The following is a 72089-nucleotide window of genomic DNA, read 5'->3' on the forward strand; positions in this document are numbered from 1 at the left end:
AGAAACAATATCTCCACAGATGATTTATCTGTGCTGGCTGCTAGCTGACTTTGGGTACTACTCAGTTCTTCCCTTTACCTTCCTAGTCAATATGAAAAGGGAAAGCAAGAAGGTCTCCTGTTTAGAGACTGTAAAGATGGGTCTTGGTGATAAAGTCTTGGTGGTAAAGGCTAAAAGTATTAACCCAGAACAAATGTTTTTCCAGCTGTAACTGTGTGTGATTCCCTTGGCTTGATTCCATAGAGGATGTAAGACAAGACTGTAGAATCTGCCCTCAAAGTGCTTCCAGTAGGATGAGCTAAGTCAAGTATGGTGGCATATCCAATTCAAGACAAAATATCACGTCTCCTTTTCTCTCCTGGCAAAACTTGGTGGAGTGAATGTAGAAGTCACTGTATGCTTTAAATTAAAGCAACACAATAAATCTTGTATTGGAAGGTGATTATTCTGGTCTGTTTGTGGAGATGAATTGGAAATTGTCTAGAAGAAGGAAAATTAGGTTAACCAAAGTTAAACTCATAAAAAATTGAGCATTAATTAAATATCTGTGGTCTATGTTTCTCTTTGATCATAATTTCTCCCAATTTATAGACCTCTTTGATACCTGATTAATCCTTGTCAAAGATGCAGTTAACAATGATTATTACTGTGTATTAGGTTTTGCCTGGGCCCTGAAGAAACTATCCTAAATCACCAGCTATGATTGTCACTTGATTTCCTCACAGAGAACAATCAGAACTCCTTGTCTTAAGTGGCTTGGGATGTGAAACTAGTTAGTCTCTTAGATACTGTTAGAGGACCCTACAGAGCCCATTGGTGAAAGTTTGGAAAACACTGGGCTTCTTAAAATTGATTCTTGTAGTGCTTCAGGAAAGATCACTGAACCAAAAGGATAATGGTGTTTCTGGTTCTGTTGTTAGTGTTCTCCATGGAAACATTGCTGAAGCTTCTGCGCTCAATTTCCTTCCCCATGTGTGAATGTCACTGAAAATATCCAACTCCACTCTATCCCCATGTAACTTCAGAAACTAAGCAAAATGAAGACTCAAAATTCATTTCAAATAATGAAAGGAATATATAACGTAGAATGGAAGTGGGAAAATACTTGGTTTAAATTCTGGAAAGTACCAACTATACAATTCTGGATAAGTTGCTTCATCTTGCTTAGTCTAATTTAATGCCCATCTCACAGGATGTTATGATGATTAATTTAATATCTTTGTATAACGTACAGTGTTATGTAATTTCTTCTTGTTTTTCTTGAGTAAATTCATATCCTTAAGCAACTCACTGTAAACAATAGTTAGTTACTTGCTTAAATTACTCTTATCTTCTATTATCAGCTGAATTGTGTCCTGCTCTAGTTGATATGTGGAAGTCTTAACCCCCAATACCTCGTAATATGACTGTATTTGGAGATAAGGCCCGTAAATAGGTAACTGAGGTCAAATGTGTGGGCTCTAATCCAATGACTGGTGTCCTTATAAAAAGAAAATATTAGGACACAGACATGCACAGAGAGAAGACCATGTGAAGACAAAAGGAAAACATGGCATCTACAAACCAAGAAGAGATACTTGAGAAGAAATCAATCCTGCTGACATCTTATGTCAGATTTCTAGCCTCTAGACCTGTGAGTGAGTAAATTTCTGTTGTTTAACCTCCTCAGTCTCTGGTACTTTGTCATGGCAGCTCTAGGAAACTAATACAACTTTTTATGGCCTCCTTGTCTCAAGTTGAAAGTTCAATATTTGGCATCATAGCTAGGAAACAAAAATATCATCTACATTCCTTGTTGTAGTCTTTCTTCCCCATTCTCATTGCTAGTAATTTCCATATTTGGGTCTGTTTTCTGTGCCTTGTAAACAGAGCGTTACGCTCATTTCTGGTCTTACTGCTAATATACAGTAAATGTGCAGATACTGAATAGATTTTGGAGAAGTGCAGCATATAGTTGGCACATGTGTGTATGTGTGTGTATTCATATAATTTATACTTTTTCTCTATTTTCTTCCTTTGGTGAGCTAAGATTCTCTGCTTTTGTGACTAGTACTCCTGAATACTAATCCCTGAATTTAATTCACCAAAAATTGCCAAAAATAATAATAATATGGGGAAAGAGAGAGTGATAGAGGGAGAAGAACAAACAATCAGGCAAGGGCAGTACTGTGAATTATTAGGGTCTTATTAATAAGATTATATTAGTCTAGAGGAAATGACCGTAAATATCATCAGTGAGCCCAGTTGGTCTTTACTGACTGCTAGACACATCCCTGAGTTCTGTTCTTAGTCTCCAACTGTGTGATTACTACTGTCTGGAAGTATTATTTGAACAACTAAAGTCACTTAATGGAAAACGAATATGTCTTTAGAGAATCAACAGTAATTTTTCTATCTGATTACAAAGGAATGTTGACTGTCTGGAAACCTCAGTCATATTTGTAAGCAGGAAAGCATTGGCTATTAAAAGTGGATGATGTAAAGAGATGAGCAGAAACTTTGGCGATAGGTATACCTGGATTTAATTCTCACTCCTACCGCTTGGCAGCTGGATAACATTAGGCAAGTTTCATACCTCCCTGAAATTCACTTAATTCAGTCTGTAAAATGGCATAATAACTTATTATAGCATCCTTTTAGGAATTTTAAATCAGTTATTGAAATAAAAGTACACAATATATAGACAAGTATGGATTCCTCAATAGGTGTTTGACCTTTCATTTCTCCAGTATCCCACCCGCATCAAATAAAGAAAAATACTTTTTAAACTTTACGAATATTTCATTGTTCTAAAGTTAAAGCCATTAAAAATAGAAATAATCAAATGGCCTACTATCATACCATTAGAAGAAAAAAAAGTGTTCATGAGAGTTCCAGATTAGAATACAAATTTTCCTTAGGCACCTGTTGATGTATGCTATTCTGCTCTTTACAATAAATAATTAAATTTAAAACACTTAATTCCTCACTTTTAAGACCTTATTAGTTTACAAATTACATATTGACCTATGCTAAATTTTATACCGACCCATGCTAATGAATTCAATACAGAAAACAAAAAACACTGCACTCAAGCAAACTACATATATATATAGATATAGATATAGATATATATATAGATATATATATATATTACCTAAATGCATTTATATCCTACCATATCTCATAAAGCATTGTGGTAACTCACCGGAATACAGACAATCAAATATAATGGCAAAAGCACTTAATATAAACAGGGCCAAGGAAACATAGAAGATGAAGAAAAGATGAGGGAAATGTGAACAGGAGGAAGTGTAGTTAATCGAGTTGTATGTTTTGACCTTAAGATTCTCTGTGTGGGGACTTCCCTGGTGGCACAGTGGTTGGGAATCCTCCTGCCAGTGCAGGGGACATGGGTTCGGGCCCTGGTCTGGGAAGATCCCACATGCCGCGGAGCAACTAAGCCCGTGCGCCACAACTTCTGAGCCTGTGCTCTAGGGCCACTGAGCCACAACTACTGAAGCCCACGTGCCACAACTACTGAAACCCTAGCGCCTAGAGCCCGTGCTCCGCAACGAGAGAAGCCACAGCAATGAGGAGCCTGCACACCACAATGTAGAGTAGCCCCCACTTGCCCCAACTAGAGAAAGCCCATGTGCAGCAACAAAGACCCAACACAGCCAAAAATAAATAAATTTATTAAAAAAAAGATTCTCTGTGGATAAAACAACATGTAAATAATTGGTTACAAAGCCATGTTATTTGAAGGTGCCAGACTGCACATTAACAGTCTGACACAAAGGGACAGCACAGGAAAACTATTCAAAGATAAAGATTTTTAAATCTTTGCAGTTTGAAACCTTTTAGAGCAAGTATAATGAGCTCGACACACATTTCAACACTCCACGTGTTAATCACATTTTCAAAGCATGTCTCAAAGTCATTGGAAATAGTTGCTGTCTCTGTCTCTGATATGTAAAACAGACCTGTGATGTGTAAAACTCAGGAGGTATTGATATCCACTTTTTGGCATCTGAACAGGAAACAAAGTTGTTTCGCAGTGATAATAAAGAATGAAGTAAATGCACCAGTCAAATAAAAGACAAAGTACTGAGGGAATGTATTAACAAAACGAATCCAACTAAATTCTGGTTACCTGGGGCCTACGATTGTACACACTGCATGGAAATACCCCAGCCTAAATACTGGCATAGGAGGAAGGGTACTGCTAAGCCCATCACAGTATAATCCTTTTAAATGTCCCTTTCAAGGTTGTCTCCACTCAACACTGAGTATAGGAAAACTTCCCATCAGGCAGAAACACTGGCTGTGCAATGATTGACCAAGAAATTAACACACTAATGAATAAATGATGCTAATTTATTTCTATCCCTGACAACGGGAAACAGCACACACTCTGTGTCAATGGTATGTCCTCTTTCCCACTTTTCTAAATGGTCAAGTATGTTTTTCCCTTCATTGCTTTATATCATGTGTGGCAGGCATGATGGGAAATGGCTACCAATGGTTCTGTTATTGATTTCTACCTTCATTTCACTGTGGCTAAAGAAGATACTTTGTATGATTTCAGTTTCTTAACAATGTATTGGTACTTGTATTGTGGCGTAACATATGGTCTTTCCTGGAGAATGTTCCATGTGTACTTGAGAAAAATGTGTATTCTGCTGTTGTTGAGTGGAGTGATCTATATATGGCTGTTAGGTTTAGTTGGTTAAATGTGTTATTCAGTCCCCCTACCTCTCTACTGATCTACTGTCTAGATGTGTTATCCATTATTGAAAGCAAGGTATTGATCTCGAACTATTATTTTAGAAGTATCTATTTCTTCCTTCAATTCTGTCAATGTCTGCTTCACATATTTGGGGGATGTTTGGTACATATATGTTTATAGTTGTTATATCTTCTTGATAGATTGAACTTGTTATCAACATATAGTGGCCTCCTTTTCCTCTTGTGATAGTTTTTGATTTAAAGTTTATTTTGTGTGATATTAACATAGCCATCCCAGATCTATCTACCTTCCTTCCTTCCTTCCTTCCTTTCTTCCTTCCTTCCTTCCTTCTTCTTTCTCTCTCTTTATTTCTTTTTGTTACTATTTGCATGGGATATTTTATTCTGTGCTTTAACTTTCAACCAACTTGTGTCTCTTGAAATCAAGTGAGTTTTTTGCGGACAGCATATACTTGGATTATGGATGTTTTTAAGGTCCATTCTGCCAATATTTATCTTTTTATTGGAGAGCTTAATCCACTTTTTCAAAAATTACTGATGAGGAAGAACTTAATTCTCTCTGTTTCCTGGCTGTTTTCTGTATGTCTTATGCATTTTTTGCCCCTCATTTACTCCATTACTGACTTCTTCTGTGCTTAGCCGATTTTGTTGTAGTGAACTCTTGATTCCTTTTTCATTTCTTTTTGCATATAGTCTATTGATATTTTCTTTGTGGTTATCAAGAAGATTACATTTACCCTTCTAAAGTTCAACCAATATCCTTTGAATTGGAACCAACTTCAATAGCACACAGAAACTCTGTTCCTCTACAGTTCCATTCCTCCTCCTTACATTATTGTTGTCACAAATTACACCTTTATACTTTGTGAGCCCAATAACATGGATTTATGATTATTTTATGCATTTGTTTTTTCAATCATGTAAGAAATGAAAACTAGCGTTACAAGCCAGTAGCACAATACTGGCTTTAGTATCTGCCCATGGAGATTTCTATTTCTTTATACACCTTCGAGTTGCTGTCTAGTGTCCTCTCATTTCAAGCTGAAGGTTCAATTTAGCATTTTTCATAGGGCAGTGTTAGGAAGTTGTAAAACAAACGCCCTCAGCCTTTGTTCATCTGGGAATGTGTTAACTTCTCCCTAAGTTTTGAAACCATTTTGGGCAAATATAGAATTCTTGGTGGACAATTTTTTTCCTTCAGCACTTTAAATATATATGTCTGGCCTCTTGCTTCCGTGGTTTCAGATAGGAAATTAGCTATGAATCTTTTTGAGGATCCCTGCTTTGTAACAAATTTGTTTTTTCTTTCTCCTTTGGGAGTAGAGATTCTTTCTCTGTCTTTTGGCATCTGAGAGTTTGATTATATTGTTTCTTGTTGTGGCGTTCCTTGAGTTTCTCTTAGTCCTGAAATCAGGCAAAGATTTACAGCAACCAAACACATACTGAACCAGGGAAGAGGCAATTTGAAAATGGCAGGAAAGCTTTGTGGCATTTTTACTTGCCCTTGCCCCATCTACTGTTAGTGTAGTGGTGGTCTTAAAGTGGTGGGGTCTTAATGCAGTGATAGTCTTAAAGTAGCAGCAGACCATTCCTAGTATGGGACCCTCAATCCTGCTTCAGGAGGGAGCAGAAGAGACCATACTCTCGGATTATTATGTGTATCTGTTCTAACCTGTCTTGGAGTTACCTGAAGGACTGACACAAGATGCTTATCTCTGTCTTAGCTAACCTGGAACACAGTCTGGAAAAGCAGCGGTCATTGCTCAAAAAAAGTGCAAGGTGAACTGACAAAGCACAGATGGCTGGGGCAGAAGACTGTGCATTGAAATACAATAGACCACATAAGATGCAGGAGCAAAAGTTGGGGGAGATTCTTTGGGAACTTAGAACATACAAAAAGTACACATGTGTCCAGAGAAATTAAGAAAGCCACATGCATACTCAAGATCAGATGCATGTTCTGAAAACACCAGAGGAGTCTCTAAGCTTTTACCATGGGCTGAGCCCTGAACTCAGTGCAGGTCAGCTAAATGTTGAAGGAGTGATCCAGCAATCTGCACAATGGGGAGAGGTGTGTGGTTTTGAGTGTGCGTGTGGATGTGCTTGTGTATATTTGTTTTTGTTTGTCTTAGGTGCAGGGATTCAAGGACATCTCTGTCAAAACATTAGGTAAACATGAACTAAAGGAACAGAGACTTCAGTGCCTACATACGATAAGGAGTACACTCATTGCAAAACTAGTTTGGAAAGGTCCCCAAACAAACAGACTACTACAGCCTTCAACAATCCAAAGCCAAGAAAACCCTGGGAAAGTGGGAGAATCTGATTTCCATAGACACCACATTATAATATTTGAAAGCCAAATGTTCAACCAAAAAACTCACAAGGTATACAAAGACATGGAAAAGTATGGTCCATTTAAGAAAACAAATTAATTGATGAAACCATCCCTAAGGAAGCCCAGAATTTTCTCCATTGCATATTCTTGCCTCCTTTGTCATAGATTCATTGACATAAGTGCATGGGTTTCTTTCTGGGCTCTCTATTCTGTTCCAGTGATGGATGTTTTTGTGCCGGTACCATACTGTTTTGATTACTGTAGGTTTGCAGCACAGTCTGAAGCCAGGGAGCATGATTCCTCCAGTTGTGTTCTTCTTTCTCAAGACTGTTTTAGCTATTCAGGATCTTTTGCGTTTCCATACAAACTTTAAAATTATTTGTTCTAGGTCTGTGGAAAATGCCCTTAATATGTTGATACAGACTGCATTGAATCCGTAGATGTCCTTGGGTATGATGGTCATTTTAACAATATTAATTCTTCCAATCCGTGACCATGGTATATCTTTCCAGCTGTTTGTGTCATCTTTCATTTCTTTTACGCGTGTCATATAGTTTCCTGGGTACAGGTCTTTTACCTCCTTAGGCAGGTTTATTCTTATGTATTTTATTCTTTTTTATGCGATTGTAAATGGGATTGTTTCCTTAATTTCTCTTTCTGATAGTTCACTGTGAGTGTATAGAAATACAAAATTTATATATAGAAATCTAGTGTATCCTGAAAATTTACCAAGTTCATGTTTGAGCTCGAATAGTTTTTTGATGGTGTCTTTCAGATTTTCTATGTATCATGCCATCTGCCAACAGTGACAGTTTTACTTTTTCCTTTCCATTTTGGAGTCCTTTTATTTATTTATTTTTTCTTGTCTGATTGCTGTGGCTAGGATTTCCAAAACTCTGTTCAATAAAAGTGGTGAGAGTGGGCATCCTTGTCTTGTTCCTGATCTTACAGGAAATGCTTTCAGCTTTTCACCATTGAGTATGTTAGCTATGGGCTTGTCATATATGGCCTTTATTATGTTGAGGTATGTTCCCTGTATGCCCACTTTCTGGAGAGTTTTTACCATGAATGGATATTGAATTTTTTCAGAAGCTTTTTCTGCACCTATTGAGATGATTGTATGGTTTTTAGTCTTCAATTTGTTACTGTGATGATAAGAGACCTAAGATAGCTACAGAGGCTAAGTGACCTTTCCTTCCCTGAATGGGTAGGTATCCTTGTTCTGCCTTCTAACTGAGTTAGTATCTGAGTAAACAACTGCCAGGTGTCATTTAGTTCACAATACACTGCTGTGGCAATATAGAAATGAATTTGCCTAAGTCATTTGGCTTTTCTCAATTATAGTAAATGAATATACTGAATGAATACTTCAACGTAAGGAAATGTTCTTAAAAATATATTAATGTAGGCAACTTCAGTGGAGAACTGAAAACAAAACATTCAGGTAAAGGGCTGAAATAAAAGTACACTCAGTTGTATCCAGTTTCCTCTTGTAAATCTCTCTTTTTAATTTGAGTGGACAGTCACTTGAGAATATCTGACTTGGGGCTAAGGAAATCTAAGCCTTCTTGGCCACACTGTATTCTCTTATGTCATTTACTAAAGACACCAGGTGGGCTGCTGAAAAAAGAGTGGGAAAAATCAATCCCTCACATCCAAAGGGCGGCTCTTGAAAATATGTGTGTTGTTGTAGTTATTTTGCTCTTCTGGCCTCAGAAGTTCTAATCTTAACCTTAGCCCCTCATGGAGAGAGACTTTGTAAACGAATTCCCACATTACTCATTATGTGACCGTTGAAAAAGAGAAACCCAGCTCTTTCCCTGTGCTTTCAACCAGTTATCTTCTTCAAAAATCTGTTTGGATTGTTATACCTTAATCTTGCCTGGCAAGGGACTTATGGGAAGGTTCTTATTGTTTGAAAGTTTGGTGCCAGTATCTGCAAAGAAAGAAGAAAGATGTGTTTATGAAACATCCCAATAGTGAAGGTGTGTGAAAGCAACTTTTGAAAAAGTTAATTTGTCAGAGTTTAGCCGTATTATTACATTTTATTTTATTCATTGAAAATAAATAATTATCAATGAATCCTTTCTACATTTTCTAGTTTCCCAAAGTTCCCTGTATTCACATTCTAAGAGGAAAAATGGTATTTTAAGTCACTGCTCTCCACCTTATATTATTTATAATCACTCCTCGTGACCTCTTCCTTCCAAGAAATGTGATCCTGAGAAGTGTCCTTTGTTTGTCTTTGTGGAATAAGTGATGAGGATGCATCCTGGAGACCTGTGAGATGTTTAACTTGTGGCATAATGAAAGTAGGAGAGTTCTGGAAAGATCTGGAAAGGTGGCTGGTAGAGTGTGGCCAGATGTGGTGGGAGAAGAGAGACATACAGAGAGAGGGAGAGGAAATTTTCAGAAGGAGAAAATGAAACAAATAATTAAATAAGTTTTGTTGTGTGGTATGGGACGCAAGCCTTTCTCTCCCCCTTTCCTTCACAATGTCTTTGTTAAAGACTGTGTTTTTCATTAGTTTTACTAAGATAGGATTTGCCGTTTTGTTTGGATACTGAGAATGGACCCATGGAAACAGTTACATTTGGGTTATCTCTGACTGTCTTTAATGAAGAACATAAATATTGGCCACACTATCCATGCACATGCTATCACCATGTCTTTTTTGTTCTCTGTTCATATATCTAAGTCCTCTTCTTTCTTTAAGGTCAATCTCAAATCTCATCTGAAATGTACATTTATTGATAGATTCAACCCATAATGAACTGTCCCTTCTTTGTCCTCCTTAGGCTCTGATTATTTACAAAAACTCATTTTTGAACTTAGAAACTGTCCAATATGATATATTAGTTATTTCACAGCATATGTTATATCCTCAACACAATTATACGCTTTTGTGGGGCTGGGATCATACATTCTGTAATTTTTCTCAGTACTTACACTTACTTTGATAAAAAGCGCATTCATTCATCTAAACATCATTTATTGGGTGTTAATTAAATATCTCAACTCAGTAAATATTGTTTGAATGAATGCATGCATGAATGAGGGAGTATGCAATAGGTAGCCTAATGTACCGCCCAATGTGAGAAAACCAAAAACATAAACACAAAAGCAAGCCAAAAAGTGGACCAGGACTTTCTGTAAAATATCCTGCTTTTTGTTGGATGATGCCATGAAAATCAAGATGCTCCTGAAAGGTCTTAATAGCTGACCACGAATAGTAAACAATTGAAATTCTCTCAGGCTTCTTCAACCCTATCACTGGACACATTTATACCTCTCAGGAGTGGTATTAAAAGAAGAGATTAATAAAGCTTTTATAGATGAGTTGATAAATCTCTAAAGATTTAAGTCTTCATTGCCTGCTAGGTTTTCTCTATTTTGGGTTTCCAAAAGATTTCAATAAACCACAGGATAATTAAAAATTAGACATTATCTTTCTTACCTTGATGTTTTTTGATGGTAAACACCTTTTTATTGTCTCCATAGTGCTGCCTAGTTTCCACCAGTACAGTACTTAAGTGAATTTTGCTCTGGATATTGAATATTACTTAAATAACTAAAGTAACTTCCTCAGAATTATTATTCTATTCTGGTTAGGATACTATCTGCTCTGGTTTGTTAAAATTTCCCTTTAGAGTGGTTTTAATTTTGTTTCTGATAGGGTCCTAGGATTTATTGCCACACCCATCCTGCATCTGTTTTTCTTTGAATTACTCTCCTTGCAGTTTCTGATTCATACAGGGCCTTACAGGTTAGTGACAACCTGGCCATCACAACGCTGGGAAGGACAGGCCTACTTTTCAGAGGTGTTGATGTTTTCTGTACCTGAAGGTTTTCAAGAGATATCAATCTTCCTCACCACCGCCCTTGGCCCTCTTAATGGACTAAGCAGTTCCTCATGAAATTTCTGTAGGATATCTGTACCAACTTCTCAATATTGTTCCATCCTGAGTCTATAAATTCCTGGCCTCAAGGTAATGTTAGATTTCTAGCTCCAGCCCCTATTTACATAAGGCCTATACTAAGGAACGGAACCCACAGACATCAGTCCACTCTTCTTTCTCTGGATTTAATTTCTCTGTTACTTTCTGAAACATGCAGGTGTTCCTTTCTTTCTTTTAATCTCAGCTATGTGCTTTTAACCTTTTCAAAATTGACCCAGAATTTACATGTGTCTCCAGTAAGAGTACATTAAATTGAGCTTAGTCTGTTATTCTACTGGCATATTTGAGATCCAGATAATTTGCTACTTAACTGGATTCAATGACCTGTATATTTCAGGCATCTAACACTTACCATGTTCCAAATTTCCCTCCTTATACTTAGTAATTTTCTTGGGAATCTGGATGACATAAAATGGAATAAAGTTAGTGAGTGGCCCAGGAATGCCTGAAAGTTTGTTTGTCAGAGTGGCCAGGGAAAGTTAAGCAAGGAAGAAAAGCAAATGAAAAACAGAATCCCATTATTATGGCTAAGTTTACTCCCAGGATTCCATGCAGAGCTCTCTGTAGAGCTGGGTTGGGTTATAATTTATGCCAGAGCTCTACATGGGGCTGACACCATCTCATGCCAAGCTCTCAGTTCTGGGCTAACGTCATCTCTGGTCCACTCTGTGGAGTGGAAACTTTGGAGGAATGGCCAATGTGTTCCGTGGTGTAGGAAGAGGGAAATTATGAATGTGACTTTCTAAATTGTGGAGGAACTAACCACTGTAAATGTGCCTTGAACTATGTTGTTTAATTTGACCAGTCAGATCAATGACATTCCCCTTGAATGAAATGCTGCTACGTATATGAGCAGAAAAACAAAACTGGTATAAGGAATAGATAGCTAGTGGGAAGCTTCCGCATAGCACAGGGAGATCCGCTCGGTGCTTTGTGACCACCTAGAGGGGTGGGATAGGGAGGGTGGGAAGGAGGGAGATGCAAGAGGGAGGAGATATGGGGACATATGTATAACTGATTTACTTTGTTATAAAGCAGAAACTAACACACCATTGTAAAGCAATTATACTCCAATAAAGATGTTACCAAAAAAAACTGGTATAAGGAGATGGAGAGACTGGGAGTCTTATTTTCCCACCAATTAACTTTGCCTCTGACCATGACCTTCCCTTTGAGTCTCCTAGACCTTGGGGATGATCGCAGCCCCTTGGGTTGGGTGACGGCAACCCCATCTTCACTAGAACCTCTATAGTTAACTTTGATTTTTCCCACTCCGTCTATCCATCCCATGTGTGCAGTCAGACATTTGATCTTGGACTTTTCCTGACAAAATATGCTTGAATATAACCATTTCTTTTCACTCCCACTGCTACTGTTGTCACTGCCTTAACTAGGGCTTTATCTTTAAGTTCTTTATATAAATATATAAATATCTATATATAAATATACAAATAAAATATAATATTAATTCTGATGATTTTAAAGTCTTTTCTTGATAAAGACTTTTCCTGATAAAGATACACAATATCTTATATAAATATTTTTGTATTATCTGTTCTTTTCTTAGAAGTTTAGTCATATGATTCTATCTCTTGGTTTGTCTAGAACTTTTTGATTGAATGCTGGCTATTTTATTTGGCTTTTTTTGTTTTTCTCAGTGGAAACGTTGTTTTGCTTCAAAATATTTTATTCTACCTGGAAGTAGCAAATCTTCAAATTACAATTTTTTAAATGCTTTCAAATATCAATACTATAGGTGTCACAAAATCTAGAAAAATGACATTTAAAAATGAACTACTGCCAGATGTGTCTCTATAAAACTTTTCCCCCACTCTTTTAGCTATATATTCTTTAACTGCCTCCTCATACGACAGTTTATGTATTTTCGAAATCAAATTTTAAGAAATAAACTTTGTAGTTTTTAGACATAGATTTCTTGTACCATGGTTGATTAGAATTTGCTTCTAGTTATTAATAGTTTAGAAAAGTTTATTTCAGCTTCACAATTTATTATTGATAATGTCACATTAATTTTCATTGTTAACTTTGAGCAAACCTCTATGGATTACTTCCTCATAAGTATTTACTATTATAAATGCATTACTGATTTCAGTACTGCTATAGGTTTGTGCATTACAGGGATTCTGATAAAATACTCATTCATACCATTCCATTACACACATTGTTGATGGAGTATATTCATTCATTCATTCATTCATTCATTCATTCATTTATTTTTGGCTGTGTTGGGTCTTCGTTGCTGTGCGCAGGCTTTCTCTACTTGCAGGGACTGGGGGCTACTCTTCGTTGCGGTGCACAGGCTTCTCATTGCGGTGGCTTCTCTTGTTGCAGAGCACGGGCGCTAGGCACGGAGGCTTCAGTAGTTCTGGCTCGCAGGCTCAATAGTCGTGGCTCACGGGCTCTAGAGCACAGGTTCCGTAGTTGTGGCACACCGGCTTAGTTGCTCCGTGGAATGTGGGATCTTCCCGGACCAGGACTCGAACCCTTGTCCCCTGTATTGGCAGGTGACTTCTTAACCACGGCGCCATCAGGGAAGCCCCTGGAGTATATTCTTGACAGAAGAAAATTTCCGTTTTGACTAAGCATTGATGAGAACTGAATCTTTGACTTATCTTTCACATGCCTGATGATTGAAATAATTTTCCACAGATTAGCTTCTGGTTTTGTACTTTTCAGTTCTTTTTTTCTTCTTCAAACGCACATGCTTTGAGAGCTGTGAAGTGCAAGACACGGCTATATTGTAAGGTGGGTTTTGTCCTTATGCTTCTGTGTCTTGTGCTAGGTTAAGTCAGTAGAGCAGTCAGTATGAGTACTGGAAGTTATTCCTGTAATGCGATAGTATATAGTCAATTACATATGGCGGTGTCTGAAAATCACATAATAGCCTCACTTAAAACATCTCCTTAGGGCTTCCCTGGTGGCGCAGTGGTTGAGAGTCCACCTGCCGACGCAGGGGACACAGGTTCGTGTCCCAGTCCGGGAAGATCCCACATGCCGCAGAGCGGCTAGGCCCGTGAGCCATGGCCGCTGAGCCTGTGCATCCAGAGCCTGTGCTCCACAACGGGAGAGGCCACAACAATGAGAGGCCCGCGTACCACAGAAAAAAGAAAATCTCCTTAGCCAGATTTCAAAAAAGCCTGTGGCCATTCCAATATGATCCAACATAGCGGAATATGATAGAAGGAAAATTGGCAAAGAAAGAGACGCTGGTCTTACCTGATGGAAATTAAAATATCTCACTTTTGACAATTTTGCAAAAACTTATAATTCCATGAACTAATTTCTAGGGTTCTTCATAGGACCTAAAAAGGAACCCATAGAGTTGTGGAACAACAATAGAAGCTGCTGTGATGAGAAGCCCAGGCACTGCAACAAAGAGTAGCCCCCACTCGCCACAACTAGAGAAAGTCTGCACGCAGCATTGAAGACCCAACGCAGCCAAAATAAAAATAAATAAATAAAGATAAATAAATTTAATTTTAAAAAAGTAATACTCAGGTTTGAGGCATGAGAGGTATGATGAGGAGAAATTAGCTAATCCTTTCAGAACTTTTAAAATATCAAACTCAGTCTCTAAGATTTTAGCATTATATACAACATTGGTTACTTATTAGTGGTTTGGGAAGGCCAATTTAAAATTTTCTGATCTTACTGTATTGAAATTCACGGCCCTAATGTTTTCCACATTGATTATATGAATGATGAAGTAAAGTCAATCATGTATTTCCTTTCCAACTGGACAGAAAACAAAATTTTAAAAAGTGTTTGGACTACTGACTTCTGATTTCTTCTAAGGCAAGTGTATAGGTAATTTTTATTCCCTGATGAGGAGAAAAATGGTGGAAGAGGGCAGGGTTAGGAATTAAGATTTCAAGAGCGTGAGAGGTAGATGGCCAACCAGAGTTCCTAAGGTTCGGTGCCTGTAACTGTTGCCGCCGCTTAAGCCTGCCAAAGCAGTGGTACGGCTGCTGCCCTCGTATTTGCTACCTCTAGAAACATTCTTGCCAGTACTGGCGGCAGCGGGACTCAATTACCCCCTTTTATCACTCTCTGCAGACCCTCCAGATGACGTCTTCTGTGGGCAACGTGGCCGACAGCACAGAACCAACGAAACGTATGCTTTCCTTCCAAGGGTTAGCTGAGTTGGTACATCGAGAGTATCAGGCAGGAGATTTTGAGGCAGCTGAGAGACACTGCATGCAGCTGTGGAGACAAGAGCCAGACAATACTGGAGTACTTTTATTACTTTCATCTCTACACTTCCAGTGTCGAAGGCTGGACAGATCTGCCCACTTTAGTACTCTGGCAATTAAACAGAACCCTCTTCTGGCAGAAGCCTATTCGAATTTGGGGAATGTGTACAAGGAAAGAGGGCAGTTGCAGGAAGCAATTGAGCATTACCGGCATGCATTGCATCTCAAACCAGATTTCATCGATGGTTATATTAACCTGGCAGCCGCTTTGGTAGCAGCAGGCGACATGGAAGGGGCAGTACAAGCTTACGTCTCTGCTCTTCAGTGCAATCCTGATTTGTACTGTGTTCGCAGTGACCTGGGGAACCTGCTCAAAGCCCTGGGTCGCTTGGAAGGAGCCAAGGCATGTTATTTGAAAGCAATGGAGACGCAACCGAACTTTGCAGTAGCTTGGAGTAATCTTGGCTGTGTTTTCAATGCACAAGGGGAGATTTGGCTTGCAATTCATCACTTTGAAAAGGCTGTCACGCTTGACCCCAATTTTCTGGATGCTTATATCAATTTAGGAAATGTCTTGAAAGAGGCACGGATTTTTGACAGAGCTGTGGCAGCTTACCTTTGTGCCCTAAGCTTGAGCCCAAATCATGCAGTGGTACATGCCAACCTGGCTTGTGTATACTATGAGCAAGGCCTGATAGATCTGGCAATAGACACCTACAGGCGAGCTATTGAGTTGCAACCACATTTCCCTGATGCTTACTGCAACCTAGCCAACGCTCTGGAAGAGAAGGGCAGTGTTGCCGAAGCAGAAGATTGTTATAATACAGCTCTGCGGCTGTGTCCCATCCATGCAGACTCTCTGAATAACCTAGCCAATATCAAAGGAGACCAGGGAAACATTGAAGAGGCAGTTCGCTTGTATTGTAAAGCATTAGAAGTCTTCCCAGAGTTTGCTGTTGCCCATTCAAATTTAGCAAGTGTATTGCAGCAGCAGGGAAAACTGCAGGAAGCTCTGATGCATTATAAGGAGGCTGTTCGAATCAGTCCTACTTTTGCTGATGCCTACTGTAACATGGGAAACACTCTAAAGGAGATGCAGGATGTTCAGGGAGCCTTGCAGTGTTATACTCGTGCCATTCAGATTAACCCTGCACTTGCGGATGCCCACAGCAATCTGGCTTCCATTCACAAGTATTCAGGGAATATTCCAGAAGCAATTGCTTCTTATCGCACTGCTCTGAAGCTTGAACCTGATTTTCCTGACGCTTATTGTGATTTGGCTCATTGCCTGCAGATTGTCTGTGATTGGACAGACTATGATGAGCGAATGAAGAAGTTGGTCAGCATTGTGGCTGACCAGCTGGAGAAGAATAGGTTGCCTTCTGTGCAGCCTCATCATAGTATGCTCTATCCTCTTTCTCATGGCTTCAGGAAGGCTATTGCTGAGAGCCATGGGAACCTCTGCTTGGATGAGATCGGTGTCCTTCATAAACCACCGTACGAACATCCAAAAGACTTGAAGCTCAGTGATGGTCGACTGCGTGTAGGATACGTGAGTTCTGACTTTGGGAATCATCCTACTTCTCATCTTATGCAGTCTATTCCAGGCATGCACAATCCTGATAAATTTGAGGTATTCTGTTATGCCCTGAGCCCAGATGATGGCACAAACTTCCGAGCGAAGGTGATGGCAGAAGCCCATCATTTCATTGATCTTTCTCAGATTCCATGCAATGGGAAAGCAGCTGATCGCATCCATCAAGATGGTATACACATCCTTGTAAATATGAATGGTTATACCAGGGGTGCTCGAAATGAACTCTTTGCTCTCAGGCCAGCTCCTATTCAGGCAATGTGGCTGGGCTACCCTGGGACCAGTGGCGTGCTTTTCATGGATTATATCATCACTGATCAGGAAACTTCACCTGCTGAAGTTGCTGAGCAGTATTCTGAGAAACTGGCTTATATGCCCCATACTTTCTTTATTGGTGATCATGCTAATATGTTCCCTCACCTGAAGAAGAAGGCAGTCATCGATTTTCAGTCCAATGGGCACATTTATGACAATCGGATTGTGCTGAATGGCATCGACCTCAAAGCATTTCTTGATAGTCTCCCAGATGTGCAGATTGTCAAGATGAAATGTCCTGATGGAGGAGACAACGCAGACAGCAGTAATACGGCTCTTAATATGCCTGTCATTCCTATGAATACTATTGCAGAGGCAGTTATTGAAATGATTAACAGAGGACAAATTCAGATAACAGTTAATGGATTCAGTCTTAGCAATGGACTGGCAACTACCCAGATCAACATTAAGGCTGCCACTGGAGAGGAGGTTCCCCGTACCATTATTGTAACCACACGTTCTCAGTACGGGTTACCGGAAGATGCCATTGTGTACTGTAACTTTAATCAGTTATATAAAATTGACCCATCTACTTTGCAGATGTGGGCAAATATTCTGAAGCGTGTTCCCAATAGTGTACTGTGGCTGTTGCGTTTTCCAGCAGTAGGAGAACCTAATATTCAACAGTATGCACAAAATATGGGCCTTCCCCAGAACCGTATCATTTTTTCACCTGTTGCTCCTAAAGAGGAACATGTTCGGAGAGGCCAGCTGGCTGATGTCTGCTTGGACACTCCACTCTGTAATGGACACACCACAGGGATGGATGTCCTTTGGTCAGGGACACCCATGGTGACTATGCCAGGAGAGACTCTTGCTTCCCGAGTTGCAGCTTCCCAGCTCACTTGTTTAGGCTGTCGTGAGCTTATTGCTAAAAATAGACAAGAATATGAAGACATAGCTGTGAAACTGGGAACTGATCTAGAATACCTGAAGAAACTTCGTGGCAAAGTCTGGAAGCAGAGAACATCTAGCCCTCTGTTCAACACCAAACAATACACGATGGACCTAGAGCGGCTCTATCTACAGATGTGGGAGCATTACGCAGCTGGCAACAAACCTGATCACATGATTAAGCCTGTTGAAGTCACTGAGTCGGCCTAAATAATGACTGTGTGCACAGGAGAATTACCCTGTACCTGAGCCTCAACCTTCTGGGGGAAAGGGAACTACTTTTTCCTTATCTGTACAATACCATGCTGCAGATGGGTGACAGACAATGATAAGAAATAGCACAGCCAGACTTGCTTCCTGCATGATCATGATCATGATAGGGAGAGACACAAGAGATGGGAAACTGCTGTTCCACAAGGAGTCTCCATAGAATTTTGCAGCAGCCAGGTGTCTGGAAGGTCTGGAAGGTAAGTCTGGAAGGTCTGATCTCCCTTGGTCTTCCATAGGATGGATGGTTAGTGTGGAAGGGAGATAGAGATTGCCCAGCCGTTTTGTGATTATCATGGATTGATTGAGTCTTCTGAATTAATATTTTTCTTTATATTTTGGGTATTGGAGCTTTTAAAAATGTTTGGTTTCAGGTATTTTTATTCATGTGAAGTGTGTATGATTCTCTTGAGATAAGCTTTTAAGCTAAAATATTCCTTGTTTTAGTTTCTGAACTCTACAGATAAATGGGGACTTTGCTGGTATAGTCTTTTTATAGGTTGTGTAAACCACTTGAGCTTATATCAGTCATTTTAGTGTCTGACATAATGTTCGGAACTATCAGTGCTTTGTTGGTTTATAGATGATGGCTTAAATTATTTTCCTGGTCCGTTTCCTTCTTCCCTTCCCCCCACTTTAAAAATTCTCCTGTAACTTGGCTAACAAAAAACCAAGTCTGATTCAAAACCTCCCAGAGTGTTTCTCTTAACCGCGTCATCTGGTGCCGAATGAAGATTCTTAGGAGTGATTATTAATTCTGAAGGGCACAGTTGTGGTACTGTCACTGATGATAATAATAATGGATTTTTGGCCTAGAGTGTTGACCTATTTCACCAGTGTTTTACCGTTGACTGCCCCTCTATGCTGCTTCCAAAAGTGATAGTGTGTGTTAAGATTTTTACTTTCATTTCTAATGTATGTTTGTTTGTTTTAGTGAGTCCTGTTCTTCCTTTTTCTTTCAGCAGAAATGAAATCCCAGGTAAGTATAAGTATTCAAATATTTGATCAGTAAGTCACAGTTATCTCCAGTACATTAAATAACTTTCATCAAAAAACATGTTATAGGTAAAAAGCTCTGAAGGACCAGCTATGTATATGATAATTATGTTTCAGACCTTCTAGGGTATTATATATAATAACTTGTCTTCTGGACGTGGTCTTGAAGTCTTTATGGATTCAGTCTCAGTAGTAGCGAACTGCACTGCTACTTGGTTTGGAGTACAAATTAGACTTTAGCCCTCTTGGAGGTTGAGTTTTTGGTATTGAAAACCATAGGAATGAAATTATTGTATTTCAACAAAGGATCGAGGGCTTGAGGCTTAAACAAGGCAACATACGTGTGGGAAGCAGTCAGCCTTGAGGGCAGGTAAGGACATGCCAGGCATGCGGCCGCTGCTCGAAGGGACTGTCCCTACTTGTTCCCCTCCTTGTTCCATTCCATGGGAGATAAATCACCAGGGCCCAGAGATCAGAAAGAATGTAAAATGAGACAAGCAAAGCTGTCTCCCCCCTGCACATGCAGGTTATTTTTGATGCTTCTGGGTTTATGGGTTTCCTCCCAGGGAAGTTTATCTTGAGCCGAGACAGTCTGTAGATAATGTAAACCACCATCTGGCAACCTTCCGATTTCTAGTCTAGATAATCTGCAACTGTAGCATAATAAAATTTGCCTTGCAACCATCAGTTGTCTTGGTCCTTCTGACCCCACCCTTCGGTGCCTCTTCAGTTCCTTACCCCTTCCCTTCTGACCCTGGGGGTGAGATCCTCTTTCTCCGGCTGGTCCGCGGCAAGTGGCACTCGAACAGGGACCTGAAGCGTGAAGGCAGTTAAAAGAAAAAGAAAGTGCAGGTAAGAGAACCCTTATGCAAAATATGTGTGGCCACCAGTAAAAGTGAAACGAATAGAGGCATAAGGCAATAGTCAGAAGTAAAATAAGATGGGGCAAAAGGGCTCAAAGATGTATGAATTATTTGCTCAGGTTTTACTTTTGATGCTTAAAGCTCGGGGTAATAAAGTTTCTGAACTTTATTGTTGACTGAATTTTTACAGCATATCCATGGTGTATCTCCCTGGTTTCCTGATGGTGGCTCTGGTGACATAGAAATCTGGCAGAAAGTTGGAGAAGATTTAAAAAATTATTACGAGTCTCGAGGGCCTACTCATACTCCTGTTGTTACATATAGTTTGTGGAATCTGATAAAAATATGTTTAGATTCTTCTCATGATAGTGTTGATTTGAATGTAAAGTCAGAAAAACATAAGCCTCTGACAGAAGGAGAGACTGTATTATCAGCTACTGTGTCGCCGCTTCCTAAACCGAAAGAGCTAATTAATTTAAATATTTTAGATGAAGAGGAACATTTTGACTTAACAGATGAGGCTTGTAAACATAAAAGAGAGAAATGTCCTGAGGATGATTTTCTAGTGGCTGTGATAGATAAGTCAGTGAGAAAGCTGCAGGTTAATAAGGACTGTCTTCCTCAAAAATCTACATCTGTAAAAATGCTCAGTCCCTTGCAGCACGCTGTACAAGGAGCCATAAAACGAGGAGAAGATCCTATTTTCTGTTGTCCCGTCATAGAGAGACCTGATCCTAATAATCCTCAACAAGCTACTAGGGAGCATCAGGCTCTCCCTTTGAAAGTTTTGAAAGATTGAAAATCTGCCTGTGCTCAATATGGGCCCACTGCTCCTTTTACTGCTGCTATGGTTGACAGGAGAAGCTCTTCCCCCCGCTGATTGGAAGTCTATTGCACGAGCTTGTTTAAATGGTGGAGATTATTTAATATGGAAGTTTGATTTTTATGAACGGGCTGCTGAACAAGCAGAAAAGAATGCTGCCCATAATATTCCAGTTGATTATCATATGCTGATTGGGGAAGGACAATATCTTTCTTTACAAGATCAATTAACTTATCCCTTTGTTGCTTATCCTCAAATAAATCATTTGGCATTACAAGCCTGGAGGAAATGTCCTTCTACACACAAAACTGAGGACCTTTCAACAATTAGACGGGGACCTGATGAACCATACGCTGATTTTGTAGATAGGTTGTCACAGGCGGTGGGGAGACTCATTGCGGACGGACTCACTGGTACGATTGTAGTTAAGCAGCTTGCTTTTGAGAATGCTAATAAGGCATGTCAGGCTGCGATTCGACCTTGGAGAAAACGGGGAACATTGGAGGCTTATATTCGCCTTTGTGCAGGCATTGGGCCTACTTATATACAGGGTGCTGCTGTGGCTGCAGCATTAACTAACGTGGGGTTTAAAAACAATCAAAAGAAAACAAAGACTTGTTTTAAATGCGGAAAGGGCAGGTCCTTTTGCTAGAGAATGTAGATCTTTTAATTCTAACCCTAGTCCTTCCTTCCCTACTCAGAAACCTCCAGATGGTCAGAAAATCCCTGGTTTATGCCCTACATGCAATAGGGGGAAACATTGGGCACAAGATTGTTGCTCAGTGGCCCACAAGGATGGGCCACCACTGTCGGGGAACTCCTCCCGGGGCCTTCCCCGGCCCCAACAAATAATAAGGGCAATGTCTGTGTATCCTCCTCAAATTATCAATCAGACATTAACCAAAAACAGAAACATACAATATCCTCGCTCTCCAGAGCAACACCAGGAAGCGCAGGACTGGAGCTCAGTACCTCCGCCCGATATGTATTAACTCCTGAAATGGGTCCTCAGGCCCTCTCTACGGGCATCTGTGGACCTTTACCCAAGGGTTTGATGGGACTATTATTGGGAAGAAGTAGTGTCGCCATGAAAGGTTTAACTGTTATGCCAGGAGTCATAGATTCTGACTACGAAGGAGAAATAAAAGTCATGGCACAAACTATTAAAAATATAATAACTATTTCTCCTGGTGATAAAATTGCACAATTGCTACTTTTGCCCTTTGTACCTCATGGACAAATTTTACAACATCAAAAGAGAGAAACAAAGGCTTTTGGATCGTCTAATGCTGCCTACTGGATTCAGAAGATAGGGAAAGAACGTCCAGAAATGAAATGAACCATTAATGGAAAGGTTTTTTCAGGTTTGTTAGACACTGGAGCTGATGTCTCTGTTATGACGCAGGTACACTGGCCTAAACGTTGGCCCATTAGTCCTACTATTACAGAACTTCACGGAATAGGACAAAGTTCTTCTCCTATGCAAAGTAGTCAGTTTTTTTTAATGGCAAGATAGTGAGGGCCATTCAGGATATTTCCAGCCTCATGTTTTGCCTGGGCTGCCTTTAAACCTCTGGGGCCGAGATATATTAAAAGAAATGGGAGTATTACTTTATAGTCCAAACTCTCAAGTCTCTAATATGATGTTGTATCAAGGATTTCTTCCCACAAAAGGGCTGGGAACAAATCAACAAGGAACTGTCTGTCCTATTGATGTGAAAATAAAAAGTGATAGACAAGGTTTGGGTTTTTCTTAGGCGCCTTGGATTCTCCACTCACTGCTGATCCAATTACTTGGCTGACTGATGACCCTGTATGGGTGGACCAATGGCCCCTCACAAAGGAGAAATGAGAAGCTGCAGAACAATTAGTACTGGAACAATTAGGGCATTTAGAAATTTCCAGTAGTCCTTGGAATACTCCTATTTTTATTATCAAGAAAAAATCTGGAAAATATAGGTTATTACAGGATCTAAGAGCTGTTAATAAAACTATGCTAATAATGGGAGCTCTTCAACCAGGCCTACCCTCTCCAACAGCCATACCACACAATTATCATCTTTTAGTTATAGATTTAAAAGATTGTTTTTTCACTATTCCTTTGTTTCCTGAAGATAGAAAACATTTTGCTTTTAGCTTGCCTTCCTTAAATTTTAAGGAACCCATGAGGAGATTTCAATGGAAAGTATTGCCTCAGGGCATGGCAAATAGTCCTACATTATGCCAAAAATATGTGGCTCAGGCCTTGACTCCTGTGAGAAAAAGGTTTCCATCGTTATATCTCATACATTATATGGATGATATACTTTTAGCCACTGATAATATTTCTTTATTAGAGACTGCTTTTCAATTTTTACAACAGTCCTTACAATCATTTGGCTTGGTCATTGCCTCAAAAAAAATTCAAAGACAATCTCCATTTTTATATTTGGGAAAATATATTGATAACACTACTATTAGGCCTCAAAAACTGCAAATTCGAGTTGATAATTTAAAAACATTAAATGCTTTTCAAAAATTACTTGGAGATATTAATTGGCTAAGGCCTTCCTTAAAACTTACTACTGCTCAATTACAGCCTTTGTTTGATAATCTTAAAGGTGACTCAGATCCTTCTTCTTCACGCTCTATGACTCCAGAAGGATTTCAAGCTTTACAAATAGTCAGTAGATCTATCAGTTCTACACAATTAACTAGAATTCATACTCACCTTCCAATTTTCTTAATAATTTGTCCAACTCCTCATGTGCCTACTGCCGTCTTATGGCAAACTGTTGGAATTATTGAATAGATTCATATGAAATCTACACCCTCTAAAGTTATTAACCCTTATTATGAACTTATTAGTAATTTAATAATGCAAGGTAGAACTAGATGCTTACAACCTATAAGTATAGAACCTTCTCAAATTATTATCCCTTATTCAGTTAGTCAACAAAATTGACTTTTTCAACATAATAATGAATGGGGTCTTGCTCTTGCAGGATTTTCAGGTACCTTGGAACGCCATTACCCTGCTGATAAATTGATCCAATTCAGCAAACTTAACTCATATCTTTCCTTCTATAATTAGGCAACAGCCTGTTCCTCATGTACCTTTGGTTTTTACGGACGGTTCTTCTTCAGGAGTGGCTACTGTAATCACTGACCACGGAACAAACCTCGTTAAAGAAACTTCCTTGACTTCAGCTCAACGTGTTGAACTGTATGCTGTCATTATGTCTTTTAAACATTTGCCTTCTATATCTTTTAATTTGTTTTCTGATAGTAAATATCTTATTAGCTTGTGATTTCTTCTGGAGACCGAGAGCATAGGACATACTAATGACCCTGAATTATCATCCTCTTTTTGTTTGCTTCAACAGCTTATTCGTTCCCATGATGGTCCTGTTGCAGGTCTGTATATCCGTGCTCATTCTAACTTGCCTGGTCCATTGACTAAACTTAATGCGACTGCAGATGTTTTAACTCGATCTAAACGTGATCTTTATCCTGTACATTTTCCTCCCAAGAATAGAGTTGAAGTTACTCCTCCTCCTCAATCTCTTTTCCCTAAAGCAGGACAGGTCCCAATTTACCGTACTCCTCCTTTCCGTTCATCATGCTGTCAAGAATGGCTAATGTACTGCATTCATTATCTTCATACTCTTGATACTCATGGTCCATGTCCTGGACACCCTCATATTATGGTAAGTTATGATCAAACTGCTTCACAAGCAGCACAGCCGTTGCACGCTTTACACCGTCAGTCGGCGGCTACATTACACGCACAATTTTCCCTTACTGGTGAAGCCGCCCGACAAATTGTTAAGCAATGCCCACAATGCTTACCTCACCTTCCTGTTCCACATTATGTTGTTAATCCTCGTGGATTATTACCTAGACATTTATGGCAAATGGATGTTACTTGTATTCCGTCTTTTGGGAAATTACAGTTTGTTCATGTCACTATCGATACTTATTCTGGTTTCCTCTGTGCTACAGCACAGACCGGAGAAGCTACTAAACATGTTATCACTCATTTATTACACTGTTTTGCTTTCATGAACCTTCCCAAAATTATTAAAACAGATAATGGGCCCGCTGCTTTTGCAACATTTTGTAATTCATTACAAAATTACCCATATTACAGGCATTCCATATAACCCTCAAGGACAATGTATTATAGAACGTGCAAATAGATCTTTAAAGCTAACTACTGAAAAAATAAAAAGGGGGGAATTGTATAGAACAACACCACAGAACCTTATAAATCATGCTCTGTTTATTTTAAATGTTCTCACTGTTGACAAATTTGGCTGCTCTGCAGGGGGAAGGTTGGTGGCTGAGCCAAGATTGGCCTCTCAATCTCCGGAGGTCCTCTGGAAAGATCCGTCAACCAGCACTTGGCGTGGTCCTGATCCTGTGTTGATTTGGGGACGTGGTCACGTGTGTATCTTTCCCAGATCAGTGCCTGGACTTTGCTGGCTTCCTGAGCGCTTAGTCAAGCAAATAGATGGCTCGCCATAGCTCACCTAGTTCAGAAGATGAAGAAGCTCTGCACCTCTCCTGAAAATTTGACAGTGTTGATTCAGAAGAAGAAGAAGAAGAGGAGACCACTTGCCAGGACGACTCAAAGGAGTGCTGTTCCAACTTGGGGACAAATTAAACAACTGGTTTCATGAGCTCAAGAGTCAGTGAAACAACAGAATAATCCTGTTACACCTGTAACTTTATTTTTGGTTATGTTGGCAACCATTTCATGTGTTCCCTCTGTTAATGCAGCAACTTACTGGGCCTATGTACCTTATCCTCCACTATTACAACCCATATCTTGGTCTGAAGCAGAGTTTCCTGTATTTTACAATGATAAGTGTTTATGGGCCTCTTATTGGGAATATAAAACAAATCAATATGTCTGTAAATTATACTAACTGGTTTAGTACCCATCCTGTCTGTCTTAGCCCATTGAATCTGGAAACTGGATGTGTAAAGGCTATTAGTTATGAGCATACAGATGTTTATGAGGGAACGGATCAATCAATTAGTTTGTCAGGCTCTCCAGGCATCCTTCATTTTACAGGAACCAACATTACTCTTACATGCCCGGCTACCAGCCGACGAGAGGATCTTAAGGATACCATCATTTGGTATAAAATGGGCAAGCTATTAATATTAGAGGTCAAATCTCATACGCCTCACCACTTAGGGATTCCGCTATTACTATAGCCAAGGTTACAGGTGAAGATTCAGGAAATTATTTCTGTATGAAGTGTTTACTTGGAGGACAAGGGATACTTATAGCTGGACGTAAGGTTACTATGCTTAACAGAAAATCAAAAAATCAATTGCCTCCCCTTACGACCGTTAACTTTCCTGGATCCAATTTTGAACATTGCAATGCATCTTGGAATAATAACCAAATATGGTGTACTATAGATTATACCAAGGTGTCAATTCTTATCTCTTCTTTTCCCATCATAGATAGGTTTATCACATTTCAAAAGAACTGGGATATATGGAAACTAGCTCTAACTTATTCCAATACACCTGTTATAACTTGTGTTGCTCCTCCATATACACGTTTGTGTGGTTCTATTAACATTGGTAATTCTTCCAAAGGAGGATATAATATTAGCTGTGTTAATTGTATTTTTAGCAGTTGTATGTTCCCTTCTGCAGGAACGCAATCTGTGCTTATACTAAAGCAACCCATGTATGTTATGGTGCCTGTACATCTGAGAGAACCTTGGTATGAAGATACTGGAGTACAGGCATGGGTGGAAGTCTCTAAAGCCTTGCAGAGGAGACGCTTTCTTGGGTGGCTAATAGTAAGTTTACTTGCGTCGGCTGCTCTGTCTGCTACTGTGGCTACTGCCGGTCTTGCTCTTTCACAGAGTATTAATCATGCTCACTTTGCTAATCAGTTATCTCAACATACCAGTCTTGCTTTATCTTTACAAAGTCACATATATTTATGGATTAATAACAAGTTAGATGAATTTAAAAACGCAATTTTGGGGATTGGAGATCAGATGGCAGCATTAAAATTGAGGATGCGTTTAGCTTGTCATGCAAAGTATACATGGATGTGTGTTACTCCTTAAAAGTACAGTGACTGTATTTGGGAATGGGAAAAAGTAAAAATGCATCTGCTGAGTGTTTGGTCAGATAATAATATTAGTCTTGATCTTAAGAAATTAAATGCTGAAATTCAGGATATACAAAATACACATCTTGATGATGTTTCGCCAGAAGATGTAATTCAAACTTTACTGGATCATTTAAAGTGGTTAAACCCTCAGTCTTGGATTACTGGAAGGTTGTCAGGATTTATTACCCTGGCCATAATTTGCCTATTATTGATAATAATCTTCTCATGTCTGTTTCGTATCCTCATGCAACAGTACACTACTCTCGGCACTAAACTTCATGGAATTATTTTGCAGCAAAAGTTAAAAAATAAAAAAGACCTGTGGGAAGCAGTCAGCCTTGAGAGCAGGTAAGGACATGCCAGGCATGCCGCCGCTGCTCGAAGGGACTGTCCCTACTTGTTCCCCTCCTTGTGCCATTCCATGGGAGATAAATCACCAGGGCCCAGAGATCAGAAAGAATGTAAAATGAGACAAGCAAAGCTGTCTTCCCCCTGCACATGCAGGTTATTTTTGATGCTTCTGGGTTTATGGGTTTCCTCCCAGGGAAGTTAACCTTGAGCCGAGACAGTCTGTAGGTAATGTAAACCACCATCTGGCAACCTTCCTTTTTCTAGTCTAGATAATCTGCAACTGTAGCGCAATAAAATTTGCCTTGCAACCATCAATTGTCTTGGTCCTTCTGACCCCATTCTTCGGTGCTACTTCAGTTCCTTACCCCTTCCCTTCTGACCCTGGGCGGTGAAATCCTCTTTCTCCGGCTGGTCCGCGGCACACATGAATATATGTTTTTGTCTTGCTGTACTGCACCTGTGCTGTCTAGTAACAGATATTTTGTCTGCTAGTAGTGTTCTAGATTATGTCTTTCCAAAGCGCTGAGGCAGTGCACCTATTCTGTAGTTGCAGCTGATGCCTGAATGTAGCCTAGCTGACAAATTATTGATTAATAAGAACTTGAATTTCTCAAAGATTTGTACTGTTAACCAAAATCTGAGCAAGGAGTCTCAAATGTAATTCTTAGCCAGAATTACATGTTAATGAACCATTTAACAGTGTGAATCAAGGAACATCAGTGTAAGGCTTTCTTTTAATTTATTTTTTACCTGCTTGAAATATCAGTTAAAGTTTGCCAGCTTGGTTGCAGATGAACGGACGTTTGAAGTTCACCAAACTACTTAATGTGGGATAGGATAATAGACTTCCAGCGCCCTCAAGGCTGTGACCTTGCAGCCATTTTACATAGCACATCCTCCTCCTATAGGGATGAACCTTTCCCTGGCCCGAAAAGTAGCAGCTCTGTTGAAGCTTTGCTTATTGTAACAGGATTTTGTTTCCAGGTTACATGTCTGTGGAAGACTTAATTCTGAATAGAGATATAGATATTACTGGAAACTAATTGTTTTTTCTATTATACTCTGATTTATCAAAACAGTAAAACATTTAAACTGTGCTACAGAAATTCAGAAGTTGTCTTGCAATCTTTAAACAATAAATGAATGAGTTGCCCTTAAAAAAAAAAAAAGGATTAAGCAGTTAAGCTGTTGGTCCCACATCAGACAAATTTTCCTATACCTTCTGTCAATATTGTTAACAGAGACTGTTATTTTATTAATCCTTATGATCCCGTGATTCTTTCTTTCATGTTTCAGGGCACAGCAGGTGAGAGAGTGGATTTGTTAAGCTGGGTGGGTTTATCCTTCTTTTATGCGTTCATTCAATTTATGTTCATTTACTTATTGTACACACATGGCAATAGAAGCTGCTAAAGCAATCATTGCTATTCTGCAAAACAACAAGGCACAGAAGCAGATGTCTTATTTCTGAGATTTCTCCCCCCAGGATTATTATGATTAAAGATCCTTTCCCCCCACTCCCTGGAGAGGACAAGGGGCTGCTCGCTGGAGGTTTTTTAATGACTTGGGGAAAGGCTCAAATATCCCCCCATTATGGTAATCCACCCCAGGGGCAAACCACACGAGAATATTATGAATTTATTTTATTGTTCTATCCTTGCAAAGGTAATACTCAGCCCATTAGAATATGAAAACTATACTGTCAAATTTCAGAATTACATGGATGAAGAAAATCACCAGTGGCATCATATCACGTGTGTTATAGTTGTATTTACTATATTGACTATATTAACTATGTTGTGTTAACAATATATTGTATAACTATATATTGAAAAGGCAAAATGCTGTAACTTATTTCAGAAAAAATAATTATGTTGGCAAACCCCAAATTGTACACTGTAGACAGGTCCTAGGAAAAGAAGATTTAATTCATAGTGGACAAGAGGTTAGCTTCTGTTTTCAGCCATGTGCTATTTCAAGAATTAAACGTCATGAATAATACAGGATATAAGAGGAATAGTCTAAAGACGGAAAAGCACATTTTGATTAGGAAAGAGAATTTAAGGCTTAAGTCTTTTTTTTTTAAGGAAAACTGCCTTATTACTATGAGATAAGAGAATTGTTTCCTTCTTTTCTTCCTTGCTTTCTTCTTTTTCTTTTTTTTAACCTTTTTAATTTTGGATATTTGACCTCTAAGCTGAGATGACTGAAAATGCCTCCTCTGGGCATCAACATTTTTGAAAGACTTTTTCCCCCTCCCTAAGGGCTGTTTGTCTCTTGGAGGCATTGTCTACATTACTCACCAAGAGGCAAGCATTTGTCCTTGCACTAAATGCTGACATGTCCTGATAAGAGGGAAGCTGCAAAGTAGAAGAATTGAAGGTCAATATGTTGATATTGGTCAAGAGCATTGATGTACATTTGTGTATTGGGGAAGGGGAGAGAAGCTTGAGAGTGGGCCAGTGGGGAGGGGTAAATATTTTGTGATGCTGTCTACCTATGGGCTTATAAAGTTTACAGCTGCATTAGGAGGACAAGCATTACCATTAGCATGAAAAGTAGGGCAGACCTCAGTTGCAAAAGCTTCTAGCCATACACATAGGGCAATACGTAAATGATACACCTTATTGCATTCACCCATTCACCCTCCCCTGTTCATGCTAATTGGAAATTTCAATCCATTTCAGAGAAGTAACACAACTATCGATCATTTTCCCTGGCACAAATCTTCCTAGAGCTCACGCACTAGCCCATGTGTCTTAGATTTAATATCTGATCACTAGCTGGATTGAAGCCAAGAGGTGGTTCCCAAAGTTGCTGCACACTAGAATCACCTGGGGAACTCTGAGACCTCCCTGTGCCCAGGCTCCTCCCTAGACCTACTGAATCAAAATCTCTGGGGCTGGGACCCAGACACCAATGTTTTTCTTAAAAGCTCTTTAGGTAATTCAAATGAGCAGCAAAGCTTGAGAAGCAGCCCAATAACGGGAACAAACTTATTTCACACAGATAAAGTGGGGCAATTCATATGTTAAAAGAACATGAATATATGTCCATGCCTCTCTCACGCTTTGTCACAGTTTACCCTTCCCCCTCCCCATATCCTCAAGTCCGTTCTCTAGTAAGTCTGTGTCTTTATTCCTGTTTTACCCCTAGGTTCTTCATGACATTTTTTTTTCTTAAATCCATATATATGTGTTAGCATACAGTATTTGTCTCTCTCTTTCTGACTGACTTCTACACTGTTGGTGGGGATGTAAATTGGTGCAACCACTAGGGAAAACGCTATGACAGTTCCTCAAAAAGCTAAAAATAGAGCTACCATATGATCCAGCAATCTTACTCCTGGGCAAATATCTGGACAAAACTATAATTCGAAAACATACATGCACCCCTATGTTCACAGCAGCACTATTTATAATAGCCAAGACATGCAAACAACCTAAATGTCCACTCACAGATGAATGGATAAAGAAGATGTGATATATATAAAATGGAATACTACTCAGCTATAAAAAAAAATGAAATAATGCCATTTGCAGCAACATGGCTGGACCTAGAGACTATTATACTAAATGAAGTAAGTGAGAAGGAGAAAGACAAATACCATATGATACCACTTATATGTGGAATCTAGAATATGATACAAATGAACTTATCCATGAAACAGAAACAGACTCACAGACATAGCACACAAACTTGTGGTTCCCGAGGGGAAGGGGGAGGTGGGGGAGTGATGGATTGGGAGTTTGGGATTAGCAGAGGTAACCTATTATATATATGATGGATAAACAACAAGGTCCTACTGTATAGTACAGGGAACTATAGTCAATGTCCTGTAATTAACCATAATGGAAAAGAATATGAAAAATTATATATATGTATAACTGAATAACTTTGTTGTACAGCATAAACTAACACAACATTGTATATCAACTATACTTCAGTAAAATAAATTTTTTAAAAAAGGAAAAAAACATGAATATATATATATATACTTATAGATATATATATATATTTCTTTTTTTCCTCTTTATTCTGTTTGTGTTTCAAATAGGCTTTTTTTTTTCCTTCTGCAAAAAGCGTTATTGTTTCCATTTGGTCCAAGGCTTGGGAGAGGGCTCCAGGGCGGTTACAAAGCTGCCTAGTAGCTGCAGAGCAGGGCTTCAGGCAGAAGCTCTGATGCCAGAGGGGCTCCTCAGAGGCGGCTGGACTTCAGAGACTCCTGTTTGTGCTCGAGGGTGAGCCTTTCAAAGAGATACTCGCCCAGCACAGCCTGCGGACCAGCCAGCCTGCGGAGGTTGGTCAGGTGGTCGCCCATCTTCTTGATGAGTTTCACCTGCTCCTCCAGGAAGCGGCTCTCCAGGAAGTCACAGAGGTGGGAGTCTGCGCGGGCGGAACCCAGAGCGCGCAGATCTGATAGTGCCTGGTGCAGGCTCTTCCCCCTAAGAATGGCAGCTTCCACAGCGTCCTGGGTTTTACCCCACTCATCTTGAGAAGGCTTCCGCGCATCCTGGAAGAGGGCGCGGCCACAGCACTGGTTTTGCATTTTCAAGAGACGCTGGGCGCCCTCACACTTCTCCTCAGCCAGTTGGCGAAAAATGTGGCCCACACTGTCCAGAGTCCCATTGTTGCTGTCGAAATAGAAGCTCAGAGAGAGGTAAGTGTCCCCAGATGCATGTTGAACAGGCGGTGGACAGCGGCCTCCACCTCGATGGAATAATTCTGACGAACCTGGGAAACTCGTGGTTGATCAGTGATAAAGAGCTAAGCTCAAAAAACGGTGTTGGCCTGTCCTGGAGGCTGAGGATAGCTGAGTGGCTGATTCCAAAGGTTGCGACAGGAAGAAAGGTTGGAGGGTGGTCAGGGGCTGGAGCAAGGAGCGTCCCTGGGTCTGTTCATTCCAAACACTGTTGAAGCAAAAGACAGAACTGCAGGACTGCCGAGCGCACTGCCTCAAATAGGCTTTGATATAAATGAACAAGAAGTCCAAGCAAGGACAAAACTTACCCTTCCCCCCACCAAAATAGCTGGCGATACTAGAATCTAGACCTGGGAAGGGATTCTTCCATTACTTTCTGAACATTCCAAGCCACTAGAGCAGTGGTTCTCAAAGTATGGTCACCTTGTAACCAAGCAGTACCCTATGGGGCCTTCCTAGGACAGACCCATCCCCCATATCCTCTGCTGTAGTTCCTCTCTGAAGTACTCCGATAATAGTATCTCAGGCATATTTCTTGAGTTTTCAGATGCTAAAAACCACCACCCAATGGAAGAAATTAACTCCTTGATGATCATGAGCACGTAGCCCCCAGACCTTCTGGCACCTAAGGATGGATAATGTTACCTGCCCTGTGGCCTCAACATCAACCAATCAGAGGATTGTGCACGAGCTGATCACATTCCCTGGGACGTCCCTCCCTCACCTGGCCTTTAAAAATGCTTTGCTGAAATCCTTTGGAGATTTCAGGGTGTTTTGGAACTCGGGCCACCCCTCTCCCTGCTCGATCCTGCAATAAACCTTTCTCTGCTCCAGACTCCAGCCTTTAGGTTTGTTTGGCCTCACTGTGCTTCAGACAGACGAACCTGCATTCGGTAACAACCTGACCAGTTTTACCAGCGTCCCCTGATAATGTGTCAGATATTCAAGTTTTAGGGCCCTGTCCCAGCCCTATGGAATCAGCAGCTCTGGTGGGGCTCAGTGATCTCTGTTATAACAGGCCCTCCAGATGATTTTTATTCACCTTAAAGTTTGAAAATATCTGCATTGTCAGCTGGCCAAAGCGTCCACCAGCAGGTGAAGGGGATTGGTGCCTGGAAAAGATAGGGACCAGCCAAGGCAAGTACAGCAGCATTTGCCGTGGTAGTAATGGAGAATGCCTTTTCTCCACTGGTTGGCACAGACTAGGATCTGGGAGCAGTGGCAGGGTTATTTAGGATGCTTTACATTTCAATGTAGAGGGACCGCTGTCCTGGTTTGCCAGGGACTTCCCCTGTGTGAGCACTTAAAATCTCATCTTGGCAAACCCCTTAGCCCTGGGTTTGAAAAACGTAGGGAATAACATGAAATTTAGGGGAAACATGATCTAGGTTTTGGGCAAGTCACAAGTGCTAATTAAAGCTAAGCAAGTATGGACAACACTAGCGTTCTTTAGCCCTTTGCGGGGAGGTAAATCTGATTGGGTGAAAGGACTTATTGTTGAGAGATCTTTGTAGAAACATCCCCTTCTGCTTAGTCCGCTGGTTCTCAGTTCTGGCTAGACATTGGCATCGTCTGAGGAGATTTAAAATGATTTTATTGGTCTACGATGACCAACCGTCAGTGTGAGGGTTTTTAAAAAGTGCTTCAGATGATTCTAATGCACAACCAAATTTAGGTGCCACTGCTTAAGCTTTTGAACCGCTGCTGCATATTTGCACCTCATCTTCCTATGAGAATATCCAACTGTAGTTGAGGTTTGTTTTTTTTTTTTCTTTTTCTAACTGTCTTATAAGATTTACTGTCTTAAATAAGGTTGAATGTACAGAAAATCTTGCTAGTCCATCTGGTATAGCTGGATACTTAGAATAATATAGTTAAGATATATACCATTTAAGTATTGTGACTGGCCTTTTTTTGAAATTAACATATGCATTGAATTAGTATGTTCTCTTTTGAAGTTGTTATGTTGGGGAGCTATACCTCTAATCTGCCATTACTAAATATCTGGACACCTCTTATTAGGAATTGCTTTTAGAAATCTTTAGGGATTAAAACCAAGATTGCTGTATTATTTGTACTGGAACCACAAAAACCTCACAGAGTTCCCCCGCTGTACCTTCTACCCCCATCTCTAACCCTTGGCAACTTCTAAACTGTTCTCCATCTCCACGGTTTTGTTATTTTAAGAAAAATATGTAAACATAATCATGAATTACTTAATCTTCGGAGATCGGCTTTTCAAAATTTTTCCCTCGGCATCATTCCCTTGAAGTTCATTTCAATTTTTGCATATATTAATAATTTGTTCCAGAAACTTCCGGGAAGATGGCAGAAGAGTAAGACGCGGAGATCACCTTCCTCCCCACAGATACACCAGAAATACATCTATGCGTGGAACAACTCCTACGGAGCACCTACTGAACGCTGGCAGAAGACCTCAGACCTCCCAAAAGGCAAGGAACCCCCCACGTACCTGGTTAGGGCAAAAGAAAAAACTAAACAGAGACAAAAGGATAGGGACGGGCCCTGCACCAGCGGGAGAGAGCTGTGAAGGAGGAAAAGTGTCCACACACTAGGCGCCCCTTCGCGGGCGGAGACTTCGGGTGGCGGAGTGGGGGAGCTTGGGAGCCACGGAGGAGAGCACAGCAACAAGGGTGCGGAGGGCAAAGCGGAGAGATTCCAGCGCAGAGGATCGGGCCGAACGGCACTCACCAGCCGAGAGGCTTGTCTGCTCACCCGCCGGGGCGGGCGGGGCTGGGAGCTGAGGCTCCGGCTTCTGTCGGAGCGCCGGGAGAGGACTGGGGTTGGCTGCGTGAGCACAGCCTGCAGGGCGTTGGTGCGCCGCGGCTAGCCGGGAGGGAGTCCGAGGAGGGGTCTGGACCTGCCGAATAGGCAAGAGACTTTTTCTTCTCTCCTTGTTTCCTGGTTCGCGAGGAGAGGGGATTAAGAACGCTGCTTGGGAGAGCTCCAAGGACGGGCGCGAGCCGCGGCTAAAAGTGAGGAGCACAGAGACGGACATGAGACGCTAGGGCCGCTGCTGCCGCCACCAGGAGGCCTGTGTGCGAACACAGGTCACTGTCCACACCCCCTTCTGGGGAGCCTGTGCAGCCCGCCACTGCCAGGGTCCCGGGATCCAGGGACAACTCCCCCGGGAGAACGCACGGCGCGCCTCAGGCTAGCAACGTCACGCCGGCCTCTGCCGCCGCAGGCCCACACCACACTCCGTGACCCTCCCTACCCCCCCACCCCCACCCCGGCCTGAGTGAGCCAGAGCCCCCGAATCAGCGGCTCCTTTAACCCCGTCCTGTCTGAGCAAAGAACAGACGCCCTCCGGCGACCTACACGCACAGGCGGGGCCAAATCCAAAGCTGAGCCCCTGGGAGCTGTGAGAACAAAGAAGAGAAAGGGAAATCTCTCCCAGCAGCCTCAGAAGCAGCGGATTAAAGCTCCACAATCAACTTGATGTACCCTGCATCTGTGGAATACATGAATAGACAACGAATCATCCCAAATTAAGGAGCCCTGTGGATGAAAGGCTCTTGGTGCTGCAGCCAGGAATCAGTGCTGTGCCTCTGAGGTGGGAGAGCCAACTTCAGGACACTGGTCCACAAGAGGCCTCCCAGCTGCACATAATGTCAAACAGCGAAAATCTCCCGGAGATCTCCATCTCAACGCCAGCACCCAGCTTCACTCAACGACCAGCAAGCTACAGTGCTGGACATCCTATGCCAAACAACTAGCAAGACAGGAACACAACCCCACCCATTAGCAGAGAGGCTGCCCAAAATCATAATAAGTCTACAGACACCCCAAAACACACCACCAGACGTGGACCTGCCCACCAGAAAGACAAGATCCAGCCTCATCCACCAGAACACAGGCACTAGTCCCCTCCACCAGGAAGCCTACACAACCCACTGAACCAACCTTAGCCACTGGGGACAGACACAAAAAATAACAGGAACTACGAACCTTCAGCCTGCAAAAAGGAGACCCCAAACACAGTAAGATAAGCAAAATGAAAAGACAGAAAAACACACAGCAGATGAAGGAGCAAGATAAAAACCCATGAGACCTAACAAATGAAGAGGAAATAGGCAGTCTACCTGAAAAAGAATTCAGAATAATGATAGTAAAGATGATCCAAAATCTTGGAAATAGAATAGACAAAATGCAAGAATCAGTTAACAAGGACCTAGAAGAACTAAAGATGAAACAAACAATGATGAACACAATAAATGAAATGAAAAATACTCTAGATGGGATCAATAGCAGAATAACTGAGGCAGAAGAACGGATAAGTGACCTGGAAGATAAAATAGTGGAAATAACTACTGCAGAGCAGAATAAAGAAAAAAGAATGAAAAGAACTGAGGACAGTCTCAGAGACCTCTGGGACAACATTAAACGCACCAACATTCGAATTATAGGGGTTCCAGAAGAAGAAGAGAAAAAGAAAGGGACTGAGAAAATATTTGAAGAGATTATAGTTGAAAACTTCCCTAATAAGGGAAAGGAAATAGTTAATCAAGTCCAGGAAGCACAGAGAGTCCCATACAGGATAAATCCAAGGAGAAATATGCCAAGACACATATTAATCAAACTGTCAAAAATTAAATACAAAGAAAACATATTAAAAGCAGCAAGGGAAAAACAACAAATAACACACAAGGGAATCCCCATAAGGTTAACAGCTGATGTTTCAGCAGAAACTCTGCAAGCCAGAAGGGAGTGGCAGGACATATTGAAAGTGTTGAAGGAGAAAAACCTGCAACCAAGATTACTCTACCCAGCAAGGATCTCATTCAGATTTGATGGAGAAATTAAAACCTTTACAGACAAGCAAAAGCTGAGAGAGTTCAGCACCACCAAACCAGCTCTACAACAACTGCTAAAGGAACTTCTCTAGGCAAGAAACACAAAAGAAGGAAAAGACCTACAATAACGAACCCAAAACAATTAAGAAAATGGGAATGGGAACACACATATCGATAATTACCTTAAATGTAAATGGACTAAATGCTCCCACCAAAAGACACAGATTGGCTGAATGGATACAAAAACAAGACGCATATATTTGCTGTCTACAAGAGACCCACTTCAGACGTAGAGAAAAAGGAAAAAGGTATTTCATGCAAATGGAAACCAAAAGAAAGCTGGAGTAGCAATTCTCATATCAGACAAAATAGACTTTAAAACAAAGACTATTAGAAGAGACAAAGAAGGACACTACATAATGATCAAGGGATCGATCCAAGAAGAAGATATAACAATTGTAAATATTTATGCACCCAACATAGGAGCACCTCAATACATAAGGCAAATACTGACAGCCATAAAAGGGGAAATCAACACTAACACATTCATAGTAGGGGACTTTAACACCCCACTTTCACCAATGGACAGATCATCCAAAATGAAAATAAATAAGGAAACACAAGCTTTAAATGATACATTAAACGAGATGGACTTAATTGATATTTATAGGACATTCCATCCAAAAACAACAGAATACACATTTTTCTCAAGTGCTCGTGGAACATTCTCCAGGATAGATCATATCTTGGGTCACAAATCAAGCCTTGGTAAATTTAAGAAAATTGAAATTGTATCAAGTATCTTTTCCGACCACAACGCTATGAGACTCGATATCAATTACAGGAAAAGATCTGTAAAAAAATACAAACACATGGAGGCTAAACAATACACTACTTAATAACGAAGTGATCACTGAAGAAATCAAAGAGGAAATCAAAAACTACCTAGAAACAAATGACAATGGAGACACGATGACTCAAAATCTATGGGATGCAGCAAAAGCAGTTCTAAGAGGGAAGTTTATAGCAATACAATCCTACCTTAAGAAACAGGAAACATCTCGAATAAACAACCTAACCTTGCACCTAAAGCAATTAGAGAAAGAAGAACAAAAAACCCCCAAAGTTAGCAGAAGGAAAGAAATCATAAAAATCAGATCAGAAATAAATGAAAAAGAAATGAAGGAAATGATAGCAAAGATCAATAAAACTAAAAGCTGGTTCTTTGAAAGGATAAACGAAATTGATAAGCCATTAGCCAGACTCACCAAGAAAAAAAGGGAGAAGACTCAAATCAATAGAATTAGAAATGAAAAAGGAGAAGTAACAACTGACACTGCAGAAATACAAAAGATCATGAGAGATTACTACAAGCAACTCTATGCCAATAAAATGGACAACCAGGAAGAAATGGACAAATTCTTAGAAAGGCACAACCTGCCAAGACTGAATCAGGAAGAAATAGAAAATATGAACAGACCAATCACAAGCACTGAAATTGAAACTGTGATTAAAAATCTTCCAACAAGCAAAAGCCCAGGACCAGATGGCTTCACAGGCGAATTCTATCAAACATTTAGAGAAGAGCTATCACCTATCCTTCTCAGACTCTTCCAAAATATAGCAGAGGGAGGAACACTCCCCAACTCATTCTACGAGGCCACCATCACCCTGATACCAAAACCAGACAAGGATGTCACAAAGAAAGAAAACTACAGGCCAATATCACTGATGAACATAGATGCAAAGATCCTCAACAAAATACTAGCAGACAGAATCCAACAGCACATTAAACGGATCATACACCATGATCAAGTGGGGTTTATTCCAGGTATGCAAGGATTCTTCAATATATGCAAATCAATCAACGTGATACACCATATTAACAAATTGAAGGGGAAAAACCATATGATCATCTCAATAGATGTAGAGAAAGCTTTTGACAAAATTCAACACCCATTTATGATAAAAACCCTGCAGAAAGTAGGCATAGAGGGAACTTTCCTCAACATAATAAAGGCTATATATGACAAACCCACAGCCAACATCGTCCTCAATGGTGAAAAACTGAAAGCATTTCCACTAAGATCAGGAACAAGACAAGGTTGCCCACTCTCACCACTCTTATTCAACATAGTTTTGGAAGTTTTAGCCACAGCAATCAGAGAGAAAAGGAAATAAAAGGAATCCAAATCGGAAAAGAAGAAGTAAAGCTGTCACTGTTTGCAGATGACATGATACTATACATAGAGAATCCTAAAGATGCTACCAGAAAACTACTAGAGCTAATCAATGAATTTGGTAAAGTAGCAGGATACAAAATTAATGCACAGAAATCTCTGGCATTCCTATACACTAAGGATGAAAAATCTGAAAGTGAAATCAAGAAAACACTCCCATTTACCATTGCAACAAAAAGAATAAAATATCTAGGAATAAACCTACCTAAGGAGACAAAAGACCTGTATGCAGAAAATTGTAAGACACTGATGAAAGGAATTAAAGATGATACAAATAGATGGAGAGATATACCATGTTCTTGGATTGGAAGAATCAACATTGTGAAAATGACTCTACTACCCAAAGCAATCTACAGATTCAATGCATTCCCTATCAAACTACCACTGGCATTTTTCACAGAACTAGAACAAAAAATTTCACAATTTGTATGGAAACACAAAAGACCCCGAATAGCCAAAGCAATCTTGAGAACGAAAAACGGAGCTGGAGGAATCAGGCTTCCTGACTTCAGACTATACTAAAAGCTACAGTAATCAAGACAGTATGGTACTGGCACAAAAACAGAAATATAGATCAATGGAACAGGATAGAAAGCCCAGAGATAAACCCACGCACATATGGTCACCTTATCTTTGACAAAGGAGGCAGGAATGTACAGTGGAGAAAGGACAGCCTATTCAATAAGTGCTGGGTAAACTGGACAGCTACATGTCAAAGTATGAGATTAGATCACTCCCTAACACCATACACAAAAATAAGCTCAAAATGGATTAAAGACCTAAATGTAAGGCCAGAAACTATCAAACTCTTAGAGGAAAACATAGGCAGGACAGTCTATGACATAAATCACAGCAAGGTCCTTTTTGATCCACCTCCTAGAGAAATGGAAATAAAAACAAAAGTAAACAAATGGGACCTAATGAAACTTAAAAGCTTTTGCGCAGCAAAGGAAACCATAAAGAAGACCAAAAGACAACCCTCAGAATGGGAGAAAATATTTGCAAATGAAGCAACTGACAAAGGATTAATCTCCAAAATTTATAAGCAGCTCATGCAGCTTAATAACAAAAAAACAAACAACCCAATCCAAAAATGGGCAGAAGACCTAAATAGACATTTCTCCAAAGAAGATACACAGACTGCCAACAAACACATGAAAGAATGCTCAACATCACTAATCATTAGAGAAATGCAAATCACAACTACAATGAGATATCATCTCACACCAGTCAGAATGGCCATCATCAAAAAATCTACAAACAATAAATGCTGGAGAGGGTGTGGAGAAAAGGGAACCCTCTTACACTGTTGGTGGGAATGTAAATTGATACAGCCACTGTGGAGAACAGTATGGAGGTTCCTTAAAAAGCTACAAATAGAACTACCATATGACCCAGCAATCCCACTACGGGGCATATACCCTGAGAAAACCATAATTCAAAAAGAGTCATGTACCAAAATGTTCATTGCAGCTCTATTTACAATAGCCCAGAGATGGAAACAACCTAAGTGTCCATCATCGGATGAATGGATAAAGAAGATATGGCACATATATACAATGGAATATTACTCAGCCATAAAAAGAAACGAAATTGAGCTATTTGTAATGAGGTGGATAGACCTAGAGTCTGTCATACAGAGTGAAGTAAGTCAGAAAGAGAGAGACAAATACCGTATGCTAACACATATATATGGAATTTAAGAAAAAAAAATGTCATGAAAAACCTAGGGGTGAAACAGGAATAAAGACACAGACTTACTAGAGAATGGACTTGAGGCTATGGGGAGGGGGAAGGGTAAACGGTGACAAAGCTAGAAAGAGGCATGGACATATATACACTACCAAACGTAAGGTAGATAGCTAGTGGGAAGCAGCCACATAGCACAGGGAGATCAGCTCGGTGCTTTGTGACCGCCTGGAGCGGTGGGATAGGGAGGGTGGGAGGGAGGGAGACGCAAGCGGGAAGAGATATGGGAACATATGTGTATATATAACTGATTCATTTTGTTGTGAAGCTGAAACTAACATACCATTGTAAAGCAATTATACTCCAATAAAGATGTTAAAAAAATAATTTGTTCCTTTTTGTTGCTCGGTAGTATTCTATCATCAGATTTTATCACAATTTGTTTCAACATTCATCCACTGAAAGACATTTGAGTAGTTGCCAGTTTTTGGCTATTATAAATAAAACTGCTATGAACACTTATGTGTAAGTTTCTGTGGGAACTTAATTAATTTTTTGTTTCTTTTGGATAAATGCTCAAGAGTACAATTACTGCGTTGTAGGGTGAATCTACTTTTAGGATTAAAAGAGACTGTCAAGCTGTTGATCAGAGTGGCTAAACAATTTTATTTTCCCACCAGTGATGTGATATAATTTTTCTATGTACTCGCCAGCATTTGATGTTGTCACTATACTTTAATTTTAGTTACTCTCTGACATCTCATTATGGTCTTAATTTGCATTTCCCTAATGGCTAATGATGCTGAGCATCTTTTCATGTGCTCCTTTGCCGTGTGTATATTCTATTCCATGAAATGTCTGTTCCTGTCTTCTGCCTATTTTCTAGTTGGATTTTTTTAAGTTGTTTGGAGAGTTCTTTGTATATTATAGATACAAGTCATTTGTCTCATATGGGATTTTCAAATATGTTTTCCTACTGTGTAATTTGAGTTTTCATCCACTTAAAAGGATCTTCTATGAAGCATTTTTAACTCATTTTCATGAGATCCAATTTATCAGTTTTTGCCTTTATTGATCATACTTTTGGTGTCAAGTCTAAGAATTATTCCCCTTGTTCTAGATGCCAAACATTTTCTCCTATTTTTTTTCTAAAAATGCCCTGCTTTTACATTTAAGATTATGATCCACTTTGATTTAATTTTTGTGTAAGGTGTGGAGGTTAAGGTTCATTTTTTGTTTGTTTTTGTCGAGGGATGTCCAACTGTTTCAGTACCATTTTTTGAAAAGTCTATTCTTCCTTGATAGCTTTTGCACTGCTGTCAAAAACAAGTTATATGTATTTATGTCAGTCTATTTCTGGGTTCTCTATTCCATTCCATTGATCTATGTATCTACCCTCCATCATTACTGCAAAATCTTGAAATTGGGTAGATTAATTCCTCCCATTTTCATCTTCCTTTACAAGTTGTTTTAGCTATTCTTCAGCCTCTTCTTACCATATAAATCTTAGAATAAGCTTGTCTATATCCACAGAAACCTTGAGGGCATTTTAAGAGTAATTGTGTTAAGCCTCTTAACTTGGGGAGAATTGACATCTTTACCATGTTGTGTTTTCTAATCCATGAACAAGGTATGTCTCCCTATTTGTTTGGGACTTAAAAATTTTTCTTCATCAGCATTTTGTAATTTTCAGTATAGAGGTCCTATAAATGTCTTATTGGGCTTATATTTAGGTATTTATTTAGGTCAGTTGTAAATGGCATCACATATTTTTATTTAAGCTTCTACACATTTGTTATTAATATATAATTTGATAAAATTGTGGTGATCTTGTACTCTAAATCATTTACAAACTAATATTATTTCTCAAGCTTTTTGTGGATTCCTTGGTATTTTCTCCATTTAGATTATCATCTCATCTTCAGATACAGACAGTTTTACTTTTCCTTATTCAGTATAATAGGATATATTACTATTCAACATTCAGTAGGATATGTTCCTTCCTATGCAACGTAGTAGGAATAGTCCTTTTATCTTTTAAATAAACTTTTTAAAAATTTAACTTTTAAATTTATGTATTTATTTATTTTTGCTTTATTTTCTTACTAGACCCTCCAGTGATATATTTAATAAAAGTGGTGAGAGCAGATATTGGTGCCTTGTTTCTGATCTTACAGAGAAAGCATCCAGTCTTCCACAGTTAAATATCAGGTCGGTATAGGTTGTTTGTAGATCATCTTTATGAGTTTCAGTATGCTCCTTTTCTAGTCCTAGTTTGCTTGGAGTTTTTTTTTCTTCTTTTTTTAAAATCATGAATGGGATTGGATTTTGTCAAATGCTTTCTCTGCATTAATGGATAGGATCACATGACTTTTCCCCCTTAATCTATTGGATATGGTGGATTACACTGTTTAATTTTCAAATATTTAACCAACTTTGCATAACTGGAATAAAACCCACTTGGTCATGGTATATTATTCTTTTCATATATTTCTGGATTTAATTTGCTAATATTTGGCTGAGGGTTTTTCAGCCAATTTCATAAAAAATATTGGTCTGTAGGTTTCTTCTTTCTATACTATCCCTGTCTGGTTTTGGTATCAAGGTAATACTGGCTTCATAAAATTAATTAGAAACTGTTCCCTCTACTTCTATTTCTTATCAAATCATGTAAAATTGGTGTTAATTCTTTAAGTCTTGGGTAAAAGTGAAACATCTAAGCCTGAACATTTCTTTTGGGAGTTTTTAAATGAAAAACCAGTGTTTCTAATGGTTACAGGAAAATTGAGATTATCTATTTCATCTTGGCTGAGTTTTGGGTGTAGAAACATTAGCCCATTTCATCTACATTTTTGAATTTATAGTGTAGACTTGTTCATAGTAACTTGTCCCTCATTAACCTGCAGGATATGTCATGGTATCCCTGGTTGCATTTCTGATATCTGTGATTTGTGCCATCTCTCTGTTTATCTTTATCAGTCTTGCTAGATCTTTATTGGTTAGATTGCTTATTTCAAAGAACCAGCCTTTTGTTTCATTGATTTCCCCCCCTATTTTCCTGTTTTCAGTTTCATGGATTTCTGTTTCATCTTTATTATTTCCTTCTTTCTGCTTGTTTAGTGTTTTTTCCTCTTCCTTTTTTACTATTTTAATATAGAAAATTAGATTATTGCTTTGAAATATTTTCTTTCCTAATTTAGTGCTATAAACTTCCCTTTCAGCATTGCTTTCACTTCATTCCGCAAACTTTGATCTGTTATATCTCCATTTTCTTTTATTCTATGCATTTAAAAATTTTTTCCTTGATGCTGTCTTTTTTACCCATGAGATATTTGGAAGTGTGATGTTTAGTTTTCATGTGATTGAAGGTTTTCCTGTTGTCTTTCTCTTATTGATTTCTAGTCTGATTCCATTATGGCTAGAGAACATACTCTCTATGATTTTAATTCTTTTAAATCTGCTAATTTTTTTTATCGCCCAGTATATGGTATATGAGTGAATGTTCCATGGACACTTGAATATGTATTCTGCTCTTACTGAGTGTGTTCTTTAAATGTCAGTTATATCCTGTTGATTGATGATGTTTTCAGTTCTTCCATATCCTTGCTGATTTTTCTCTCTGGTAGTTGTATAAATTGCTGTGTTGAAGTCTCAAATAATAATTGTGGATTTAAAACTTTCTCCTTTTACCTTTTTCAGTGTTTGCCTCATGCATTTTGAAGTTCTGTTGTTTGGTGCACACACATTTAGTATCACTAGGTCATCTAGGTGGATTATTCCTGTTATCTTTATGTAATGACCCTCTTTGCCCCTAATAATTTCCTTTGCTCTGAAGTCTACTTTGTCTGATATTAATATAGCCATTCCTGCTTTTTCTGATTAATGTTCACATGATATATCATTTTCATCCTTTTACTTTGAACTACCTATATCATGATGTTTAAAGTAAGCTTCTTATAGACAGTATATAGTTGGATCATGCTTGCGATTTTTTAATCTACTCTTCCAATCTCTGTCTTTGACTTGGTTATTTAGATCATTTACCGTTAATGTAATTATTGCCATGTCAAAGATTTGGTCTACCATGTTATTTTTTGTTTTGTCTTTTACCTTAGTTTCTCAATCCTGTGTTTCCCTTATTTTGCCTTCTTGTGGGTTACTTAAACATTTTTTAATAAGTCCATTTTAATTTAATTCATTTATAATCATTTGTGTATACTGTTTGTATAGTTTTCTTAGTGGTTGTTTTTGGCATTACAGTATACATATGTAACTTATCATAGCCTACTGGAATCAGCGTTTCATTACTTCAAGTGAAGTTTCAAAATTTTACTTCCATTTAGGTCTCTTAATATTCCCCAGTTTTAAAGTATGATTTTCTGTAGTATTTCCTTTCTCTACATTGAGAACCCCATCAGATGGTGTCATCATTTTTGCTTTGACCATCATATAGAATTTAAGAAACTCATGAGGCTAATGATAGTCTCTTATATTTACCCCATTTGTTTTCACCCATTCCATTGTTCCCCTTTTCTTTCTGAAGTTCCCAGTCTTCTGTTATTGTTTATGTTTTCATAACAGTAGGTGATATTTTGGATTTCCAGTGCAACTGGATATGAGTTTCAGGAAACACTGAGCCTGGCTCACTTAATGCTACTGAGTTGGAGGGTTTGTATACATTGGGCCTGTTGGCACAGCAGATGCTAGCAGATTAGACTAATGTTGATGGGACTAGTGCCACAGGAGGATGGGTTCCCATTCAGGCTATGCTGCTGCTACAGTAGATCAAGTCCCCCTCTACCCCAAGTGTGGGGCAGTGACCTGCTGCTGTCACTGCTTTGTATTAGGCTCCTTTTGCCTCAGGTGTGTGGTGGGATCCCTTGGAAGCTGCTGCTGCTACTGCTGTCAATCACAAGGTTAAATTCATTTCAGAAATACTTAAGTATAAATATATAGCCTGGCTCTTGTAGGACCTCTGTTTTTTTTTTATTGCTTTCATACAAATTATCCCAATTTAGTGACTCAAAACAACATAAATTTATTGCCTTACAAGTCTGACATTGGTCTCAATTAAGTAAAAGTGTTGGCAGGATCAACAGATGAATGGATAAAGATGTGGCACATATATACAATGGAATATTACTCAGCCATAAAAAGAAATGAAATTGACTTATTTGTAGTGAGGTGGATTGACCTAGAGACTGTCATACAGAGTGAAGTAAGTCAGAAAGACAAAAACAAATACCATATGCTAACACATATATATGGAATCTAAAAAAACAAGAAAAAATGGTTATGAAGAACCTAGGGGCAGGGCAGGAATAAAGACGCAGCCATAGAGAGTGGACTTGAGGACACAGGGACGGGGAAGGGTAATCTGGGATGAAGTGAGAGAGTGGCATGGACATATATACACTACCAAATGTAAAATAGCTAGCTAGTGGGAAGCAGCCACAAAGCACAGAGAGACCAGCTCTGTGCTTTGTGTCCACCTAGATGTGTGGGATAGGGAAGGGAGGGTGGTAGGCAGATGCAAGAGGGAGGAGATATGGGGATATATGTATATGTATAGCTGATTCACTTTGTTATGAAGCAGAAACTAACACGCCATTGTAAAGCAATTATACTCCAATAAAGATGGTTAAAAAAGAAAAAAAAGTGTTGGCAGAGCTACATTCTTTTCTGGAGGCTCTTAGGGGTGTTTCTGTTCCCTGGACTTTATCCGCTTCCAGCGGTCACTTGTAGTCCTTGACTCAGAGTCCCCTTTCTCCACCTACAAACCCCAAAATGTTGCATCTCTCTGATTCTGCTTCTATTAGGACATCTCTCTCTTTCTCTTTCTACAGTTGGGAATGGTTTTCTGCTTTTAAGGACTCATGCAATTAGATTTGTTCCATGAGGTAATCCAGGATAATCTTTCTATCTCAAGGCCTATAACTTCAGTCATATCTGCAAAGTCCTCTTTACCATGTAAGGTAACATATTATTAGGTTCTAGGGATTAGGGTGAGGGCATTTTTAGGAGCCAATATGCTGCCTACCACACCCTTAACAAGTGACCTTGAGCAAATTACTGAGACTTTAAAGCCTTACTTTCCTCAAACATAAAATGGAAAGAAAGATAACTAGGTAATATCATGAAAGTGAAACAGTATATATGAAATCAACTAATTCAAAAAATAAGATTTCTTCTTTTTCTTTATGATTGGCATGATTCTCAGAGTTCAGTTACTTGAAGAGTTACTTTTTTTTAAACAGAACTAAGGAATTTCAGGGTTCAGGTGCTGTAAGATTGTCTGAATTATCTGAGTAACAATTAGCTAAGCACAGGTGTAAAGCATTTGATTTACTCCCTGGTGTCCTTTATCTTCTCATCCCACTAAATCCATATCCCTTGTCTAGCTCCAGCCAGTAGAGTCAGAGCTTGTTTTACTGTTTAACTAAAGTTCAATTTAAATTTGCTCTACCTCTCCAGATTCTCAGCCCTGGTTGCATATTATAATCACCTGGGGAGATTTCAAGACCTACTTGATGCCAGAGTTTTACCTATCATGGATATTTGAGGAGAGACCTGGAATGAAATGCTCTAGTTTATGGTTTTGGGAGCCAAATCATAGTCTACACTGAGCCAAATCATTTGCGAGATCAGCTCTAAAAAGCAATTTATCTGTGGTGACTGATGCTCTTCCTTTGTCAGTATGCTTGTCCCTCTTTGGGGGAAAAGAAGAAGGGGAAAAAAACCCCAGCGGTTGGGCTCCCTGAATTATAACCTGATGCTGTGGAATTAGTGTTGGCTCAGAGCGCACATCTTCGGATCCCCATTCTCTCTCCTGCTTCCTTGCATGAGCTTATATCCTTGGGCAGTTTTTCATCCACCACCCTCTTTTGCTTCTAATCTTAGCAAGTAAAGTCTCTCCTTAATGAAACAGCATTTCATGAGACTTACTGGGAGCATAGGTCTGTTCCAGACCTATCCTATGTTAGCTAAAGCAGATATAAGTGATGTATTTTTGGCATTCATCCTTGTGGGTTGGAGAGAGAAGACAGAATTTTATCCTTTAGGTGTCATATGACTGGGCAAATGGGCTCATTCCCTCTACTGCCTACCATGTAAAATACTGAGGGTATTACCTCTAGAAGGTATCTTCTAGGTATCAAAATAGCTCAGATAAGTCATATTTCTCAGTAAAAGGTGACAAAACTATGGCTTAGGTGGTGAATTTTCCATGTCAATTTGTCTGGGCCACCATGCCCAGTTATTTGGTCAAATATTATTCTGGATATTTCTGTGATGGTGTTTTTGTGTTTTTAAAAATTTTTATGTTTTATTTATTTATATTTTTGGCTGCATTGGGTCTTTGTTGCTGCACATGGGCTTTCTCTATTTGCAGCAAGCGAGGGCTACTCTTTGTTGTGGTGTGCGGGCTTCTCATTGCGGTGGCTTCTCTTGTTGCAGAGCATGGGCGCTAGGTGCACGGGCTCAGTAGCTGTGGTGCATGGGCTTAGTTGCTCTATGGCATGTGAGATCTTCCCAGACCAGGGCTCAAACCCGTGTCCCCTGCATTGGCAGGCGGATTCTTAACCACTATGCCACCAGGGTGTTTTTGGATGAAATTCATAATTAAATTTGTGGTGGACTTTGAGTAAAGCAGATTATCCTCCATAATATGCATGGGCCTCATCCAATCAGGTGAAGCTCTTAATAAAACAAAGACTGACCTCCCTGTCGCAAAAAGGAATTCTGCCAGAAGACTTACAGAAATTGAACTGCAACTCTTCCGAGTCTCTAGACAGCCTAACCTGCAGATTTTGAATTTACCAAGCCTCTATTATTGTGTGAACCAATTGTTTAAAATCTCTCTCTCTTTCTCTATCTTTATATAGATATGGATATAGATCTAGGTATCAATATCGATATCTAGATCTATATCTGTCAGTATATATGGGCACATTGTATACACATGCTGTTGGTTCTGTTTTTCTGGAGAACCTTGACTAATACAGTGGCCCATATAAATAAAAGGATGAACCCAAGTTCACCCAGGTAGAAAGTAGTACAATGAGAACTGGAACTTAAGGCCTCATGACTCATTCAGCTGTGAACACTGACCCAGAACTGGCGTCCGCACACTCTGGCCCACTGATCAGATCTCGCTTGACTCCTGGTTTTGTACATAACGTTTTGCTTGAACCCAGCCGCACTCATTCATTAACGTATTGTGCATGGCTGTTTCTGTGCTACAGCAGCAGATGGGCAGTTGCAATGGAGACGTATGGTACAGAAAATCCAAAATATTTACTATCTGACCCTTTACAAAGAAGATCTGCTGACCCCTGCTCTAGGATGCCATCTGATTTCTGATAGCACCAAGGAGAATAATTCATGCACATTGGGATAGATTGTTAATCTCATGTCCTCCTTAGGTCAAAGATCTCTTAAATGCTCACCCTTGCAATAGCTAGCTTGGGGAGCATTGTCTGAGGATGCAGAAATTTTTCTTGCCAGGTCTTTCCAATCCACACTGCTCCGTGACTATGGTTCTTAAAACCTTTTTTTTTTTTTTAATTTTTATTGGAGTATAGTTGATTTACAGTGTTGTGTTAGTGTCAGGTGTACAGCAAAGTTAATCAGTTATACATGTACATATATCCACTTTTTTTTTTTTTTTCTTTTTTCAGTACGCGGGCCTCTCACTGTTGTGGCCTTTCCCGTTGTGGAGCACAGGCTCCAGACGCGCAGGCTCAGCAGCCATGGCTCACGGGCCCAGCCGCTCCGCGGCATGTGGGATCTTCGCGGACCGGGGCACGAACCCGTGTCCCCTGCATCAGCAGGCGGACTCTCAACCACTGTGCCACCAGGGAAGCCCCACTTTTATTTTTTTTTTTGGAGTCTTTTCCAAATAGCCCATTACAGAGTACTGAATGGAGTTCCCTGGGCTAATAAGAAGAGCAGGTTCTTACTAGTTATCTATTTTATATATAGTAGTGTGTATATTTCAGTCCCAATCTCCCAATTTAGCCTCCCCGCCACAATCCCCTGGTAACCCTAAGTTTGTTTTCTACATCCGTGCCTCTACTTCTAAAACCTGTCTATTTTAACCAACTACCACTCATTGCTTACTGTCTCTGGCTTCATGTACTTGATAATAAATCTCCTTCTTGTTCTATCCTGGATGACATGTTCCAAGGACTGAGATAATATCTTATTCTACATAATTTGTCCTTGATATTGTCTATCTTGGGGTCTTCATCTATGTCCCAAAGAAGACAGTCACTCTGTCTTCTAGTACTACTATTAATACCACATTTTATGGCATGAAGTTGACCCAATGCACTGAACTATCCCTTTAGAAGCTGTATGCAACCTGTCACTGGGTTTTAGCACAGGGGTAGAACTCAGATTAGTGATCATATATAAACAAATCTACTTGACCAGAAACTTTTTGTCTCACCATTTATTACACAAGTAACTTCTGTCTTTGCATCTATGATGTAAATATTTTTAATCTCCTAAATTATCTGAAAAATTATTTAGAGCTTCCATTTCAGTAGGCATTGGAATTGCTGTGTTATGACTATTTCATTATTTTATTTCCAAGTGTTAAATTAGGCTTCAAGCTTTGGCCAAGAGTAGACAGGAAAGGGTTTCAAAGAAATGAAGAGTGGGAAAAACTTCTGATGCAAGGGAGACTTAATAAAGATTTGATTTTGAATCAATAATTTATAATAAAAGTTTGAGTTTGAATCAATAATTTATGTCATTGCAAAATAGCTCCCTGGTAAAATTCCATTCTTTGGTAATCATTAAGTACAGAAATTAACAATCAAAATATGCAGTGACCTTCTTCATTTTCTAAAAACAAACCTATATCTAGATGAGAGGAGAATTCATCTCATAACTCAGGCTCTGGACTTACGACTCCAAGTTCTGTCTTCTTTCAACCATACCTGCTAAGTTTCTGTCTAACTTCTTGAGCATGAGGTAATGGTGTCAGCTTTCATCCCCTTCCTCAGTATATAGCTTGGTGAGTATGAGTAAGGGATCTAAAACTTGAGAACCTGGGTTCAAATCTTGACTCTAAAATTTACTTGTTGAGTACTCTTGAGCATGTTATCTGTTTTTGCCTCAGTTTTCTCATCTATAAAATAGAGATACCATTACTTCTCTCAGGGAGTTGCTATGAGGGTGAAAGAGAAAATTCATACAATGCAAGAATTTATCAGTTCTTGGAACACAATAAATACTGAAAAATAATGTTAGCCATTATCAAGGCCCCCTCATTTTATGGATAATATAGATTAGTTTATATAGGTCTAATATTTACATATGCATAAACATTTTGTACCTATGTGTGTGTATACGTTCTTCTTAGAAATTGAGCAGTCAACATTCACATCTAAAAATCTGTGCTCTGTAGATATCCTGTGTACAGACACAGTGCTATAGTTATCTATTGCTACATAATAAAGAAGTCCAAACTTAGTGGTGAAATAAACAAAAGTTTTAATATGTGCCCAGATTTTGTGGGTCAGCAATTCAAACAGTACACAGAGGAGATGGCTTGTCTCTACTCCATGACTGATGTCTGGAACCTCAGCTCATGAGGATTCGGATGGCTGGAGCTGGAATCATCTAGATAATTTTAATTCACATGTCTGGCCCTTGAAGACTGGGCCCAACAAGAACTGTTGACTGGAGTGCCTATAGATGGCTGCCCAGGTGGCTTGGACTTCTCATAACGTGGTAGTTAGGATTCAAGATAGAGTATCCCAAGAGAATGAGTGTCCAGGGTTGAAGCATTCCACGAGAATCATGCAAAAGCTGCATGACCTTTTATGACCTAGTCTTAGATGTTACATAGCATCACTTTCATTATATACTATTGCAGGCGTTGGAGACCTTTTTCCATAAAGTGTCAGACAGTCAATATTTTAGGCTTTACAAGCCATACAGTCTCTTTTGCAACTACTTAGCTCTGCTGCTGTGATGTGAAAACAGACATAAACAATACATATACTAAGGAACATGGCTGTGTTCCAATAAAGCTTCATTTATAAAAGCTGGTAGAGGCCTAGACTTGGCCCACCAGCCATAATTTACTGACCCCTGCTCTATTGTTTGAAGCCATGGAAAGCCTGCCTAAATTCAAGGGAAAACACCCACATCTGGATGCGAAGAATGGCAGTGAATCTGAGACCCTGTATTAAAACCACTACATATGGGATATTTATAAGAGGATCTGTCTGCATACCTTGTTTCTCCCATGTATGGTGGGTATGAGGTATTGGGACATCTTACATCTCTGTAAGCCTGGGTCAGGGTCAAAGTTGGAATCTGAACTCAATGACCTTGATTTCTGGAATAATCGGTAACTCTAATTATGATTTGCTTACACTCCTTACCCCAATAAATATACCACAAAAGATAGATTTCAAGTAAACAATTGCTTTATGGCAAATTTTTATCAAGTCTCCATTGACTGAATTATTCCATTTTGGTTGGAAAGCATGAGCTTTTTTCTTTCCTAAAGAGATCTGCAACTTTTCAGATGTGGCATTTCATTCTACTGAGAGGATGATGTAGGTTTTTATAAACGGAAAAAGCAGGGCAGGCTGAGTTCACTCAGATCGTACTAGTGCTTAAAGGAATAACCGAAACTGGAACACAGGCTTCCAGGTTTTCCTGTCCTGTGCTCTTTCCGGTAGGTGCCATTGTCTGCTGGGTCTGGCAGTAATAATTTCTGACCTTTACCTCTCTACGCTCTTGTGAAGTGGTTTGGGGCTTTGTTAGCTTTCTTATGAGTTTGTACTAAATTGTGTCCATAAAGTAGGCTGAATTCCTCAGGGAAGGATGATAGCTGTTACTGTGTTATTACTGCAAATGTTGTGTTGGTTACCTTTTTTTCTTTTCTTTTGTCCAGTTGTATCCTGAACTTAAAAGTTATATTATCCGAAATGAAAGATGTGCATCTGGTAGAAAAGACTAATTTAAGGGATGAAAATTCCTGATGATTGCTTCAGTCAACCCTTAATACACACTGAGCTTCATTAGTAAATAGACAACTCTCAGACCATTCCCTTGGAAGAGGTCGCACAATCAGGCTTTGTGTTGATTTCGCATTCTGTTCGGTAGAGACAGAACAAATTAGAATAATTAGCTGGTACAGGAAAGCACAAAGAACTTTCTTCTGTTTTTGTGATGCATCCCATAATAAGGGTTGAAAATGAGACTGGAGGTAAGAACGTGAAACTCAGAAGAGCAAAGGAGAGAGGATATTGTTTCTTTGAAAATATTCTTTCAGTGTTGGCCCAGAAGAAATATGAAGCTGAGGAAATTTCTTTTTAATGATGGTTTTTGTGTTGATGATGTGAGTGTGGAATTAGTAAGAATCAGGAAGCAAGCATCCTTTTCCACCAAGGACTTGGGAGCAAATGAAGCCATAAATACTCCCTGTTCTTGGAAACCCTTTTGGAGCAGTAATCAGAGAAGGGTAAAGGCAAAGCCTCAGGGCAGAGGTGTTCAGAGCAAAGGGATAGGAGGAGAACAAAAGGAGAGTGGATATGTTTAGAGCTGTCATTTTGAAATTTACCTGCTTCTGATTCAGTGCTGCTTTGCTGCTCTGTTGGTCCAGTGGAAATCCTCAAAGCAGGAGCAGCCGTATTTTAAAATAATAAGGTTAGAACAAATGACTTTAATCCACGTCTCTTTAGCTCAAAAGCACAGAGGAGAGTGTGAGGAAAGAGTGAGGCCACAAGGAATTGTTCACTGGGTACCTTTTCCCCAAACCTCACTAACTGGGAGAAACTGACCACTGGATTATGTGCCTTGAAGGAAAGCAAATATGTTGAAAGCAAACAGTGTGGAGCTTGTTTAGAAAGCAAGCTGTATCATTTGGTCACCTGCTGATGATAATAGCATTGGCTGAGACCTGACCATTTACAACGAAGGCACTTCTGTAGGTAATAAGTTCCAGGAGGGCCCGAACTGAGTATGTCTGTTTCAGCATTTAGCATGGTCTAGCATCTGAGAGGCCGGTACATTATTGGCATATAGTAGACTTAAAAATGAATATTTGTGGATTGTCTGAATGAGTGGATGTGTGTGATTCATATCCTATTTGCAGGTCCTATGCCCTACAGTGGATTTTCAACGTCAGGTTGTGAAAGTATTTATGACGGGGATTGGCATTGTTCCCTATCTAATGGATAAAGATTACACATGAAAGGACTTTACATTGACATCCCAACAGCCTCATAGGAATTACTTAACAAAAAAATAAAATTGGATTCTGTATAATTTCTAATTTGTAAGCTGGCCAGAACACTGGTATTTCAGCCAGTCCTCTGGTAGTTCCGATGACGTCCCCATGATCACCCAGGCATAATCAGAATGGCTTTAGGATTTGGGAGCCAAAATGTTTCTCAGTATTTATGGCATTGCTAGTCCATTTAAGAAAATGGAGTATTGAAAAAATAGCTTCAGACACAATATGGCATTTTATGATTTAGCATGAAATCTGAGAAATATAGAGGTTATCGGAAGCCTGCAATGGTAAAGTTTCCTCTGCTATTGAAGTTACTGTCTTTAAACAAAGCTTCTACATCACTAATGCTATATATATATATATTTTTATGATATTCAGGTTAATTTCCTATTCTCTCTAAGGAAGTAATTGGTTGGTTGGTATGGGAGATGGTGTGGCTTCCAAAGGTGAAAAGTATTATTTTGTTGTAATTTCCAGCTACCTAAGGATGGGAGAGGCCCAGGACACTGCAGTCAGTATATTATGTGGAGCAGGTTATATTGTGGTTTATTTATGAACTTTTACATGTTTATTTTCTATGCAAGTTTGTGTGCTCCTTTTTGAGTTTTGGTAGATAAGTGTTTTGTAACTTTGGAATACTTGGAGTTTATATATATATATATATATATATATATATATATATATAAAACATATATATAAAACATATATATATATAAAACATATATATATATATATATATATATATATATATATATAAATGTAGTAGTTAAAGCCGTGGAGAGTGTACTAGTCTACCTAGGTTCAAATTCTGGCTTTACCCTATGACTTCCCTGTGGCTTCCTCTGCTCACCTATTAAAATGGAGGATAATAAGACTGCTGTGGTGAGTTACATACTAAGTGCTATTTAAGCATTTGCTATAATGATCATGTATACTCGAAGGCAAGGAACTTGCCCCTTGATCGTCTCTGTATTCCTAGTGCTTAAGAATTCCTAGTGCTTTCCTAGTGCATTGTCTTAGGATAGAGATAGCTCAGTACAGTTCTTCTCACTATAAAGTACTGTTACGTTGAAAGTCTTTGCTTGTGTACTAATAATCTATGACATATCTGCTGAGGACAAAGAAAGGAATAGTTTTAAAACTGCAATGGATAACAAAAGATTGTATGATGTAATGCCTTTATTATGTAATTATAAAACTAACAAATGATCATGGTAGAAAATTTGAAAAACTCCTAGACAAAAGAGAGATCAACAACATTTGGAGTAACTTTCAGAGTGTAGAGCTGTCCATGAATATTAGTGCTTTCATATTTTCCAGGACTTTCAGTAGACTCTGCTTCTTAAGAGTCTATTCATGATATTTTACATGATATTTTACATGGGGACACACACACACAGAAATCTGTTAAAAGAAAAAGAAAGACATGTAAATCACTGATGTTTCAGATAGCCACATGAAATAAAGTGAGAAAGGTCAACAAGCTGAAAGGATGTGGAGTAGCATCTCCTTAATTGCTTACATAATTCTGATAATTACCTCTTTGTGGATAAAGTAATTAATGGGGAATCTAATTTAAGAAAAAGATATGAACTGCAAGCCTTCTCGAAGCCAAGTATTTCTTTCCACAAAAGGTTACTTTCCACGGCCATTCTTCCTTATTACCAGACAGGGAAAGAGTATTGTATGGCAAAGGATCTTCCTGAAGGAGGGTGCTTCCCACACTGATTGTCATAAGTGACTTCGGGATTACTGTTGCTGTATTACCAAAATCTTAAACTAGGATATTTTTGACAAATTTGGTCCTTAGTTAATTTTTAGAGCTACAAACTGTCAGATGGCTCTGAAATAACAATTGTCTGGCTATTCTTCAGGGTGATCACAATATGGAAATGACCTTGAGGTATCACTAAAAAGCAGGAAGGTGTGAGTCTTCCTTTGGTTCCAGAGTGAAATGCGAGTTGGAGTTGGAGTTGGAAAAGAGGCCCACAACCAAGTGATAGAGAAGGAAATGTGAGGTCGTTAGAGAAAAACCAGGTTGAAGTTAAGGTGAAGAGGCATGAGGAAATGGTCAACTGTTACAGTATTACAAAGATCATCAAGAAGCATATCCATGAATGTGGTTTGTATTGCAATCTGCTGAAAAAGAGACAAATATCCTGGCCTGGCCTTCATGGAGATTATATTTTATTGATTCTGATAATAGATTATTGTTGAAAAGGGCCTCCTATAAATTATAACCATGCAAAGGCAGCAAGATAATGTTTTTTCCTTTATGTATGTGTTTCTCATTCCTACTCACTTCTCTCTTAGGGGAAGAGAAAATCACAAAAAGCAAAAATGTCAATTCTCAGCTATTCATTTTCAATATAATTTTTTTCCCAAATTCCAGTGGAGGCAATAGGTTAACTGTTAAGATTTGTAAGGCTCAAAAAGCTAGATTTTTACAAAGTGTAGCCAAATTTTATTCTATAAATAATAGCTTTGCAAATAATATATGGTGATGCAAAGTTGGAAAAAGCTGGTTTTTCTTCCGTGAATGGCTTCACTGTGCTGGGAGAAGAGGCACAGAAGAAATCAAAGTAATTAAACATGCGGTGAGTTTTCCTGATAGGGGACTCTAGTGCTTTAAAATAGACTAGATAATCCTAGGGATAATCTGAGGGTAGAACAGACCAATGCCTCATTTCCAATCTGGTACCCTGGAAGAAAACAGTGTATTTTCTTTAAGGTCTTGAGAGGTTTTTCTTCTGCTTTGTTTTGGTTTTGGTTCATTTTGTAATCAACCTTATTAAGGTATCATTTACATAAAATAAAATGCAGACATTTTTAGTCAACGGCTCAGTGACTATTAATGTATACATTTGTATAACTAGCACCCCATAAAGATAGATAACAATTCTAAAACCCTAGAAAGTTTCCTCCTAGGCTTTTGCAAAAGTATCCCCATCTCCCACCCCAAGGCCACCACGGATCTGTTTTTTATCTTTAGAGATGACTTTTGCCCAGTTTAGAATTTCATGTAAGTTGAATAATACAGTGGGTGCCCTTCTGATCTGGCTTCACTTGCTCAGCATATGGTTTTTGAGATTCATTCATGTTGGGATGTTTTAAACCAGGACTTTAGCCTGGGTGGCTGATGTTGTCTGAAGGCACCTATAGGTACATCTGAGTCTCTGGCATTGTCACTGTCTGTTCTTGGCTCAGTATTTTCAACTTTCTAAGAAGCACAAGGTTGAAGTAAGGAAGATCATTGTCAGTATAATGGAGGTGAAGTGGGTTCTGTTATATAATATTCTCAGCAAAAATTGACCTGCTTGGAATCATTGTGTTGATAATGGACAAGGATACTCCTCCTCCAAAAACCTTGATACTATAAAACTTCTAAAGGACGCTGTCCTAGGACTCTTTTAATTTTCATGTTTTGGGAAACATTTCTGGAGAATTCAAATGCTCGCAACCTGAAAGAAACAATTATTCACCTGAAAGCTGACTCTGCTAAAGTTGAGTTGTCTGACCTTTACATGCTGATAGAACCCAAACAGTCTTGCAAAACAATGCTCTCTTGTTGGATATAAGCATATAGATTGTTTAAGATGGACGTGTATATGCAGTAAAGTGAAAAAGCAAAGAATCTTTGAGTTTCCCTTGCTGGATTTTTTTATTTTGTCATTTAAGTTTCTATAGCATATGCTAATAATTCAGGGAAACCTCAGGTTAGTTTTAGGTCCACTCTACATAAATTATGAAGTACTCCATATCCACCTTTTTTCTACCTTCCTTCTTTTCTTCCATCTTTCCTTTCTAACTTCTTATAATCGATTATACTTAATCCTGCATTTGCTGAGGTGGCAATTAGTGTAGGAAAATACTGTGAACTTTTGCTGTTCAGAATGCATGTTGACCAAATTCTATATTGAGAAAAGGTCTGAATTTACCCAGAGTAACCCTTTCTGAGCGTCTTTGAATAAAGGGCATAGAAACTGGGCTATATATAATATCCTGACAGGTATGTAGAACTCATATCAATTGCCCTAAAGAGCTTACCTAGCGTAGATGCATATGAATGCATTTAATAATTGCTTTATTGGCAGCAGTGCCAACCTACACAGTCTGTTTGGTTTTATATCATTCTCATTACCTGCTGTTTACCACTGTATACATTGCTAATGGTGTGGTTTCTATGGCTTGTGAATTTCACGGCCAAATAATATGTAATTTATTGCACACTTCAGTGTAGAAGATGGAGACTCCATAACTTTTCCTGTGCTCTTTGCCCCTTTAGAATGTATTACACTGAGATCAGGCAAAGTAATAAATTTATTTCAAATGTGCGTGATAGCTAAACATCAATTAGGACTGATGGGCAATATTTCTGCTTCCAGCAACATAACAGTTTTTAAAGACTAAGCCATTGAACGTGGAGTTACTGAACATGGGACTCAGTTCACTGGGATCCTTCTTAGAAAACTAAAGGAAAACTTGGATTGGATTTGTGTGGTTTATTCAAGTAGTAACTAATCACCTACATCTTGGTGAACTTAATTTGTCACAATTGTTTGGTATTTTATTAACTCACTTCCCCTTCTTCCCCGACTCTCACGAGAACGGATCATGAGTATCTTAAAACATACTAAGTCGTCTTCCATCCCTGTTTATCTAACTACAAAAGCACACTTTCCTTATCCAATGTAACTTACTGTCTTTTAGAGTGGCTGGGGTTTTAATTCTCTACAAAATTAAAACCAGCAAAGAGAAACATTTTCAAGGAGCCACCACATTGTAGCGCTTTAGAAAGAAGACTTTAGAATTAAGGGCAACTATATCATTTTATAGCTAAAGCACCTGAGGCCTAAAGTAGGCAGGTAACCATCGAGGTCAGGGAAAGGGGGTGAAGATCAGGTTTCCAGAAAGAGTCTAGAGGGACTCAATCTGAGCAGGTCAAAAACTGAAAGGAGGCCACGAATGTTCTGGGAAGGCTGGCATCTGGCCTCAAGTGTGGGATTCAGATGGGGAGTGGGTCCTGGGGGAACTGAGCTTCTGCAGTAGGCAGAGAAGTCCACCTCCCCTCCGGAAAGTGCCACTGACATCAGGGAGTTGAGGGGAAAGAGCAATGAGTTCCAGTCCACCTGAGAAAGCAGGCCAGACTGATTAACTCTGAATTTAGGCTTATTTCAGATACTTCTTGAGAAAGAACTTGGACAAGAGCAAGTCCCCCGCAGCCTCTTTTAAATCCATGCCCAGTATTTTCTGGTGGAGCTGCTTAAACCCTCCAAGTGACTCCAGTATTTTAATTTCACTCTGTATTTAATTCCGACAGTTCTCTGACTGATTATTTAATGGGCAAATGAGTAGGGTCACAAAAGAGTGTGAATGTATTTTACAGGATGAGGATGGGCGGAGTGGAGCAGTCTGGAACAGGATACCAGTAAAAAGGGATCTTGGTAAAGAAGAACGTCTATTAGAAATGGAGAGGAATTCGCAAGGAAATTAGTGCCCGACACCACGCCCTTCTCTCTGCATGTTTAGAAGCTAGTTTCTAATTTTATTTTCATAGGAGATGTGCCTGTGATGAATTCTCTTTTACCTCCACACCATTTACCACATGGACATATTGTGAAGTTTGTGTGAGAGAAAGCAAGTATTAGAATGTGTCTTGCAAGCAGCTATAAACACTTCCTGGAACAATCTAGGGTAGAAGGAAAAGGAAAGGAAGGTGGAAACAAAGGAGAAAGACAGCTAATGATGCTGGAGTCTCTCGCTGGGATTTGTGGTATCTCGTTTTGAAACTAAGTACAGAAAGTCAGAACTTGACTGATTGTTTCTTGATCACTGTTTGTTTTCATTTTTGCTTTTTTCTTGCTCTCTCATCAGTTATTCCAGCCAGTGCCATGTCATTTTCAGTTTCAGTAAGCATGCCTGTCTTGTTTCCATTTGCATTATTCATGCAAACGTTGATTGAACTGATGACCCCGAGTTATCAAGGAAACATTAGATACACCAGTGGATACATTTCTTAATTTTAGAAAAACATTACCGAGTGAAGGTTAAAATAACTCCTCTTCAATTTGTCATTTTAAAAAATCTTCTCCTAACATACAATACCTCATTGCCTAACAATGCCAGATAAATGAAGAATTCCTATGTATTCTTGAATGCAGGCTAGTCTGTATATTTTTTGGCAGGTATGACCGTTACCGAGGGTAACGGCCTGGTTTGCCGGCCATGTCCTGTCTCCTAGATAGTTGTAGTTTCTGTTGTCTTTCAGTTGGTCCATTGGATATCAGAGGTGAATTGATAAAACTATACTTCCCTTTACACTTAGTTTTTTGTTTTGTTTTGTTTTACTTGAAGTATAGTTGATTGACAATGTTGTGTTTCAGGTGTACAGCCAAGTGATCCCGATATATGTATTTCTTCTTCAGATCCTTTTCCATTATAGGTTATTACAAGGTATTGAATATAGTTAGTTGCCTGTGCTATACAGTAGGACCTCGTAGTCTATCTACTTTATATATACACTTACTTTGTGTGATCCACGCTGGTCAGACCACATGATTATTTTCACTTCTGATATAATTTTTTCAGGTCCAACCTCAAATCTTTGATAAGAAGATATTTTTTAGCATGTGTGTGCTCTAAATCCAACAGTAGTTATTAGAGATATGGTTTTGCATTAGGTATTCTTCACTTTTTTGTTCTCGGCCAACCAACTGAAAACTAGCGTTTATTTTCTGGTTGGTTTGCTAGATGTTTATGACTATAATAAAAGTCTTACATTTTGTCTCATATCTTAAAACACAATCTGAATTAGCAATGGGTATTGTGCTATACATAGGGCCTGTGATATAAATATTGTATCTAATTTCAAAAACATATAGCCTAGAAGGGAACACAGACACCTAAGCAGCAATTATGGCAACTGCATTTGTTTACTAAGTGAAATAGTACTGAGATGGATAAAGTGCTAGCAAGCCTTGAAGAGGCAAATCAGTTTCAAAAACAGATGCGCAGTTCTTTAAAAATCTTTTTAACATTTTTCCATCTACATGTAGAATATAACTTAGCATAAAAACGGTACGGGTTTTAAGTAATGTAGCATTTTGACATCCTCATAATGAAATTAAATCCAGAAGGAGGTTTCTCTCCATGATCTCTTGAAATGGTCCTTGATCATCCACAGTATTTCCCATCAACACAAAGGTGTTACCAAGGGCAGGAAACTCCAGCATTATTAAAGTTTCATAAAGCAAAGTCAATTTTAAGAATATAATGTCCCCAAACTGATAAAGGTCTTGACAGAAAATTTCAAGGGAAGCATAAATTATTTTTTGTTTGTCAGAGGGCAAAAATATTTAGGTTGAGTTAATGAATGGTAGAGTTTTTGAGTGGAGAGTGTCCTTAAAATATTATGTAGATCTGTACTGTCAACAGATGCTAGCCACATGGCATTATTTATATTTAAACAAATTTAAAAATAAGATTAAAAATTCAGTTCCTCAGTTGCATTTGCCATATTTCAAAGATGTTTATTAGCTCCATGTAGCTATTGAATACTGCATTGCATGGTACAGATATAGAATATTTTCATTATCACCAAAAATTCTATTGAGCAATACTAAAATTATACCCAGATATTCACAGAGGAGGCAACCAAGTCTCAAGGAAATAATATAACTTCCCCAAGATCACACAGCTGTGTTTTTAAAGAAAAAGAAAACGACACAAAGGAAATAGTAACAGAGGCATTAACGAAACCCAGTAAGTTTGTGGGGCAGTCAAAGTAGGGTTTAAAAGTGCATACTTAGCTGTTAGCAGGGTTGAAGCTCTTGATGGTTGGTAAGATCTACCTGCCTGAATTTGGACATTAGCATTTTATGCAATGAATTGAAAGCAAAAAATCCTTTCAGTGAATGGCTGCCAGCTCCATAGTTTTAGCCACTGCCGTGCTTCCAGGTTATGTTTATCATTTTCATGTACAGGGCACCACTGTGAGATGTGATGGTTTATCTGACCCCAGAGAAATCAAGAAATCTTGTGGGGGTTATGGCTATATTTGAAAAGGTTGATTTTTAAATGCATCATGCAGACTGGCCGTGTTGTAAAAGGGATTCCTGCCATCAAATAATCAAAATGTAAACTCTCTTCTTACCTTGCAAAAGTCAAAGATAGTCCCTGCATCTTTATTATTTCGTTGAAATCCAAATATTATTTTTCCATTCTCTAACTTGTTTTCCTCACAGTGTGATCAACTATTACCAAGGAAGGAAAGGTTAGATTTATCAGTCAAAGTTTGCTAAAGGCCCCCTAGGTAACTGAACCCTCAGGAGAAACAATTGTCATGTATTCTTTTTCTGTTGTTTCAGTATCTTCGTAGAGTCATTTCAATATGTTTGGTTCTGTAGCAGAGGTTCTGTGAAGTGCTTATCTTCCTCTGAGGTCCAGAAAGCCTGCGAGTCTGTGGGTAAAGATGGGTAAGGAGAGAGAGGGAAGGAGGCTAGATAGAGGCTCAGTGCTGAGATAAGGACAGTGTTCTAAAGCCTCCTGGGGGTGAGGCTGGGGTGCACAAACACCCACGACTAATCTAGACAGAAACTGAATAATCAAGGGGACGACCAGTGTGAAGTCATGTGGTCACCTCTCCCTCTAGAAATAAACATTGCCCTCAGTAAGTCTCCCCCCTGCCCCAGAAGAGCATTAGGAAGGTCTGGAGAGGGGGATTATTGGCAGAAATGGGAAAAGCAGGTTGAAGGGATTAGCCTGGAGCAGAGAGACCAAGAAACCCAAGCCAGTAGATGGAAGGCAGACTTTTCCTGGAAGTCTCCAAGCCCAAGTCAAGTTCTGGGACCACCAAGTACAAGTCAAAGAGTGCTCATTTAACCCCTTTGGGCCCCCACGGGAGTGGAGGAAGACTGGACAGAGAGGGAGAAGGGGCCATTGAAGGTACAGTATTTACTATGGGATTTAACTCCTCAAAGGCCTCCCAGTAGCTTCAGATCTGCTCAAGAATCCTTCATGTCCTGCTGGTTTGCAGCGAGTGGCTCACAGCTTCAAGGCCTCCTCTGCCAGATGGAGAACTATTTCAAACATCCTGCCTCTATTTTGTACTCTAGCAATGCAGACCGGAAACCTGACCCCATTTTCAGGTTCTAAAGAGAAATTCTAAGTACCTGAAAGACTGAGGAACATGGTGGCTTTTATTTAAGATGTGGAGATACAGAGCACATACCTGGACTTGGGCCTGCAGCAGCACCGGATTGCACCAAGAGTTCCCTTTATTTTCTCTCGCATCTCTGTTCCTCCTTTTTTCTCTGCTGGATTAGCCATGGGGACTCCAAGTTCTTCATTGTGTGGTCCTGGTACCAAGATTCTCCTGGGAATTATAAAGCTATTCACCTGCTACATCGAGCACTTCTTATTTTTTCCCCAGCAACGTAAGTCATCCTTAAGAGGGGTCAGGGTGCTAGCTCTTAAATATATTTTAGTCATCCTTTTGTACATTAAATTCTCTTTCTTGGAGACTGCTCCTGACATAGTGTTCACCGTGCTCTCAGCTGGCCTCCTGAAGTTCTGCCCTGCCTACCCCATCAGGTACAGTTCAGGAGCTGCCTACCTCAGGGTGATAGGTTATCTTCTAGTTGCTTTATTCCTTTCCCTTTTACATTTAGAGAGTATAATTGGAATACATAAACTTCTCTGTGACCACAGCTTTATTTGCAACCCACAGGTTTTGTTATGGCATGTTTTCATTATCATTCAATTAATAAAATTCTAATTCCCATTGCAACTTTATCTTTAACCTACATAATGATCAGAAGTATGTCTTTAATATCCAACTATTTGCTAAAATATTGGTTATATAGTTTTAAATTTCTTGCTTATTCGGAGTCTTGTTTTATAACCAGAATACAGTCAATTTTATAAATGTGCCACGTGCACCTAAAAATTTCTGCGGGATATATATATTCCATCATTGTTGGTACAGTGTTTTATATAAATTTAGGCCAAAGTTTTTAATGATGGTATTCAGATCTTCTATAATCTGCTGATTTATTGTTGTGGTTCTATGTTACTGATCTAGGTAATTCAGATTTTTCTATTTCTACTTAGATTTTTGGAATTTCCCTTCATATATTGCATTGAAGTTTAGATTTATAATATATTCCTTGTAAAGTAACAGTGGGTTTTATTATCCTGCATTATCGCCAGTGATACTTTTTGCTTTCAAATCTATGTTAACATTAAAAAATCTTCTTCAATTTTGCTTATTGTTGTTATGACATAATTGTTGAATCCTTTCATTTTGAATCTGACTCTTGTCTCTTGTAGGTGGCACAGAATTAGGTTTTTTGTTTGTTTCAATAATCCTTGTCATTTGAGTATTTACAGTTAATGTATTTTCTTACAGACCGTTTACTCCTTGTTTACTATTTGTCCCACCTTGTTATGTTCCTTTTGCTCTTCTTTCTTCCTTTGAGATTTCTTCAAATTCCGTTTTGCCTTGTATTAGCTTGTTATTTTTATATAAGTAGCAGTTACACATGTACCATGACTTATTAGCTCTTTTACTGCTTCTCAGGCAATGCTGAGATCTTAAATTTCTTTTACTATATTTTCCTCTTCCATTTGTTTTAATGCATTCTAATTTTTGATATATTTTATTACCCTTTTGTGTTGTTAGATTTTATTTAGGTTTATCCACTTATTTATCCTTTCTGTTATACATAATTCTTTATAAAGTCCTTATTTTCATCTGTGATAATCTTCCTTCTGCCTGCAGGTCTCCCTTTATAATTTAATTCATCAGTTCTGATGAGAAAATATTTTCTAAATTTTGTTTGTCTGCAAATTTCCTTATTGCATCTCTCCTTCCAAACAACAATTTCTCTGCCTCTAGAATTCCCAATGGGCAGCTCTTTTCTTTAGCTCTTAAAAATGTTATTCCATTATTTTCTAGTATCCATTCAGTTTCGCTGAGAAGTAAACTGTAATCTTAATCCTATTGTTCCTTTGAAAGTAATCTCTCTCTTTTTCGTCGGGCTGCTTTTAAGATGTCATGTTTTTCTTTGCTGTTCATGAATTGTACTGTGGTGATCTTAGGTGTGGTTTTCTTTGTATTTGTTCTTGTTGCTTTTTTTTTTAGTGCTTGTTGAATTTAAGGCTCCATAGATTCCTTTTAGTTTTAGAGAACTCTCAGCTGTTAATATTTCTGAAATATTGTTTTCATCCCAATCTCTCTCTCCTTTTTTCTTTGGACTCCAGTTTACACATATGATAAAAATGTTTACTGTGGCCCATATGTCTCAAATGCGCGTATGTGTACTTTTTATTCTTTTCGTTTCCCGTGCTTTAGTCTTTATATTGTTACTACTCTCTATCTTCCAGTTCACTTACCTCTCTTTACCTGTGTCCAATCCACTACCGAGTTTTAAATTTCGTATAATTTTTAACTCTATCAGTTCAACTTCAATCAGTTTCTAGTTTCTAGTTGTCAAGTTAAATTCTTCACCTTGTCATCTATTTTCTTGAACTTGATAATATTTACCAAAATATGTATGAAATTTAATGTTTAGGTCATCTATGATTCTGATTCTGTTTTGTTTTTTATTCAAATTCTCCTTTTCTTGGTAGTCTTGGTGGTTCTTCAGTGAATACCAGACTTGGGATATGACAAGTTGTAGAGAATCTGAATGACATTACAGTTGCCCTTTGGACAACCTGGGTTTGACCTGCACAGATCCACTTATACATGGATTTTTTTTTCAATAAGTAATACAGTACTACATGAGCTGTGGTTGGTTGAATCCTCAGATTCAGAACCACAGATAAGAAGGGCCGACCATAAAGTTGTATGTGGATTTTTGACTGCACAGGGAATCAGCGGCTCTAAATACTACATTGTTCCAGGGTCAACTGTATTTTCTTGAGGAGAGAATTTCCTATTCTTAGGTAGGGGAAGATCACCTCAGTCACCTGGACCAACTTCATACTCATTTTCCTTCTTTATAAGGTTCAATGTAGATGTTGCATCAACCTTCCTAACACACGGACACACAGACAGACAGACACACACACACACACACACACACGTATGTAGAGACTTCCAGTGTCCTAATTCGTATCATTAGTTTTCCATTGGGCCACAAATCTTTCATAGGTTCTGAACCCCAATTTTGTCTCTTCAGCATTATGAGCCAACTAAGTCTTTGCTTTGACTTCAGTTAGCTTTTGTTTGACTTCTTAGCATCTTGTCTTGTCTACCTTTTATACATGGAAAATACTGCAAGGGAACACTGTTGCTGAATGCAGCTCCGTTCTCTGAATCTTTACTCTCTCTGTGATTTTGGTCCTTAAAATTCTAGCTGCCTTGTTATTTCTCAATTCCAACTCTGGTTTCCTTAGTCCTATGACATTGTCCTACGTTCTACTGGCTTTTCTACCTCTTAGGAGCCACGTTTGGTTTCTCAGACTTTTGCTCTTCATCAGTAGTTTCTAAATGACTGGGCTAGAAACGCATGTGCAGAATATTGTTCTCACTTCAGTGAGTTTCTTTCTCTATTTTACTTTTCTAGGTCATGGTTACCTCAGTAGCTTTCTAACGCTCACAGTCAAATGTTGCTTATGATTTATCTGGCCTTTCTAGTATGTTTTCCTAAGGTAAACTGATATAGTTGGAAACAGAAGTTTGTACCCACCATTTAAAAAATTCTGTTTTGTCTTTCTATGAATTCTTTTTGTCCCATCTTCTGTCACTTTTTCCTACCCAAAATTCCCATTCTCACAGATAGATTATTTGAAGATTAAAAATTATTATTAAGCTAATACGTTAATTTTGAAAGGAATTAATTTTGCTTTGAACAAGAACACAGATTGGTGAATGGAATATGGAAGATTCCTTAAGACCTTTTTCATCTCTAAGAGTAGTATCCAACCATCAGTACCATCATAAGTTTGTCAACTATGGAAGAAAGCAGTCTTTATAAAATCAGCATTTTTTTTCTTTTTTTATTTTTTTGGGTGTCACCAGGACTTGCCTTAGACCACAACTCCTGGCAACACCAAATATAAATGAACCCTGTTACCCATGGGCGTTTACTTGGCTCTGCCACCCTAAGATTGGCCTCCTGGCTCCTTAACCCCAGGGGACTCTAAGCCCTGGGCCACATTCTTGAACCCAAGCCCTGCTCCTCTGTCAGTGGGCAGAATAGTCCTGATACCCCCTGGACCATGGACTGGGCACATGGCCCACATCTGCCACCACACGGGTCAGGGCGAGAGGGAAGAGGGACCTTGACATTCTCTTCTGGTTTCCCTCTGGGGCTTGGAGTCAGATCCAGGCAAAGACCACTCCCTTCCGTGTGGAGCTCCTGGCCCCTCATTTGCAGCGCCCAAAACCTGCCTCTGGGGAACCCCTCATTTTGCTCCTTTCTTTGGCTGAGGGTGCTCAGGAAGGAAGCACTGCTGAGACCCAGAATCCCAGGCCAGAAGATGCCCAACGAAGTAGGCTAGGCCAGCCCCAGGACATGATACCGGAACTCCCTCCTAAACAAGACTGAACTCATCACACAGATGGGGAAACTGAGGTCGAAGAGGGCAACGGCTTACTGGCGGAGCCTGGAGCAGAGTCTCTAATGGACACATTCCATGTTACCACCAAAACATGGGATTTCTAGAGTGCAGCTCAGCCCGTGCTGACCCCCCCTCTTAGCCTGGCCACCAAGGTCTCGCCTCCATAATCCCATCCCACGACACCCCCTTCCTGTGTCCCGCACAACAGCCGGATTAGACCCTTTGCCCTCAGGCTGTCGTTCACAGGGCTCCTTCTCTCCGAAGCTCCTTCTCCCACCTCTGCCTGCCCAAGTTCAACCAGCCTCTTTAGGGTCCGGCTCAATGCCAGCTCCTTCGTGAGCCACCCAGAGCCCTCATGCTCCTCTAACCTTCCGAGGTGCTTTGCCTCCACCCGCACACCCCGCACTCTGTTGTCCACGTGAGCTGTGGTTACGGTGTGTGAGCTTCCTGAAGCCGCAGACCACCTCCCCTCTGGGCCCCAGCACCTGGCGCAGTACCCAGCACTCAGTAGGTGCTCAGTAAAATCTCCTCCTCATCTGATGCCCTGCCGTGTCCTACCGATAACTGACAATAATGCCTATTGTTTACCGAGCATATACCATAAGCCCGGCTCTGGTACTGTCTCCCATCCTCATGTGATGGACCCAGGTCACAGAGGTTGTGTGACTTTCCGGAGGTCACAGCTCTGGAACTGGAACCCCACTGGTTCTTGTGCCTAAATGAGTCTCCTTTCCTTCCCACTCACCTCTTCTAGGTCAGACCACCATCATTTCCTCACCCTGTCCTGTCACTAAAGACTTCCCATGACTCCTTGTGGCCCACTAGACAAAATCTAAACCCCTGAGCATGGCATCGAAACTCTGTGACATCTGGCTTCTTCCCTCTTTGCAGCCTCTCTTCTAGTCTCTGAGCATCACCTCAGTTTCCAGCCTACTGTACCTTCATTTACTTGTAGGCTCTGCACATGCTTTGCCCTCTGCCTAGAACACCCTTCCCCTACTTTTCCTCCTGTGAACTCCTACACATCTCTCAACATCCAAGATCAAGGGTTACCTTCCATTCTAGTCAGATGAGACAAGCAGCAAACGAATTGGACACAAAATTGAGAGCTCTACGAGGGAAGGACCTGTGTCATCATAGTATCCTCAATGCTTAACCCATAATCAGTGCTCAGTCAACATTTGTTGAATGAATAAATGAATACTCTCTATATTCTTGTTGACTAAACAGAGAAATGGCAAAAGAATACAAGGCCACAGTATGCAGGGCTGGAGATGGAAGGGAAGAGACTGAGGCCAGGAAGGCCAAGGACGTGGTGGAGTAGAGTGACAAGTACTTCAGGGGCTGCTCTGCAGCAGAGCCACGCTCTTGGCAGAGGGAGTGTTTGTGAGAGACAGAGGAAGGAAAGTGATGGTGTGAGGGAGGCTCTGAAAGTGTGTGTGTGCACGCACACGCGCATGTGAGAAGGCGGTGGGGATGTATGCGGGGGAGCGTGCGTGTGTGAGTGTGCTGCATTTGTGAATCAGTCTGTGAGAGTGGTGCTGAGGAAGTATGTGAAGGAGCGCGTGTACGTGGCTTGTGGGTCTGTGGCGGAGAGCCCGTGCGTTCTATTTGTGCATGGGGGTCTGCGTGAGAAGGCGAGGGTGTGGGCCACGAAGGCTGTGCTGGAGGTTGTGCATGTCTGCGGGGCGAGGGGGTGGGGACAGTGATTGAGAAAGACAACAAGGAGGGGACACCTGAGGGGGGTGTGAGGGAGAAACCATAAGTGTGCGGGCGTGGAGGGTGTCGTGAGCACGTGCAGGAGGAGACGGTGTGACCGTGAGTGTGCACGACGTGGAGGGTAAGGTAGGATGTCAGGGCGCTGCTGAGGGTGTGGCTGCATGGCCTCGGCCACGGGCCGGGAGCCAGAGGTGGGGGCTGGCCCTGGGCCCAGGGTGGGGGGCTCTGACCAAGCAGAAGGTTCCTCAGAGTTCTCCCTGGAGCCACGGGCGCCAGATCACCACGTCCCCAGGTAGAGAGGTCGAGCAGGAGGCCCAGATGTGTGTGTGCGCCTCACATTTTGTCCACAGCAAAACCTCTGGGCATTTATTTGTCTTTGTCTGTGTCCGGGTGTGCACGCCTGTGCTTGTGTGCGTGCTGCCGGCTGTGTGTCTGTGCCTGTCTTTGTCTCTGTATGTATCTGGGCCTTTGTCTCAGTGTGTGTGGCGGTTGGTCTAGGCTTGCCCACAAGACTGTGTCTGGGGTTGTGTGTGTCTATGTGTATCTGTGCCTGTGGGGCACCGGGCGTCCTTGATCTGTGCATGTCTAGGTAGGGCTGCGAGCATCCCCCTGGACCGCCTGTTTGTATCTCTGTCTGTGTGGCCTTAGTGTGAGTGGGAGAACGTTGTGCTTTGGAGACTGTGGATCTAGGTCTCGGTGTATCTTTACACACTGTATCTCGGTGTGTGCTTGTGCATCTGCATGTGAGAGTCTGCCATGCGTTGTAGCATGGAAATGCTTATGTGTGTCTGTGGAAGGTGCGTTTGTGAGACCAAGGATCTCCGTGTGTCTCTGCCTGTGTGTATGTGTGTGTTGGGTGTGAGGGGTTTGTCACAGACTGGTGAGCAAGTTAATCTCAGACTCCGTGACACGTGGAATAAAATCACGCTCCCGTAATGGAAGAGAACCAACTCTTCACCCTGTGCCCTGGGGGAGCCAGTGGGGGCCAGGGCCAGGCTTAGGCCCCTATGCAGGGCCCCCTGTGGCCTCAGCACCCTACCCCCACCTCTCCTCTGCCACACCAGGCTCATTCTGCCTCCAGAGTGCCCCGGTGCCCACTGCTGGCTGGGCTAGGCTCCAGGACATGTGACGGAGCCTTAGAGGCCTGTCCTGGGCCCCCCAGCCCCACCCACTGCTGAGGAGGGCCCTGCCCCAGATGGGAGGGCAGGTGCAGGAAGGAATCTTTGGGCCCCTCCTCCTCCCGGAGGGGAGAGATGAGCTGCAGGCCCGACCTGGATCTTCCATCTCTCAGCAACAAGATTCCTGGTGAGCAGGCTGCGAGGCTTGGCAGGGCGCCTGCCGGAGACCCGCCCTCACCCGCCAGGACGCCTGGGTCCCCAGGGCCGGGCAGCAGCGGGTTCCCTGGGGAGCTAGGAGGGCCCCAGAACTTCAGGCTACAGCTGCCCGGGACTATGGGAAAGCCAGACCCTTCCAGGCTCCCACCCCCAACCACAGACGGCTCCTCAGGCCCCCAGGCAAACCTCCACCCTTCTTCTGGCCTCTCCCCAGCCTCGGCCTTTGCTTCAGAAAACAGACCAGCCACCCAGCACCACCCATCCCTACCTGAGCCTCAGCGCACACCCAGCCTGAGTTCAAGACCTCACCTCTGGGTTTGAGGGCTCTCATGGCCAGGACTGTGCTGCTTATCTCAGAATGGGGCTTCTGAGGACAGGGCCATGTGTCCTGCAGCTGTGAAATCCCTCTTGGTCTTAGCACTCCTTCCTGACTGAGCAGTCAGGCATCAGGAGAGGATTTCAAACCCAAGGCTGGGGACACTGAGGCAGTGAAGCTCTCTGCCCTGCCTACTGTTATGAATCAGAGGCCAAATCCAGTAGTCTAGACACACAAGTTCTTAATTCTGTCCAGCGGCAGTGGCTGCAACTTGTTCTTCCCCATAGGGGGTGCAATTTCGGGTGGGGGGAGGCATCAGTTGGAGGGAGAGGGGAATGGGCAGGTGGACCCCCCTCAACCCTCAGACTTGGATGAGCAGCCGGAGAGCAGGTTTGGTAAGAGATTAAGGTCGAGGAGAAGAGAACCCAGACGCTCCAAGATTTATGACCTCATTCTTCTCCCTTAATTCCCCTCCAAGCCCCCCAGCCCTAGCCTGGTCGCTCCAGGGTCATGCTGTGGCCCCAGGCCAATGTCAAGGCCTTAACCCATCCATCAGCTGTTGCCAGGGAGTTTCCACCCCAATGGGTCCCAAAGGGAGGAGATCAACTGACACTACGGGCCCAGACTGACGGGGAAGGGGCATGGCCCTAAAGAGGTGGCCAACAGCCCCCTGCCCCCTCCCAGGATGTAGGGGCTCACAACCTCCAGGGCAGAAGCTAGGCTGGTGGGTGGGGTCCAGGAGGAGGTGACCTCCAGCTCTGGCACCACTCCCAGCCCCGCCCTTCCAACAGGCCAGGAGACCTGGGATCCCACGGGGCCCTACAGCTTACAGGGTGTGTGGCCTTGGGCCCTTGCTGCTCCTCTCCAGGCCTCAGCCTCCCCACCACACAATGCAGGAAGTGGTCTGGATACCCCAGGTATCCCCCCTTCAGCTCCGCTCCCTCAGTACTAAGCCCTGCCC

At 40.3% G+C, this 72089-nt stretch overlaps 2 protein-coding genes and 1 pseudogene across 3 annotated transcripts in view; 1 reads left to right on the plus strand and 2 right to left on the minus strand.

The window, feature by feature from the left end:
- Positions 1–15114: 15114 nt before the first annotated feature.
- On the plus strand, positions 15115–18271 carry LOC309959490 (UDP-N-acetylglucosamine--peptide N-acetylglucosaminyltransferase 110 kDa subunit-like; the record flags this gene model as incomplete). Its single annotated transcript, XM_082835800.1, has 1 exon — positions 15115–18271. The coding sequence occupies one exon, from the start codon at positions 15115–15117 to the stop codon at positions 18253–18255; it is 3141 nt and encodes a 1046-aa protein (XP_082691926.1). The 3' UTR covers positions 18256–18271.
- Positions 18272–31676: 13405 nt separating this feature from the next.
- On the minus strand, positions 31677–33070 carry LOC309958873 (ferritin light chain-like; annotated as a pseudogene). The gene is made up of 2 exons: positions 33065–33070; positions 31677–32212 (listed from the first exon to the last, which is right to left on the minus strand). The product of its transcript is annotated as a ferritin light chain-like (transcript).
- A 29519-nt stretch (positions 33071–62589) lies between these two features.
- Positions 62590–72089, minus strand: part of LOC309960020 (uncharacterized protein) — a 345721-nt gene continuing 336221 nt past the window's right edge. The window contains exon 6 of the mRNA XM_082836572.1: positions 62590–63563. Coding sequence (XP_082692698.1) covers positions 63466–63563 — 98 coding nt within the window. The 3' untranslated portion in view covers positions 62590–63465. The remainder of the gene's footprint in view (positions 63564–72089) is intronic.

This window comes from Leucopleurus acutus (genome assembly GCF_964270905.1).
Source record: "Leucopleurus acutus genome assembly, chromosome: 3".
Classification (NCBI taxonomy): domain Eukaryota; kingdom Metazoa; phylum Chordata; class Mammalia; order Artiodactyla; family Delphinidae; genus Leucopleurus; species Leucopleurus acutus.